Genomic DNA, 72,089 nt, shown 5'->3' on the forward strand with positions numbered 1-72,089 from the left:
GGGGAACGGCGGCGAGGTGAGAGGGAGTACCTGCAGCCGTGCCTGGCTAGGCCGACGGCGACCCCCCGCGAGACGGCGTCGCCGCCGCCGTTGCAGGCGAGCAGCACCCGCTTCACGTAGGCGGCGTCGGCGGCCATCCCCTTTCCCCTTCTTGCTCTTCCCGGCTGGCAGCAGCGACAAACACTCCAACAGCGTCGTCGCCTTTGCAGCGAGCGTCGACACGTCAAGAGTTATAACAAGACGAAATTTTACCCAGTCGTCGTCTGCAATGTCGGGCCACTCCATACACGTTGGTGTTACAAAATTTACGAATCTGATAAGTATCGAACGTTCGAGACAATGCCAGCTCCGAACGGCTTTAGACGCAAGTTTGATGATGTGAGGATGACAACTTTAATTGCCAAGCATAATAACTTTCGTGCTTCAGCAGCTTGCCCCTAACTTGCCATCCTCTAGTCAACTTATGGCCTGCTCGGTTTCTCTCCAGCTCCACGCTTCACCAGCTCCATGCGTAGAGTTGTAGAAGTGCATGCTCTAGCCAATGCAACTAAAAGACCGATCTGATAAAACAGACTAGACAATACATTTATACGTCAACAAGAGCGATGCCAAACAGCCCAGGTCCGCGAAGCCAGCTTTAGGAAGCATAGCCCTCCCGCAACACAATTTCGTGGAGCAGCGGAAGCGTAGCTCCTCCAAACGACGAAGAATGAGTTGAATGAATTTACACAAGAATGCCATTCCAAAGTGACTTGCGTACCATTTCGATTAGAGAAGACACTCCTGAGCAAACCAGTGACCTCACGACCCCAGTGTCAGACTAGCCCGTGCCTCTCCTCTATGGCCCATGCCGACAGAGCAGAAGCAGTCGTTGCCGAACGCTTCACCGCTCCCGTGCGAAGCTGGCTTGGCTGGCTGGCCAGTTTGGGAAGCCAGAGAACTTCGGAATGGGGCCTAAAGTTGCCAGAGAATGATGACCCACAAGTATAGGGATCAATTGTAGCCTTTCGATAAGTAAGAGTGTCGAACCCAACGAGGAGCAGAAGGAAATGACTAGCGGTTTTCAGTAAGGTATTCTCTGCAAGCACTGAAAATATCGGTAACAGGATAGTTTGGTGGCAAGGTAATTCGCAACGAGTAACAAGTAACAAGTGTAACAAAGGTGCAGCAAGGTGGCCCAATCCTTTTTGTAGCAAAGGATAAGTCTTGACAAATTCTTATATAAATCAAAGCGCTTCCGAGGATACATGAGAATTATCATCAACTTAGTTTTCATCATGCTGATATGATTCGCGTTTATTACTTTGATAATTTGATATGTGGGTGGGCCGGCGCTTGCGTGCTGTCCTTACTTGAACAAGCCTCTCACTTTTAATTAACCCCTCTCGCAAGTATTCGCAACTACGAAAGAAGAACCAAGATATATCTAACCATAGCATGAGACATGTGGATCCAAATCAGCCCCTTACGAAGCAACACATAAACTAGGGTTTAATCTTCTGCCACTCTAGCAACCCATCGTCTACTTGCTACTTCCCGCCTTTTCCTAGGCCCAAATCATGGTGAAGTGTCATGTAGTTGACGTTCACATAACACCACTAGAGAAAATACAACATACATCTCATCAAAATATGGAACAAATACCAAATTCACATGTTTACTTATAACAAGACTTCTCCCATGTCCTCGGGAACAAACGTAACTACTCACGAAGCATGCTCATGTTAAAGATCAGAGGGGTATTGAATATCATTAAGGATCTAAACATATGATTTTACACCAAATAAACCAACTAGCATCAACTACAAAGAGTAATCAACACTACTAGCAACCCACAGGTAACAATCTGAGGTTCTGAGGAAAAGATTGAATACAAGAGATGAACTAAGATTTAAGAGGAGATGGTGCTAGTGAAGATGTTGATGAAGATTGACCCTCTCATGATGAGAGGATCATCGGTAATGACGATGGCTTCGATTCCCCCTCCCGGAGGGAAGTTTCCCTGCAGAATCGCTCTGGTAGAGTCCTAGATTGCTTCTGCCTAGGTTTCGCCTCGAGACGGCGGGCTTCGTCCCGAAATCTTCCTTATGATTTTTTCTAGGTCAAAACCTTTCATATAGCAGAAGATGGACACCGGGGGCTGGCCAGGGGCCCACAAGCTCGGGAGGGCGCCCTGGGGGGGGGGGGGTAGGGCGTGCCCCCAGGCCTGTGGCCACCTGGTGGGTCCCCTTCTATTGTTTCTTCGCCCAATATTTTTTATATATTCCAAAACAATTCTCTGTAAAGTTTCAGGATATTTGGAGTTGTGCAGAATAGGTATCTCAGATCTGCTCCTTTTAGGTCCAGAATTCCAGCTGCAAGCATTCTCCCTCTTCATGTAAACCTTATAAATAAGAGAGAAAAGGCATAATAATTGTATCTTAAAGTGTAATAACAGGCCATGCTGCAATAATTATGAATATAAAAATATGATGCAAAATGGACGTATCAGAGAACTTTCGAACGAAGCCTTAGACGAACTTTAACACTGCCCATCTATTATGGTTCCATGTTAGTGATGTCCCACTCTACAGTTCATTTAAACTCGCTTCGGTATTATAGCAACAAGACAAATGATCCTAATAAGCTGATAACCACATAAAAAATCATAGTAACATTTGCTCAAGTTCCACTTAACTACTCCAATAATTGGTTACATTTGGTAATGAACATAATAATCCAATTGTCCGAGCACCCCAATGAAAATATTCTGAAGTATTCATAAGAAAAGTGAGGATTTAAACCTGAAAAATTACCACCAACTTGAATACTTCAAGAATTTAAACAAGCATGCAGACGTGGTGTTTCAAGCGAGGATTTAAGATGTTCTATGTTTATCAGTTCCCTCCCAATTTCCACCCACTCCCTTCTCTAATAAGATGGTGAAAGTTAGGGAAGAGGATTATGTAAGTCGCTTGAAAAATTATTTCGGTTAGGTCAATTTTCCTGGTCATCAGATTAAAGATCCAATGGTCAACCTTCTTTCTTCTTCCTCCTCAACCATTCCTTTTCACACAAAATGGACTTACCCAAACTATAAATTAAGTCAACTTACATATATCTACGTGGAAAGTTAGACTCTAATTAACTCCCAAGTCCAACCCCCCTAATTCTCATCGCCTCCAATGAAATAGGTCACTTTATATCTTAGAACCCTTAAAACTACATTCCCCTTGTCTAAATAGCTCCAACCAAACATGGTTCTGTTGTTATTAAATAATATAGTGTTCTCGTCATCTCATGAATGACTGTTTTGCACTTGGCATTTGACACTTGCATTTTTTTCCATCCCAAAGAGTTTGGTGACATGCTCTATGTGGCTCCTCTTCCTCTCGAGCTCTTTATCTGGTGCCCCCTTCTTTCTACGACTGAATGTTTGACACCGCCTAATGACACCATCTCTCCTCCATCGGAGGGATGTCGATGAGGGAGCAATCCTCTCCCAGTTCTTGTTTTTTTGGCGAAGTAGGTACGATCTAGACACATCGATTGAGGTGGTAGGGACTCTGATTGGAAATGAAAGGGAGGCATGCTGGTTAGGGTTAACTTTTATGGAATTGACTAGGCCATTGTAGACATGTTGATATCTTAGAACCCATCAAAGGAGACTTCGTCGACCGGGTTATCCGTCAACGTTGGTCACACATCAGAGATGGATTTCTACCACAGGCCTATCACATACAAACTTTAACACCACACATCTATGATGGGTCCAGCACCCATTTGTAATGTTACATCGGTGATATCCCCGCTCCACAATTTATTCCACGTGCCACTTGAATTACCGCCATCCTCTTCAGCTTGGAGCCATGCTCTTCGGTGGCTCCCCCTTCCTTTCTGGTTCCTTATCCGGTGATCGGCCCCCTCTTCTACTATGACCGAACATACGAACACCCGTCTCAGTGTTTTTACTTCTCCTCACATTCGACGAGGCAGTAACGGCGATGACAATCTTCCCTCCTTTGCTCCCCCTCCCCCGCCATCTCGTTCTCTGGTAGTTCCCCTTCCTCCCCGGTTCCATATCCGGTGATCGCCCCCTCTTCTACTATGACTAAACGTACAAACACTTGTCTGAATGTTTTTACCTCTCCTCACATTCAATGAAGCGGTAACGATGATGCCAATCTTCCCTCCTTCCCTCCCCCTCTCCCGCCATCTCGTGCTTTGGTGGCTCCCCTTCCTCTCTGGTTCCTTATCCGATGACCGCCCCCCTCTTCTACTATGACCGAAGGTACGAACACCCTCCTCAATGTTTTCACTTCTCTCCAATTTGATGAGGCGGTCACGGCGATGACAATCCCCCCTCCATCTTGTCCTTTGGCGACACGCATGATTGATACGTCTCTGTCGTATCTATAATTTTTGATTGTTCCATGCCAATATTATTCAACTTTCATATACTTTTGGCAACTTTTTATACTTTTTTTGGGACTAACATATTGATCCAGTGCCCAGTGCCAGTTCCTCTTTGTTGCATGTTTTATGTTTCGCAGAAGCCCAATATCAAACGGAATCCAAACGGGATAAAAACGGACGGAGAATTATTTTGAAATATTTGGGATTTTCCGGAGGAAGAATCAACGCGAAACAGTGTCCGAGGTGGCCACGAGACAGGGGGCGCACCCACCCCTCCTGGGCGCGCCTGGCACTCTCGTGGGCCACCCTTAAGGCGGTTGACGCTCTTCTTTTGCCGCAAGAAAGCTAATTTTATGAGAAAAATCTGGGCGAAAGATTCACCCCAATCGGAGTTACGGATCTCCGAATATAAAAAACGGTGAAGGGGAAGGATCTGAGAACGCAGAAACAGAGAGATAGATCCAATCTCAGAGCGGCTCTCGCCCCTCCCATGCCATGGGAGCCAAGGACCAGAGGGGAAACCCTTCTCCCATCTAGGGAGGAGGTCAAGGAAGAAGAAGAAGAAGAAGAAGAAGAAGAAGAAGGGGGCCTCTCTCCCCCTTGCTTCCGGTGGCGCCGGAGCGCTGCAGGGGGCCATCATCATCACCGCGATCTTCACCAACACCTCCGCCATCTTCACCAACATCTCCATCACCTTCCCCCATCTATATTCAGTGGTCCACTCTCCCGCAACCCGCTGTACCCTCTACTTGAACATGGTGCTTTATGCTTCATATTATTATCCAATGATGTGTTGCCATCCTATGATGTCTAAGTAGATTTTCATTGTCCTATTGGTGGTTGATGAATTGCTATGATTGGTTTAATTTGCTTGTGGTTATGTTGCTGTCCTATTGTGCCCTCCGTGTCGCGCAAGCGTGAGGGATTCCCGCTGTCGGGTGTTGCTATACGTTCATGATTCACTTATAGTGGGTTGCTAGAGTGACAGAAGCTTAAACCTGAGTAAGGGGATTGTTGTGTATGGGATTGAAGGGAGACCAATATATCTTAATGATATGGTTGGGTTTTACCTTAATGAATCTTTAGTAGTTGCGGACGCTTGCTAGAGTTCCAATCATAAGTGCATATGATCCAAGAAGAGAAAGTATGTTAGCTTATGCCTCTCCCACATAAAACTTGCTATCGATCTAGTAACGTAGTCAATTGCTTAGGGACACTTTCACAACTCCTACCACCACTTTTCCACACTCGCTTTTTTTTTGCATCTTTATCTAAACAGCCCCTAGTTTATATTTACGTGTTCTTTATTATCTTGCAAACCTATCCAACAAGACCTACAAAGTACTTCTAGTTTCATACTTGTTCTAGGTAAAGCGAACGTCAAGCGTGCGTAGAGTCGTATCAGTGGACGATAGGACTTGAGAGAGTATTTGTTCTACCTTTAGCTCCTCGTTGGGTTTGACACTCTTACTTATCGAAAGAGGCTACAACTATCCCGTATACTTGCGGGTTATCAAGACCTTTTTCTGGCACCGTTGCCAGGGAGTCATAGCGTGGGGTGAATATTCTCGTGTGTTCTTGTTTGCTTTATCACTAAGTAATTTTTATTTGATGTTCTATGTTGTTCTCTATCTTCAGTTATGGATATGGAACACGAAATACCAAAAAAATTAGGTGTACTTGCTACTCATGGAGATGGGGTAACTCCTAAAACCCTCGATTCTCATTATGTGAAAGATATTATGTACTACTTTGATAATCCTGAGAAAACCCCAACTTTATAATGGGAGACACGTTGGATCAACGCGAAAACTTTAGGGATTATCGCTTTACACAAAAGGGAAACTATTATGGGATCAAATTAATATGTTGCGTTGGTATGCTCGGGATCTATGCTTGAGATATGATATTACTTGTTGCTCTAGGATGAAGGCTCCACACCTTCCCTTTTCATGCAACTTTAATGATAATGAAACCTTAGCTTCTTATGCTAATGGTATATATGATTACTATGATGTTGAACAAATTGAAGAATTTATTGCTTTTAAGGCTGCTTATGAAATTTAATCTTTGTTTGAAAAGTATGAAGCTTTTGATGATGATGTTTATAGGCCTGCAAATCTTGCTATACTTAGATATTGCTATGAAAATTATGAATACAGTTACAATATTAATGCATTTATTGAGAAAGTCCCCGCTGTCCAAGAAGAGACTAATATTTTGCAGGAAGCTATGGAAGAAGAAATTGATAAAACTGTGAGCTCATTGGATGAAAAAGATGACGAGGAGAGCGAAGAACAAAAGGAGGAAGAGCGGATTGATCACCCGTGCCCACCTTCTAATGAGAGTAACTCTTCAACTCATACATTGTTTAATTCCCCTTCGTGCTTACCGAAGGATGATTGCTATGATCCCTTGAATTTGTTTGAAATATCCCTTTTTGATGATGCTTGCTATGCTTGTGGCCAAGATGCCAATATGAATTATGCTTATGGAGATGAACTTTCTATAGTTCCTTATGTTAAACATGAAATTGTTGCTATTGCACCCACGCATGATAGTCCTATTATCTTTTTGAATTCTCCCTACTACACTATATCGGAGAAGTTTGCGCTTAGTAAGGATTATATTGATGGGTTGCCTTTTACCGTTGCACATGATAATTTTGATAGATATAATATGCATGTGCTTGCTGCTCCTACTTGCAATTATTATGAGAGAGGAACTATATCTCCACCTCTCTATGTTTCCAATATGATAGAATTGCAAGAATCTGTTTATACTATGCATTGGCCTTTACTATGTGTGCATGAATTGTTCTTTTATGACATGCCGATGCATAGAAAGAGAGTTAGACTTCGTTGTTGCTTGATATATGTTACTTTGTGATCACTACTAAATTACAAGTCATTGTTAATTAAAATTGGCTTTGATATACCTTGGGATCCGGGTGGATTCATTACTTGAGCACTAAATGCCTAGCTTAATGGCTTTAAAGAAAGCGCTGCCAGGGAGACAACCCGGAAGTTTTAGAGATTCATTTATTTCTGTTGAGTGCTTTTATATAGTTTAAAAACAAAAAAAATAAAGAGGGGAACCCTAAAACTTTTCAAAAAGGAAAGTGAAAGTGAAAAAGACAAGCATTGTTGAAGTGGGAGCTAGCCTTGAACTTTGTTCATGCTCACGGAAACTTTGTGAATCTTGATTACAGAAACTTTTCATCAAAAATAATTATACCCTTGTACAATTCCATTGTATTATAAAAATAATGCGCCAAGGTTTGCCTTTAGGATGTTTACATTGCTTGTTGGTTTGTACGGTGCAGGACAAAAACTTTGGCTGTAGTGCGTGATTTTATATTTTTAACTGGAACGTCAATTGATTATGATTCCTTTTGCACTGTATTTCTATACAACTTATTTATTTTTCCTAATTTTGGTAGAATTTTTGGGGTATCGTAAGTATGGTGGATGTTCAGATTGCTACAGACTGTTCTGTTTTTGACAGATTCTGTTTTTGATGCATAGTTTGCTTATTTTGATGAAACTATCAATTTATATCAGTGGATTAAGCCATGTAAAAGCTATATTACAGTAGACACAATGCAAAAACAAAATATGAATTGGTTTTCAAAAGTACTTAGAGTGATGATTTGCTTTATTATACTAACAGATCTTACCGAGTTTTCTGTTGAAGTTTTGTGTGGATGAAGTGTCTAATCGAGGAGGTCTCGATATGAGGAAAAGGAAGAGAGGCAAGAGCTCAAGCTTGGGGATGCCCGAGGCACCCCAAGTAAATATTCAAGAAGAATCAAGCGTCTAATCTTGGGGATGCCCCGGAAGGCATCCCCTCTTTCTTCAACAAGTATCAGTATGTTTTCGGATTCGTTTCGTTCATGCATTATGTGCAAGTCTTGGAGCGTATTTTGCATTTAGTTTTCACTTTTCTTTTATGCACCATGCTGGTATGAGATAGTCCTTGGTTGATTTATAGAATTCTCATTGCACTTCACTTAAATCTTTTGAGTATGGCTATATAGAATGCTTCATGTGCTTCACTTATATCATTTGAAGGTTGGATTGCCTGTTTCTCTTCACTTAGAAAACCGCCATTTGTAGAATGCTCTTTTGCTTCACTTATATTTGTTAGAGCATGGGAATATCTTTTGTAGAAAGAATTAAACTCTCTTGCTTCACTTATATCAATTTAGAGAGATGACAGGAATTGGTCATTCACATGGTTAGTCATAAAATCCTACATAAACTTGTAGATCACTAAATATGATATGTTTGATTCCTTGCAATAGTTTTGCGATATAAAGGTGGTGATATTAGAGTCGTGCTAGTTGAGTAATTGTGCAATTGAGAAATACTTGTGTTGAGGTTTGCAAGTCCCGTAGCATGCACGTATGGTGAACCGTTATGTAACGAAGTTGGAGCATGAGGTGCTCTTTGATTGCTTTTCTTGTGAGTGGAGGTCGGGATCGCGCGATGGTTAACTCCTACCAACCCTTCCCCTAGGAGCATGCGTAGTAGTACTTTGCTTCGAGGGCAAGTAGACTTTTGCAATAAATATATGAGTTCTTTATGACTAATGTGAGTCCATGGATTATACGCACTCTTGCCTTTTCGCAATTTGCTAGCCTCTACGGTACCGTGCATTACCCTTTCTCACCTCGAGAGTTGGTGCAAACTTCGCCGGTGCATCCAAACCCTGTGATATGATACGCTCTATCACACATAACCCTCCTTATATCTTCCTCAAAACAGCCACCATACCTACCTATTATGGCATTTCCATAGCCATTCCGAGATATATTGCCATGCAACTTCCATCATCATCATATTCATGACTTGAGCATTCATTGTCATATTGCTTTGCATGATCGTAAGATAGCTAGCATGATGTTTTCATGGCTTGTCCGTTTTTTGATGTCATTGCTATGCTAGATCATTGCACATCCCGGTACACCGCTGGAGCATTCACATAGAGTCATATCTTTGTTTGAGATATCGAATTGTAATATTGGGTTGTAAGTAAATAAAAGTGTGATGATCATCATTATTAGAGCATTGCCCTAGTGAGGAAAGGATGAAGGAGACTATGATTCCTCCACAAGTCGGGATGAGACTCCGGACTTTATGAAAAATAAAAGAGGCCAAAGAAGCCCAAATAAAAAAAAGAGGCCAAAGAAGCCCACCAAAAAGAAAAAAAGAAAAAAAGAGAGAAAATGAGGGAAAAAGAGAGGAGGGGCAATGTTACTATCCTTTTACCACACTTGTGCTTCAAAATAGCACCATGTTCTTCATATAGAGAGTCTCTTGAGTTTTCACTTTCATATACTAGTGAGAATTTTCATTATAGAACTTGGCTTGTATATTCTGATGATGGGCTTCCTCAAACGCGCGAGGTCTTCATGAGCAAGCAAGTTGGATGCACACCCACTTAGTTTTCAGTTTGAGCTTTCATACACTTATAGCTCTAGTGCATCCGTTGCATGGCAATCCCTACTCCTCGCATTGACATCAATTGGTGGGCATCTCCATAGCCCATTGATTAGCCGCGTCGATGTGCCCTTTTTGTCTTCTCCACATAAACCTTCACCAGCATATTCTATTCCACCTATAGTTCTATATCCATGGCTTGCCCTCATGTATTGCGTGAGGGTTGAAAAAGCTGAAGCGGGTTAAAAAGTATGAACCAATTGCTTGGCTGAAACCGGGGTTGTGCATGATGGGAGTATTTTGTGTAATGAAGATGGAGCATAGCCAGACTATATGATTTTGTAGGAATGAGCTTTCTTTGGCTATGTTATTTCGATAAGACATAATTGCTTGGTTGGTATGCTTGAAGTATTATTGTTTTTATGTCAAATGATAGACTATTGCCTTGAATCACCCGTGTCTTAATATTCATGCCATGATTAGACATATGATCAAGATTATGCTAGGTAGCATTCCAAATCAAAAATTATCTTTTTTATCATTTACCTACTCGAGGACGAGCAGGAATTAAGCTTGGGGATGCTGATACGTCTCCGTCCTATCTATAATTTTTGATTGTTCCATGCCAATATTATTCAACTTTCATATACTTTTGGCAACTTTTTATACTATTTTTTGGGACTAACATATTGATCCAGTGCCTAGTGCCAGTTCATGTTTGTTGCATGTTTTATGTTTCATAGAAACTCAATATCAAACGGAATCCAAACGGGATAAAAACAGACGGAGAATTATTTTGGGATATTTGGGATTTTCCGGAGGAAGAATCAACGCGAAACAGTGTCCGAGGTGGCCACGAGATAGGGGGGCGTGCCTGGCACTCTTGTGGGCCACCCGTAAGGCGGTTGACGCTCTTCTTTTGCCGCAAGAAAGCTAATTTTATGAGAAAAATCTGGGCGAAAGATTCACCCCTATCGGAGTTACGGATCTCCGGATATAAAAGAAACGGTGAAGGGGAAGGATCTGAAAACGCAAAAACAGAGAGATAGATCCAACCTCTGAGGGGCTCTCGCCCCTCCCACGCCATGGGAGCCAAGGACCAGAGGGTAAACCCTTCTCCCATCTAGGGAGGAGGTCAAGGAAGAAGAAGAAGAAGGGGGCCTCTCTCCCCTTGCTTCCGGTGGCGCCGGAGCGCTGCTACGTCTTGAGCTTGCGTTGGTTTTCCTCGAAGAGGAAGGGATGATGTAGCAGAGTAGCGTAAGTATTTTCCTCAGTTTTTGAGAACCAAGATATCAATCCAGTAGGAGCCCACGCTCAAGTCCCTCGTACCTGCACAAAGCGATAGCTACTCGCAACCAACGCGATTAGGGGTTGTCAAGCCCTTCACGGTCACTTACGAGAGTGAGATCTGATAGATAGAATATTTTCGGTATTTTTTATATAAAGATGCAAAGTAAAAAGTAAAAGCAAAGTAAATAGCAAAACAATATAAAATTTATGGAGATTGATATGATGAGAATAGACCCGGGGGTCATAGGTTTCACTAGTGGCTTCTCTCAAGAGCATAAGTATTCTACGGTGGGTGAACAAATTATTGTTGAGCAATTGATAGAATTGAGCATAATTATGAGAATATCTAGGCATGATCATGTATATAGGCATCACGTCCGTGACAAGTAGATCAAAATGATTCTGCATCTACTACTATTACTCCACTCATCGACCGCTATCCATCATGCATCTAAAGTATTAAGTTAAAAATAGAGTAACGCCTTAAGCAAGATGACATGATGTAGAGAGATAAATTCATGCAATATGAAATAAACCCCATCTTTTTATCCTCGATGGCAACGATACAATACGTGCCTTGCTGCCCCTTCTGTCACTGGGTAAGGACATCGCAAGATCGAACCCAAAGCTAAGCACTTCTCCCATGGCAAGAACTACCAATCTAGTTGGCCAAACCAAACGGATAATTCGAAGAGACTTGCAAAGATAACCAATCATGCATAAAAGAATTCAGAGAAGATTCAAATATTATTCATAGATAGACTTGATCATAAACCCACAATTGATCGGTCTCAACAAACACACCGCAAAAAGAAGATTACATCGAATAGATCTCCACAAGAGAGGGGGAGAACTTTGTATTGAGATTCAAAGAGAGAGAAGAAGCCATCTAGCTACTAACTATGGACCCGAAGGTCTGAGGTAAACTAATCACACTTCATCGGAGAGGCTATGATGATGTAGAAGCCCTCCGTGATGACGGCCCTCTTCCGGCGGAGCTCTGGAATAGGCCCCAAGATGGGATCTCGTGGATACAGAAAGTTGTGGCGGTGGAATTAGGTTTTTTGCTCCTATTCTGATCGTTTAGGGGTACGTGTGTATATATAGGAGGAAGGAGTACGTCGGTGGAGCACCGAGGGGCCCACGAGGCAGGGGGGCACGCCCTAGGGGGGGCGCCCCCACCCTCGTGACCACCTCTTTGATCCCTTGCAGTAGGGTCCAAGTCTCCTGGATCACGTTCGATGAGAAAATCACGTTCCCGAAGATTTTATTCCGTTTGGACTCCGTTTGATATTTCGTTTAACCGAAACACTGAAATAGGCAAAAAAACAGGAATTCTGGGTTGGGCCTCCGGTTAATAGGTTAGTCCAAAAATAATATAAGAGTGGAAAATAAAGCCCAATATAGTCCAAAACAGTAGATAATATAGCATGGAGCAATCAAAAATTATAGATACGTTGGAGACGTATCAGGCATCCCCAAGCTTAATTCCTGCTCGTCCTCGAGTAGGTAAATGATAAAAAGAGAATTTTTGATGCGGAGTGCTACTTGGCATAATTTCAATGCAAATCTTCTTAATTGTGGTATGAATATTCAGATTAGAAAGATTCAAGACAAAAGTTTATATTGACATAGAAAATAATAATACTTCAAGCATACTAACAAAGCAATTATGTCTTCTCAAAATAACATGGCCAAAGAAAGTTATCCCTACAAAATCATATAGTCTGGCTATGCTCCATCTTCCCCACACAAAGTATTTAAATCATGCACAATCCCGATGACAAGCCAAGCAATTGTTTCATACTCTAACTTTTTCAAAACTTCTTCAATCTTCACGCAATACATGAGCGTGAGCCATGGATATAGCACTATAGGTGGAATAGAATGGTGGTTGTGGAGAAGACAAAAAGGAGAAGATAGTCTCACATCGACTAGGCGTATCAACGGGCTATGGAGATGCCCATCAATAGATATTAATGTGAGTGAGTAGAGATTGCCATGCAACGGATGCACTAGAGCTATAAATGTATGAAAGCTCAACAAAAGAAACTAGTGGATGTGCATCCAACTTGTTTGCTCACAAATACCTAGGGCAATTTTAGGAAGCCCATCATTGGAATATGCAAGACAAGTTCTATAACGTAAAATTCCCACTAGTATATGAAAGTGACAACATATGAGACTCTCTATATGAAGAACATGGTGCTACTTTGAAGCACAATATATGAGACTTGCTATATCATGGTGCTACTTTGAAGCACAAGTGTGGAAAAAAGGATAGTGGCATTGCCCCTTTATTTTTTTATTTTTTTGGGCCTTCTTTTTTTTCTTTGGCCTTTCTTTTTTATTGGGACAATGCTTTATTGAATGATGATCATCACACTTCTATTTATTTACAACTCAATGATTACAACTCGATACTGGAGGGTCTGGGAGGGGCCGCGCACCGCCGCCGCCCAAATCGTCCTGGGCGCCAAGGTCCAGCTTGTGGATTCCATAGCCGTCCTTGTGGTCGCCGAGCACCACGTACAGATGCCTGTTCGTCGCGACCTTGGCATGCGAGTCGCCATCGGAGTAGGAGTTGGAGGCGTAGCCTCGTGAGCCGATCGGGCCGTCTCTGTCGAAGGGGGCGGTCAGGTGGCTCGCCCGGGGACGGTTAACTGGCCAGAGATGGGAGAGGACGATGGAGTGACGTCGGCGGAGGAGTGCTCGCCACGCCAAAGACATTGTACCAGGCCGGATCGGAGACTAGGGTTTGATTTGGGAAGACCAAGGTAGAAAATGGATTAACAGCTCGATCAATCCAGCCCTCCTCGTAAGTCTTGTGAGGCACGGATAACCGTTAATCTCAATCTACGGCCGGTGTGACACAACGACCGTGCATTAACAATAATGCTAAACATACAAAGGGTTACATGCTTTTACACGCTGACTAGGATCTTTTTAAACTATCTAACTTCCCTCCCCCTGTTTTTTATGAGGGTGGGCACCTTCTTCCCTTTAATCTTCAATCAAAACCCACATTTATGTAAAAGCATGTGGCCTTTTGTACATGTAGCATTATTCGTGGATTAATTCCATCATCAACACTTAAACCGAAACTTTGTTGGATAGAAATAATAGATACATCTACAATGAGGTTCCTTCAGCCAATCAAAAGAGAAAATTTAGCCAACAACCTAGCCAACTCATGTGCTAGTTATTTGCTTCTCAATTATAAGGTTTGCATCTAGAAATAGAAAAATCACACCAAAAATAATAATAGACGCCAAAAAACCACAGCCGCCGTGCCCGCAAAACATCCTTCGCTCTTTATGGTGTCGATGACTTTCGGGGTGTCTGAGTAAATGACAAGATGATTACACCTCGTCTTTGTGCAAGAGACAAACCGAACCTGAGGACCAAAGCTTAAACTGTCAGGACTGTTGGGGAACGTAGCAGAAATTCAAATTTTTCCTACGTGTCACCAAGATCTATCTATGGAGAGACTAGCAACGAGGGGAAGGAGTGTGCATCTACATACCCTTGTAGATCGCTAAGCGGAAGCGTTCAAGTGAACGGGGTTGATGGAGTCGTACTCGTCGTGATCCAAATCACCGATGACCAAGTGCCGAATGGACGGCACCTCCGCGTTCAACACACGTACAGCCCGGTGACGTCTCCCATGCCTTGATCCAGCAAGGAGAGAGGGAGAGGTTGAGGAAGACTCCATCCAGCAGCAGCACAACGGCGTGGTGGTGATGGAGGAGCGTGGCAATCCTGCAGGGCTTCGCCAAGCACCGCGAGATATGAGGAGAAAGAGAGGGAGGGCTGCACCAACAGGCAGAGATCAGATCGCGTGTTGTGGGCAGCCCCTAGGCCTCACTATATATAGGGGAGAGGGAGGAGGGTGCGCCCCCTCTAGGGTTCCCACCCCTAGGGGGGCAGCAGCCCTAGATGGGTTTTGGGTGGCGGCCAAGAGGGGGAGGAGAGGGAGGCGCAGGGAGCAGGGCCTTAGGGCCCATCTGCCCTTAGGGTTTGCCCCCTCTCCCCTTCTAGGCGCATGGGCCATGGTGGGAGGCGCCCTAGCTCACCTAGGGGCTGGTGCCTTCTCACACTTGGCCCATGTATGCCTCTGGGGCCCATGGCCCCACCCCGGTGGACCCCCGGACCCCTCCGGTGGTCCCGGTACATTACCGATAAACCCCAAAACCTTTTCGGTGACCAAAACAGGACTTCCCATATATAAATCTTTACCTCCGGACCATTCCGGAACTCCTCGTGACGTCCGGGATCTCATCCGGGACTCCGAACAACATTCGGTAACCACATACAAACTTCCTTTATAACCCTAGCGTCATCGAACCTTAAGTGTGTAGACCCTACGGGTTCGGGAACCATGCAGACATGACCGAGACACCTCTCCGGCCAATAACCAACAGCGGGATCTGGATACCCATGTTGGCTCCCACATGTTCCACGATGATCTCATCGGATGAACCACGATGTTAAGGACTTAATCAATCCCGTATACAATTCCCTTTGTCTAGCGGTATTGTACTTGCCCGAGATTCGATCGTCGGTATCCCTATACCTTGTTCAATCTCGTTACCGGCAAGTCTCTTTACTCATTCCATAACACATCATCCCGTGATCAACTCCTTGATCACATTGTGCACATTATGATGATGTCCTACCGAGTGGGCCCAGAGATACCTCTCCGCTTACACGGAGTGACAAATCCCAGTCTCGATTCGTGCCAACCCAACCGACACTTTCGGAGATACCTGTAGTGCACCTTTATAGTCACCCAGTTACGTTGTGACGTTTGGTACACCCAAAGCATTCCTACGGTATCCGGGAGTTGCACAATCTCATGGTCCAAGGAAATGATACTTGACATTAGAAAAGCTTTAGCATACGAACTACATGATCTTTGTGCTAGGCTTAGGATTGGGTCTTGTCCATCACATCATTCTCCTAATGATGTGATCCCGTTATCAATTGACATCCAATGTCCATGGTCAGGAAACAGTAACCATCTATTGATCAACGAGCTAGTCAACTAGAGGCTTACTAGGGACATGGTGTTGTCTATGTATCCACACATGTTTCTGAGTTTCCTATCAATACAATTATAGCATGGATAATAAACGATTATCATGAACAAGGAAATATAATAATAACTAATTTATTATTGCCTCTAGGGCATATTTCCAACAGTCTCCCACTTGCACTAGAGTCAATAATCCAGTTCACATCGATATGTGATTAACACTCAAGGTCACATCCCCATGTGACTAACACCCAATGAGTTCTGGGTTTGATCATGTTATGCTTGTGAGAGAGGTTATAGTCAACGGGTCTGAACCTTTCAGATCCTTGTGTGCTTTACAAATCTCTATGTCATCTCCTAGATGCAGCTACCACGCTCTATTTGGAGCCATTTCAAATAACTGTTCTACTTGGAGTTATTCTAAATTGTTGCTCCATTATACGTATCCGGTATCTCTACTCAGAGCTATCCGGATAGGTGTTAAGCTTGCATCGTCGTAACTCTTTACGTTGAACTCTTTATCACCTCCATAACCGAGAAAATTCCTTAGTCCACTAGTTACTAAGGATAACTTTGACCGCTGTACTGTGATCCATTCTTGGATCACTCTTGTACCCCTTGACTGACTCATGGCAAGGCACACTTCAGGTGCGGTACACAACATAGCATACTGTAGAGCCTATGTCTTAAGCATAGGGGACGACCTTCGTCCTTTCTCTCTATTCTGCCGTGGTCGAGCTTTAAGTCTTAACTTCATACCTTATAACTCAGGCAAGAACTCCTTCTTTGACTGATCCATCTTGAACACCTTCAAGATCATGTCAAGGAATGTGCTCATTTGAAAGTACCATTAAGCGTTTTGATCTATCCTTATAGATCTCGATGCTCAATGTTCAAGTAGCTTAATCCAGGCTTTCCATTGAAAAACACTTTTCAAATAACCCTATATGCTTTCTAGAAATTCTACGTCATTTCTGAATGTCAACAACATATACTCATCAGAAATTCTATAGTGCTCCCACTCACTTCCTTGGAAATACAAGTTTCTCATAAACTTTGTATAAACCCAAAATCTTTGATCATCTCATCAAAGCGTACATTCCAACTCCGAGATGCTTACTCCAGTCCTTAGAAGGATTGCTGGAGCTTTGCATACTTATTAGCATCTTTCAGGATTGACAAAACCTTCCGGTTGTATCACATACAACCTTTCCTCAAGAAAATCGTCGAGGAAACAATGTTTTGACATCCTATCTGCAAGATTTCATAAATAATGCAGTAATCGCTAATATAATTCCAACAGACTCTTAGCATCGCTACGAGTGAGAAAGTCTCACCGTAGTCAACTCCTTGAACTTGTCGGGAAACACCTTAACGACAAGTCGAGCTTTCTCAATGGTGACACTTACCATCATTGTCTGTCTTCCTTTTAAAATCCATCTGTACTCAACAGCCTTACGACCATCAAGTAGTTCTTCCAAAGTCTACACTTTGTTTTCATATATGGATCCTCTCTCGGATTATATGGCCTCGAGCCATTTATCGGAATCCGGGCCCACCATCGCTTCTCCATAGCTCGTAGGTTCATTGTTTTCTAGCAACATGACTTCCAAGACAGGATCACGTACCACTCTGAAGTAGTGCACATCCTTGTCATCCCACGAGGTTTGGCAGTGACTTGATCTGAAGTTTCATGATCACTATCATAAGCTTCCACTTCAATTGGTGTAGGTGCCACAGGAACAACTCCCTATGCCCTGCCACACACTAGTTGAAGAGATGGTTCAATAACCTCATCAAGTCTCCACCATTCCCCACTCAATTCTTTCGAGAGAAACTTTTCCTCGAGAAAGGACCCGATTCTTGAAACAATCCCTTATTGCTTTCGGATCTGAGACAGGAGGTATACCCAACTGTTTTTGGGTGTCCTATGAAGATGCATTTATCCGCTTTGGGTTCGAGCTTATCAGCCTAAAATTTTTTCACATAAGCGTCGCAGCCCCAAACCTTTTAAGAAATGACATAGTTCATACGGTGTCATCTCATCGGAATTACGTGGTGCCCTTTTTAAAGTGAATGTGGTTGTCTCTAATGCCTAACCCATAAAACTATTGTGGTAATTCAATGAGAGACATCATGGTATGCATCATATCCAATAGGGTGCAGTTATGATGTTCGGACACACCATCACACTATGGTGTTCCAGGCTATATTGGTTGTGAAACAATTTCCACAATGTCTTAATTCTGTACCAAACTTGTAATTCAGATATTCATCTCTATGATCATATCATAGATCCTTTATCCTCTTGTCACGACGATCTTTCAACTTCACCCTGAAATTACTTGAACCTTTCAATAATTCAGACTCGTGATTCATCAAGTAAATATACTCAACATCTACTCAAATCATCTGTGAAGTAAGAACATAACGATATCCACTACACGCCTCAACACTCATTGGACTGCACACATCAAAATGTATTACTTCCAGCAAGTTGCTTTCTGGTTCCATTTTACTGAAACCGAGGCTTTCAGTCATCTTGCCCATGTGGTATGATTTGCATGTCTCAAGTGATTCAAAATCAAGTGAGTTCAAACGGTCCATCTGCATGGAGTTTCTTCATGCATATACACCAATAGACATGGTTCGCATGTCTCAAACTTTTCAAAAACGAGTGAGCCCAAAGATCCATCAACATGGAGCTTCTTCATGCGTTTTATACCGATATGACTTACATGGCAGTGCCACAAGTAGGTGGTACTATCATTACTATCTTTTGGCATGAACATGTGTATCACTACGATCGAGATTCAATAAACCATTCATTTTAGGTGTAAGACCATTGAAGGTATTATTCAAATAAACAGAGCAACCATTATTCTCCTTAAATGAATAACCGTATTGCGATAGACATAATCCAATCATGTCTATGCTCAACGCAAACACCAATCTCGATGGTAGAGGGAGCGTACGATATTTGATCAACCTTGGAAATACTTCCAACACATATCGTCAGCTCACCTTTAGCTAGTCTCCATTTATTCCGTAGCTTTTATTTCGAGTTACTAACACTTAGCAACCGAACCGGTATCTAATACCCTGGTACTACTAGGAGTACTAGTAAAGTACACATTAGCATAATGTATATCCAATATACTTCTATCGATAGCCTTCTCATCTACCAAGTATCTAGGGTGATTCTGCTCCAGTGGTTGTTCCCCTTATTACAGAAGCACTCAGTCTCGGGTTTGGATTCAACCTTGGGTTTCTCCACTAGAGCAGCAACTGATTTGTTGTTCCATGAAGTATCCCTTTCTTGCCCTTGCCCTTCTTGAAACTAGTGGTTTTACTAACCATCAACGATTGATGCTCCCTTTTGATTTCTACTTTTCGCGGTGTCAAACATCGTGAATATCTCAAGGATCACCATATATGTCCCTGATATATTATAGTTCATCACGAAGCTCTAGCAGCTTGGTGGTAATAACTTCAGAGAAACATCACTATCTTATCTGGAAGATCAACTCCCACTTGATTCAAATGATTGTTGTACTCAAACAATCTGAGCACAAGCTCAACAATTGAGCTTTTCTCCCTTAGTATGTAGGCTAAGAAAATCGTCGGAGGTCTTATACCTCTTGACGTGGGCACGAGCCTGAAATCCCAATTTCAGCCCTCGAAACATCTCATATGTTTCACGACGTTTCAAAACGTCTTCGGTGCCTCAACTCTAAACCGTTTAACTGAACTATCACGTAGTTATCAAAACGTGTATGTCAGATGTTCGCAACATCCACAGACAACGCTCGAGGATTAGCACACTGAGCGGTGCATTAAGGGCATAAGCCTTCTATGAAGCAATGAGGACAATCCTCAGTTTACGGACCTAGTCCGCATAATTGCTACTATCAACTTTCAACTAATTTTTCTCTAGGAACATATCTAAACAGTAGAACTAAAGCGCGAGCTACGACATAATTTGCGAAGACCTTTTGACTATGTTCAGGATAATTAAGTTCATCTTATGAACTCCCACTCAGATAGACATCCCTCCAATCATCTAAGTGATTACATGATCCGAGTCAACTAGGCCGTGTCCGATCATCACGTGAGACGGACTAGTCATCATCGGTGAACATCTTCATGTTGATCGTATCTACCATACGACTCATGCTCGACCTTTCGGTCTCTTGTGTTCCGAGGCCATGTCTGTACATGCTAGGCTCGTCAAGTTAACCCTAAGTGTTTTGCATGTGTAAAACTGTCTTACACCCGTTGTATGTGAACGAAAGGATCTATCACACCCGATCATCACGTGGTGCTTCGAAACGACGAACTTTAGCAACGGTGCACAGTTAGGGGAGAACACATTCTTGAAATTGTAATGAGGGATCATCTTATTTACTACCGTCGTTCTAAGCAAATAAGATGCAAAAACATGATAGACATCACATGCAATCAAATAATAGTGACATGATATGGCCAATATCATATAGCTCCTTTGATCTCCATCTTGGGGCTCCATGATCATCATCGTCACCGGCATGACACCATGATCTCCATCATCATGATCTCCATCATTGTGTCTCCATGAAGTTGTCTCGCCAACTTATTACTTCTACTACTACAGCTAACGGTTAGCAATAAAGTAAAGTAATTACATGACGTTTATGTTGACACGCAGGTCATAAATAAATTAAGACAACTCCTATGGCTCCTGCCGGTTGTCATACTCATCGACATGCAAGTCGTGATTCCTATTACAAGAACATGATCAATCTCATACATCACATATATCATTCATCACATCCTGTTGGCCATATCACATCACATAGCATACCCTGCAAAAACAAGTTAGACGTCCTCTAATTGTTGTTTGCATGTTTTACGTGGCTGCTATGGGTTTCTAGCAAGAACGTTTCTTACCTACGCAAAACCACAACGTGATATGCCAATTGCTATTTACCCTTCATAAGGACCCTTTTCATCGAATCCGACCCGACTAAAGCGGGAGAGACAGACACCCGCCAGCCACCTTATGCAACTAGTGCATGTTTGTCGGTGGAACCGGTCTCACGTAAGCATACGTGTAAGGTTGGTCCGGGCCGCTTCATCCCACAATACCGTCGAATCAAGATAAGACTAGTAACGGCAAGCATATTGAACAAAATCAACGCCCACAACTTCTTTGTGTTCTACTCGTGCATAGAATCTACGCATAGACCTAGCTCATGATGCCACTGTTGGGGAACGTAGCAGAAATTCAAAATTTTCCTACGTGTCACCAAGATCTATCTATGGAGAGACTAGCAACGAGGGGAAGGAGAGTGCATCTACATACCCTTGTAGATCGCTAAGCGAAAGCGTTCAAGTGAACAGGGTTGATGGAGTCGTACTCGTCGTGATCCAAATCACCGATGACCAAGTGCCGAATGGACGGCACCTCCGCGTTCAACACACGTACAGCCCGGTGACGTCTCCCATGCCTTGATCCAGCAAGGAGAGAGGGAGAGGTTGAGGAAGACTCCATCCAACAGCAGCACAACGGCGTGGTGGTGATGGAGGAGCGTGGCAATCCTGCAGGGCTTCGCCAAGCACCGCGAGATATGAGGAGAAAGAGAGGGAGGGCTGCACCAACAGGCAGAGATCAGATATCGTGCTGTGGGCAGCCCCTAGGCCTCACTATATATAGGGGAGAGGGAGGAGGGTGCGCCCCCTCTAGGGTTCCCACCCCTAGGGGGGGCGGCAGCCCTAGATGGGTTTTGGGTGGCGGCCAAGAGGGGGAGGAGAGGGAGGCGCAGGGAGCATGGGCCTTAGGGCCCATCTGCCCTTAGGGTTTGCCCCCTCTCCCCTTCTAGGCGCATGGGCCATGGTGGGAGGCGCCCTAGCTCACCTAGGGGCTGGTGCCTTCTCACACTTGGCCCATGTATGCCTCTGGGGCCCATGGCCCCACCCCGGTGGACCCCCGGACCCCTCCGATGGTCCCGGTACATTACCGATAAACCCCGAAACCTTTTCGGTGACCAAAACAGGACTTCCCATATATAAATCTTTACCTCCGGACCATTCCGGAACTCCTCATGACGTCCAGGATCTCATCCGGGACTCCGAACAACATTCGGTAACCACATACAAACTTCCTTTATAACCCTAGCGTCATCGAACCTTAAGTGTGTAGACCCTACGGGTTCGGGAACCATGCAGACATGACCGAGACACCTCTCCGGCCAATAACCAACAGCGGGATATGGATACCCATGTTGGCTCCCACATGTTCCACGATGATCTCATCGGATGAACCATGATGTCAAGGACTTAATCAATCCCGTATACAATTCCCTTTGTCTAGTGGTATTGTACTTGCCCGAGTTTCGATCGTTGGTATCCCTATACCTTGTTCAATCTCGTTACCAGCAAGTCTCTTTACTCGTTCCATAACACATCATCCCGTGATCAACTCCTTGATCACATTGTGCACATTATGATGATGTCCTACCGAGTGGGCCCAGAGATACCTCTCCGCTTACACGGAGTGACAAATCCCAGTCTCGATTCGTGCCAACCCAACCGACATTTTCGGAGATACCTGTGGTGCACCTTTATAGTCACCCAGTTACGTTGTGACGTTTGGTACACCCAAAGCATTCCTACGGTATCCGGGAGTTGCACAATCTCATGGTCCAAGGAAATGATACTTGACATTAGAAAAGCTTTAGCATACGAACTACACGATCTTTGTGCTAGGCTTAGGATTGGGTCTTGTCCATCACATCATTCTCCTAATGATGTGATCTCGTTATCAATTGACATCCAATGTCCATGGTCAGGAAACAGTAACCATCTATTGATCAACGAGCTAGTCAACTAGAGGCTTACTAGGGACATGGTGTTGTCTATGTATCCACACATGTATCTGAGTTTCCTATCAATACAATTATAGCATGGATAATAAACGATTATCATGAACAAGGAAATATAATAATAACTAATTTATTATTGCCTCTAGGGCATATTTCCAACAAGGACATCTGCGCACCAGTCTATCCTTCTATTCCCCGTGCAATGAATTTGCCTTTTTTAATTCTTAAAAACCGCCCTGACTGCGCCGCTAAGTTGATCATGGTCAAAGGATGTATCAGTATTGAGTTTTACAAAAAAAACGTGGGACGATTTCAGCCCCCTTTTTTTATCGTCGCTCTTGGGGATGAACCAATAGCAAAGTTTGTTGTAAGGTCACGAATCCCCATAGAGATCTGGGATGCACTTTGTATTGCTTCATCATGAACCAGTTTACGTCTTTCCCACCACACATACCTGGTAGTATGTGACGCTCCGAGACCAAGTATCATGCATATGATACTAGTGTATGATACTACCTTTATAGTGCATAGTATCATAGAGTAATATCATAGATGATCATATTTATTGCCATGCATAACACGAATTAGCATCATTAACATGATACAGTATCTACCTATGTTACTCCAACCCTCTCTATCTTCTTTAATTCTTTGCCCCAGCAGCATATTTGCTATTTCTGAGTGCATGATACCGATTATGATACCACCACTATGGCTAGCCTTAATCTGGTGGTTGGGCACTTCCAGATCAAAACACATTGGACGACTGGTCAACCGACTAAGGCCCTGCTTGGAATCGGTGTATCCTTTTACAACTGTATTTATTCTACACATGTATTTCACCGGATGTATGTAATTTTCAACGAAGAATGAAAACGACGGATGGAGGTGTGTATCGTGTGTAAAGCGTTGGAAAACAGCAATCCAATCAGGGCCTAAGTTTTATCTAACATCAGTCGTTGACGCCTAGCATCAGACTTTTCTAAGGCAAAGTCAGAGACACCCTCCTAAGTGACCGCTTCTCCTCTGTTCTCCCGGGTGTTAAAATTAGGGACACAAAAAAGGTCCAAAATAAGCAAGGGAAAAGACCTGCATCCATGCCCTAGCACACGGCGATGAAGTAAAAGGATATAACGCGCCCTGACCCAGGCCCAGTCCACGGCGATGAGAAGAAGAAAAGGACAGAACACCGAAATCACTAGTTGAGGAGTATTTGTTGTAAAGATCACTCCAACCTTCTCCGGTTGGGACAAGTGGCGCGCTGTATGCGCGCCACTTGTTGCAACCTAGGAGTTTTTCCTTTTTTCACAGATCTGTTTATTCAAAACATTTTATCTCTTAAACCGTGCGTCCAAATCTCGAACCGCTTTCACCGTTGGATTTCTTGCGTCGAGACCTTCAAAACTAAATCTCATGTTGATAGGTTTTGAGGAACTTTTTTATGAAAAATGCGGACAAAAAAACCAAACCGGGAACACGGGGTTTTTCCCTTTTCGAAAGAGGCACGCCCGTGCCTCTCACGAAATCACAATCGTGCCTCTCGCAGAAGCAAAACCATGACTTTCGCGGAAGAAAAAAAAGATAAAATGTGTTTTTTTTCATTCCTGAGGAGGCACGATCGTGACTCGCAAAACGCACTGTAAGTGCATCTAGTGCCCCTTAGTGATTTTGGTGTATTGAAGACTTATAGGTTAAGGGCCTAATATGTTTGTGAGTGTACACAGGCTCTATAAGTCAATGAGGAGTTCGATATTTACGATGAAAGTCGACCCCCAAAAATCTATGTCTTCAGTTGAAGACTTTGGTTCTCCTGAAGATTCTGAAAGTGAAGAAATTGGTGTGACCTTGAAGACTTGGATATTCTTGCGAGGATTATGAAGCGTGAAGACTTGTGTTTTTGTAGTTTCTTTTTCTCTTTTTTGAGTCATAGGAAACATCGTATTGTTAAAGGGGGTCGAGGTAATACTAAGAAAAGTGATTTTCAAGTGATGCTCATCTCAAAATCCTACACCTACCCAATCCTTTCGAGTGAAGCCATTGGAAATCTCATATCAGTTCAGTCAATTTCTTCAGTGACAGAGACGAAGATCTTCTGGTCTCTGGGGAATTTGTTCTGACTGAGGAGTTAGGAATTCGCCAGTGCGGATTGCCTACACAGTGAGGAACATGATAGCCCCAAGGAATTTGAACCTCAAATATCCGACCGTTGCTGTGCTATGCGCCAGCTGTCCCAAAATATCTACCCACCTAATGGTCATATCATTGAAGGGCATTTATGTCTTATCATGTCGGACTGTTCCCTAGGCTATAAATAGCCGCCTCCTACAACCACTAATTGGTTGGCTGCTCCGAGAGAAACTGACACTTGTCATTGAGAGCATCCCATCCTCCGAGGACTTTGAGCGAAAATCATCAAGGAAAACCCAAACCCAAACACCTACAAATCCAAAGTGATTGAGCATCACTGAAGAGATTGTTCCTGTGTGGAACCGACGCTTGTTACCTTTGAGGACTATGTATCCTCCAGACAGTTAGGCGTCATGGTCTAAGCATCCAAGAGAAATTATGGATCGCCAAGTGACCGAGTCTGTGAAGGTTTGGAAGTCACCTGAAGAGTTATCACGAGTGATTGGGCGAGGTCTGTATGACTTTAGCTCAAAGAGAATACGGTGAGGACTGTGTGTCCTCGGGTTTAAATACCCAGCCGCTCCAACCAGGTGTACAACTGTCACAGTAGTTGGAACTGGTCTACTAAATCATTGTCTTCACCAAGCCAACTGGTTCTATTTTCTCAACCCTTCCATTTTCTCATTAATGTGTTGATGAATTTGATCATTACTGTGTGAAGACTTTGATTGAAGATTTTCTCTATTTTCTCAATACTAATTCTTCAGTCACATAGTCTTTAGTCTACTTATCCTGTTTTCACGCTATCTGTACTCTGTGCTTGTTTTCATTTCATCATGATGACTATGCTGTTGCTCTGTTATGCTTATACTTGAGTACTTATTCCGCTGCTAGTGTGTCGTTGCTTAGGAATTTCTTCACCTAGAAATTTCTCAGTGATGAATTTGTAAAAATCGCCTATTCACCCCCCTCTAGTCGATATAACGCACTTTCACACTCTCGTGCCTCTCACGGAAGCAAAACCATGACTCTCGCGAAAGGAGAAAAAACAGAAAATGCGTTTTTTTTCGTTTTCAAGAGGCACGGCCGTGACTCTCGCTAAAGCATAACCGTGTCTCTCGTGAAAGAAAAAAAACAGAAAACGTGTTTTTTCTGTTTCCGAGAGACATGGCCGTGACTCTCGCGAAAGAAAAACCATGCCTCTCACGAAAGCAAAATTGTGACTCTCACGAAAGAAAAAAAACATGTTTTTCACGCAATTTTTATTTTGAAATTTTATTTGATCGAAAATCTAAGGAAGACCAATGAAAATCAAAATGTCGAAAAAACCCGAAACAAACCGTTTAAAAAGCCGAAAACACGTGCGGAAAAATAAAAAAAAGAACAAAATCCGAAGAGAGCGTCCAGAGCACGACACATGACAAATGGCTGAGAGCGCGCCAAATGACGCTGATCGTTGCGAGACTTCCGAAAAAGCGCTCGTTAACTAATTGCTATCACAGAACGCACCCCTACTTGCTATCACAGAACGCACCCCTACTCCAGCCCATCCAAGAACTAATAGAAAGAAACTAACTAACTAACTAACTAACTAACGGGCTGGTAACGCTTCTTAACGGGTTGAAACGAAACAAAACACTCAGCTGGACGAATCTTACAGCGTCGAATGATTTAATGTACGCCATGTCGAATGAGACGTTGTTAAAAATATATTGCTCCAATAATCCGTCGGAAATATAAAGAAGTATGTAAGGAAATATTCAATAGAATGCCACATTAAAGGCCAGTTCTTTTGGCGGCTTAAAAAATAAGCCGTCTCCTCCCTAGCTTTTGTCATAAGCCCCCTACCTTATTTATTGGGGGTTCTGAACTAGTTATGGGATTACTAATCTAGAAGCCTTCATGAATTTTGAGAGCGGCTTATTTTTTAAGCTGGGGAGAGGCAGCTTATTTTTTAAGCCGCCCAAAAGAACTGGCCCTAAAGCCCGGAGCCGAGGATTTAAACAAGAAAATTCATTGCCAACTGAACTACGTCGAATACATCCATTTCAACAAAAACTAGTTAATTCCGGTCGGATTAGTATACAGCAAGAATTCATCCAACGAACAAACGCTAGCTGTGTGCTAATTACATCCAGAACGCTTGAGCCTCAAAATTCTTGTTGTGCCTGTACAGCTTGTAACAGCGAGGTGGCCGTCGAACCGTGGCCACCGGCTCGCCGTCCTCACCGCGCTTGACACGGAAGCTGGTGAGCCGCAAGAGACACTCCTCCTCCTCCTCTTCCTTCTCGTACCAATGGTTGACCCCGTTGATGAACACCACCTTCTCCTTCTCCTTCTCTTTCTTGTGTCGTAGGCGCTCCATGATGCAGTACTCAGCTGCCACCATCACTCGCCACCATGGGCACGAGCTTCGCATCAGCGTGCCTCCAGCCTGCCGCGGCATCCTCATCCAGGCGGAACAGCTGCTCCCTGCCGACCTCCCACTCGGCCGGGTGGGAAGTGACGTCGCCGATACAGAGGCGCCCGTCCGTTACGCGGGGGCAATACATGTCGCCTTCGTCGTTGACGGCGTGGAGCCCGAGCCACGCTCCTAGCTCGCCGTCGTAGTGGGCGTGGCCATGGGCCGGCAGCTGCCAGTTGCCGCGCTGCGTCCACTCGCGGGTCGCCGTGCTGAAAGAGAAGGTGCCGACGCCTAGACGGCCCATCAGAGGGTACTTGCTCCTGTTCGTGGATCTCACGGACACGAATATCTCGTGCCGCCCCGGCGGCTGCCCGTGCGCCGCGTACGCCATGATGTTGTCGATCGGTACAGAACGGGAGCGTCAGAGGAGTCGGGGAGGACAGGAGGGTCCGAGGAGTCGCGTCGGCGCTCCAGCACCACCGCGGGTAGTTGGACAGTGGCTGCCAACCGGTCCACCCGCCGACGTCGTCGTCGTGGCCGTCGCCGTCGCCGTCGCGCAGGCAGTGCAGGTACCCGCCGCTGTTCCACACGTCGGACTTGGCCTCGAGCATGTACAGCCTGTTTCCGACGGCCATGGCTGCCTTGTGGCCAAGTTCTAGGAAGCCCCTTGGGACCTGAGGCGAGACGGCCATCGCCGCCGTTTGGTGTCGTAGATGAGGAGGACGCCGAGCTGGCCGGGCCAACAGCCGTAGCGCAAAGGGGTGCCTATGGCGACGATGCTGCTGCCTACGGCGGCGAACTGCGCGCGCTCTCGGACGGTTTTAAGCACCACGCGCAGGAGCGGAGGGTCCGGAAGGGGCCGCGCACCGCCGCCGTCCAGATCGTCCTCGGCGCCAAGGTCTAGTTTGTGGCGTCGAGCACCACGTAGAGATGCCGCTTCGTCGCGACCTCGGCATGCGAGTCACCATCGGAGTTGGAGTTGGAGGCATAACCTCGTGAGCCGATCGGGCCATCTCGGCCAAGAACGGCGATGGGGCGGCGGACTGGCCGGAGACGGGAGATGAGGAGGGGGTGAGATCGAGCGAGGAACGGTCGCCACGCCCATGACATTGTGCGCCGGCCGGATCGGAGACTAGGGTTTGATTTGGGAGAGCAAGGTAGAAAATGGATTGACTACTCGATCGTGGATCTCAATCTGCGGCCGGCCGCCGCTCCCGCTACACATGGACCGCAGATTAAGTAATTCCGTCAATCATGTTCTGAAAAAGAAAAAGAAAAACCGGTCACATCTCCTCGTTCGTTGGATTTTCCCACCAGGCTGTTCACGGTAGTTACATACATACAGTAAAACTGAGAGAACAAAGCATTTGGTCAAATAAACACCGGAATTAGTTGTCGCTAAAATGATGTATCTAGAAGTGGAGGGAGTAACTTGGGAAACGTTTGGATCCCTCGCCAGATTGCCTCGCTAGGCAAAGCCAGCCTTGCCGACGGAGGCGAGCCAAATCGGCTCGCTCGCTCCAACACGGAAAAAGCTAGAAACCGCTGGCAACGAGGCAGGCTTGCCCAGCAGTAACCAAATACTTCGCTTCCTTGCTGGGCCGGGCTAAGCAAGCGCTAGCACGAGAACCAAATTAAATGCTCCCTTGCAGTGAACACAACAAATCTCAATCTAAGCTCTCAGGACACACAAGAGTGGTTTAATTTCACATGATACATACTACATGGGTACAATTGCTTTGCCCTATCCAATGAGTTGTAGGCGATTCACGTGAGGTTGACCAGCTAAGCTAACCAAATGATTATTTATTTATTTATTTTGATAGGAAGGGTTTCCCCTAATTTAATTTCATTAATAGAAACCAAAAGTATTTATCCACCCTAAGAGCATCTCCAATAGTCGCGCCGCAAAATCCCCCCCTTTTAGCGCGCGCAACTGGAAGAGCTGCTCCCGCGGGCGCGCGAAAACCGCGCGCGCGGCATACGTAATCCAGCGCGCGGGCCGAAACGCAATCGCGCGCCGCTTATTTGCTGCGCCCGCTCCCGCACACTGGACTCTCGCGCGCTCGCTCGCACCTCCCAACCCCCCTCCAGCCGCGCCGCCGCCGCCGACCGCGCCACCCGGCGATCGTTCCGGCGCTTCCCCGGCCTATCCCCGCCCCGCGCGTGCTTTCTCCGGCCCCCCTCTAGGCCCGCCGCCCCGCGCGCGTGCTGGTCCCCCGACGAACAGCGCCCGCGCGCTCGCTGCCGCTCGGCGCCCGCTAGGTGTTCGACAAAACGCCTAGAAGGTATGTATTGCTCAAAAGCCATGAATTTCGTGCATGTTGATTGTAGTTTTTTATTTATAGCATAGTATTGAACATTGTAGATGAGTTCGTCGTATGATTCTTCCGAAGAAGAATTTGATATGGAAGAGGAGGAGGATCTTGCAATGATCCTAGCTATGCATATTAATAAAAAACCGAAACACGGTGGTTCGGTTATGGGTCGGCAAAAAAATTGGAGGGATAGGATCGATGCCCACAATAGATTGATCAGGCATTATTTTGCGGAGAATCCCACATACCCCGAGTCATATTTTCGTCGCCGGTTTAGGATGAGCACCGAGTTGTTCAGGCGCATTGCAGAGAAACTAGCGAGCCATGGCCGCTTTTTCAGCAAAGGAGGAATGCCGCCGGAGAGCTCGGGCATAGCACCTTTCAGAAGGTGACAGCCGCTTTGCGTATGTTGGCATACGGTATACCGGCTGATCTAGTTGATGATCACTTGGCTATGGGTGAGAGCCAAGCTATCATGTGTGTCAAGCGCTTCGCAGTCGGAATTGTGCAAGTGTTTGGCGAGGAGTATTTGAGATCTCCCACCGCTGAAGACGTCGCAAGGCTTTTGGCGATGAACAAAGCTCGCGGCTTTCCTGGCATGCTTGGCTCAATAGATTGCATGCATTGGAGTTGGAAGAATTGTCCAAAGGCATGGCATGGGCAATTCCACGGCCCAAAAAAGGGCTCCACTATAATCCTTGAAGCGGTGGCAGATCAAGAGACTTGGATTTGGCATGCATTCTTTGGAATGCCTGGATCTTTGAATGACATCAATGTTGTCAACCTGTCATCACTGATGAGTAAGATTGCAAATGGAGAGTTGTCACCGGTGCAGTTTATAGCAAATGGTCGTACATACAACTATGGTTATTATCTAGCGGATGGCATCTATCCAAAGTGGCAAACCTTTGTCAAGCCGTTGAAAAAGCCAGAAGGTAAGAAAAATCTTGATTTCCACAATGCTCAGGCGGCGGCTAGAAAAGATGTGGAGAGAGCTTTTGGGATTTTGCAAGCCCAATTTGCTATTGTGAGAGGACCGGCTAGATTTTGAGATCAAAAGATGCTTTGGTACATAATGCACGCTTGTGTGATCATGCACAACATGATCATCGAGAATGAGCATGGCCAAGATGTAGACTACTCTCAGTATGAGCTCTTGGGATATCCCGTGCGAGTGCGACGGAGGGCTGAAAGGGTGGCCCGTTTTGTTGCCTCCTATCATGACATTCGACGTCCTGCAGCGCATAATGATCTTCAGAAGGATCTCATTGAGGAGTGGTGGGCATGGAATGAACGACAAAGAGTATCATGATTTGTGCGTTCGTTATTGTATTGTTGAACTATTTGTTGTGTTTAATTGCACTATTTGTTGTATTGAACGATAAACTGTTTGTTTGAGTTGTAATAAACGAAATTGAACTATTTATTTTTGTTTGTTTTTGATTGTTTTGCTTTTATTTTTGAATGTATATGTTGTTTGTGCGAGTCGCGCGCGCTGCATTTTTGCGCGCTGCTGGAGCGGCGCGCGCGCTACATTTTGACGCGGCTGCTGGAGCCAGTGCTGCGTGCCGCGCCAAACCAGACGATGCGCGCGCGGCATACGTGTTTTTTGCGCGCGACGCGACCAGCGCCTGTTGGAGATGCTCTAAGATGCACACCCACAAAGTTAGGCAGCCACAGCCAGATTACAAACCAGAAGCCTCATCTTACACCACCTTCATGTATACAGCAGTTAGGTCGATGACAGCACCATCACATCTCTTCCACTACAAAAACCCGTGCAATTGGAAACCAGGCGACAACTCATCACAACAACATTGTCATGTATATGATCAAATACAAGCTGAATTTGTGGTTCATCAATCGGTCACACAGCGCACTGGGTTGGCGCACACAGCACATGCACAGCCTCATCTTATTACAAGCAAATCACGAATCAACACAAATTAACCAGCTAGGTGCGAACACCACACCAAAGCTGGAGAAAGCCCAGCACCCAAAGTGCATCACACAACAATCCAATCCAAGCATACTCAAAATCAGAGAGTTTGGTGGCTGAAAACACACCCTTTATTCTTCCTTGTGCATAGCAACGTATGTGCGTAACCTGCACGCCAACGCACCACACTTGAAACACAGAAACATGTAGCCTGACCTCCCTTGGTTGTATCTTATAGACCAAGCTAGACATGGCAGAGGGGTGGAACACATCACCTACGAATCGAACAACAAAAGTCAAACGGATACCTTAATCAATACTCCCTCCGTTCCTAAATATTTGTCTTTCTAAATATTTTAACAAGTGACTACACACGGAGCAGAATAAGTGAATCTAGGCTCTAAAATATGTCTATATACATCCGTATGTGGTAGTCCATTTGAATCTCTAAAAAAATATATTTAGAAACGAAGGGAGTAGATGGCAAATTCCATGACAGATGCATGCTCAGTCTAGATATGTGTATGCAGCCCATGGGGTTGAGGACGAACCTTAGAACGGAGACCCTTGGGAGCGCCTCCTTGTAGTAAGCTGAGTGAAGCGTTTCGAAGAGCGACGGGTGGTGCCCGGCCTCCAGGCCGTCCCACTGGAGCTTGCCCCACCAATCCTTCTCACAGTCCACAACCGGCTTAGGACCTTGGCGCGCACCGACGGCCGGTATCCGCCTCAGAGCCCAGCAGTCCCTGAGGCTGATTGTCTCCAGTGCTGGCACGGTCAGTCTGGCCTTGCATATCTGCTTCAGCCGGTGGAGGTGGTGTAGCTTGATGTGCTTCAGCTTCTGGAATGTGACACCGGATGCTATTTCTGGAGGGTACTTGTTGTCCAGCGGGAAAACATATTGGAGGTTGCTGCAGTATGCGATGTGGATGGTCTCCAGGTTTGGCAAGGTGAAGGAAATTGGGAGGACAAACACCAGCCTAGGGCAATTGTGTAGGTATATGTGATGTAGGGCTGTGAAGGCACTGTATAGGTATATGCAGTCTCGAGGGTTTTCAGGATTTTTGGTCTTAACCCAGATGCAGTAGGCCATCGGGAGATCAGACGCGGAAAATGTCCTCAAAGAATTGAAGTTGTTAAATCCAGGCAGACAAGAAAAGAGAGACTGTAGCTTGGGGCATCTCTCAACATGACACCATGTTAGTCTAGACCAAGTTCGTGGACCCCTTGGAGGGATAGCCGTGATTGAGGAATTGTCATGCACATGCAATAACTGAACACATTCCCAAACAAACCAGATGAAAGCAGGTCGTCCGTCCTCCTCTATTCTCTCTAAGTTGTGGCCTTCATCACCAATCTCCATATGCACATCAAGAGGTTGAAGTTGCCGCTGGTCACACACAATGGATAAACATGCTACATCCGTCAGAAGGATAATATCTTTATAAGGTAACGATCGCCCTGTAGGAATAAAACCCTCCTGGCTAGGGCCAATCCCCTCGATACTTTTAGTCATGTTGATTTGGCTATGAATGGTAGAAGAGATGTGGAGGTGCACCTTGTCCCTTCTGTATATGTTTATCGACCGATAAAGTCCTCCAATGCACCCCCAAAGAAACCTTGCATCTATAACGGTAATGCATGCCTCAAAAGTAAAGAAACTCTCACTCACTTGCGCACAACAGACAGCTAAACTTTTCTTCTCCTGAGTGTCTACATGTAGCACTTCCAATCCAAGCGGCTCACTAACAGTGCAGAGTAGGCTACAGTGCAGAGTAGGCTACAGAGTTGTCAATACGCTATGCAATTGACCACAGCCCATCAGGGAGATTTTTTTCACCTTGGCTTCTTTGGTTGAAGTTGCACGAGACTTTGGCCGAAATTCCTTTTTCGGCAGTTTTGTGGGATGTGCCCAGTCCTCTGTTGGGCCATAACCATCAAAGCTAAAAGTCTCGAGTAGTGGAAGATGCCCTTCAAGTGCAATGGTCTCCAAGTTGGAACAACCATCAAGAACAAGCATCTTCAGGCTTGCCGCTGATGACACTGCAGGCAATGATGCCATGCAGGTATTGCCGGACAAGTCAAAGAGCTCCAGATTGATCATATCCAAGGAGGAGCAATTGTCCACTGTGATCACATCTGAAGATTTGGTTAGTCGGAGCCTGTGAACATTTTGTAATGTTTTCCATGCATGACTTATATTCCTCCATGAGACTCCTTTTGTATTTATCTCCCTTAGATTGGTCATCCGTTCAATCATCTGCTGCTGCAAGGCATAATCTGTGTAACGCAGATCAAGCACTATAAGGTTTGGAAAACTTGTCCCCCCACCTTGCTCCTTCACAGTGTTTGCACAATGGTCAAGCCAAAGGAACCTTAGGTTGTTGCAGGATTTGAAAGGAGGAAATGCAAAATCAAAGCTGCACTTGCAGAGTTTTAGCACACGGAGGTTACTGGCTAGTTGAAACAAACCATCATTTGGTAGTTCTAATAGACCATCTCCCTTAAAAAATAGACATTTTCTAAAAAATGTAGACAATGTCCCTTAAATGTTAAGAAATATGAGGATGCATCAACTGGAATGGCAGAGATACTCTGTGCTCCTCTATTGTTTGCAATTGATTTCCAGCCTCGGTAGGGTTTTATTTGTTGGTCGAAGTATCCCACTAGATCTTCCGTTGCATGTGAAGAACGGCACAACTGCCCTATCACTCCATATAATGCACTGCCAACCTCCCAAGCTCTTTCCCTTTGAATAATTCCGTCACATATCCAGTAGTTGCAAGCATGAGTAGCCCAGTCATAGTCACCACTGCCAGAGAATCCACGTAGTTTTTCTATCAGGAACAATGAGTACAAGAAGCAATCCACAACTGTTGCTGGGTTGATGTCATCCATTCCGGTGTACCTAATCACCTCAATAGCTTCTTTGTGCAACAAAGAATTGCAGTTGTTGCTGGATATCACTGTATTTCATTTGAAGCACAGGGAAATACATTCGTATATTAACAAAATTTGATGTCAACAACTTGTGTTGTTTTCGTGAGAACAGAAATCTTCCATGATTGGTCCATAAAAGCTTGCCTTTACCAAAACGTCCAAGTAAAGGAACACCGGACTCCTCCAGATCAATATCTGCATCTCCCCCATAATGCAAAATTAGAAGAAATTTGGTATTGATCAGAGATTCATGGATCTCACTTGCTATGCTTGTTATCTCTGCTCTAGAACTGTCATCTACTCCTCTGAAATCATCGTCCTCGTCTTGCTTATCAAAAATAGGCATTAAATGCCCAAGGCTCAGTTCTGCCGCTATTTGACGCTGCATGGTCCTTCTATTTTTCCACAAAGAGCAGTCGACTTGCACAATTTTATCAAACTGCAGTTTCGTGTCTGGATCACTTGTTTTGGACTTGAGGTGTTCTGCTGTAGCTCTAAGAACGGCGGATGCTCCCAGACCCTCGCCGAACCAGCCGTTAAACAAGAATGCTTTTATTTTGCCTTCTGCAATACCATCGCCATGATGCAGAAGATCAATCAGTTGCTCAACAGCGTCATCGAAATCTTTTACCCACTGTAGTAATTAACGTATGACTGTTAGATATGACTACCAAATAAGTACACATACTGACACTATTAGCAATTTTGCTAAATTAATAAGCTAAAACAACAAATGTTGCAATCTTAATTAATAAATCAAGACATGTGCCCAGTTTAATTAGAAGTTCTACTAGTGTGAAACTAACATAGTAATGAAGAAAATAACCTTATTGCAACATGTTGTTTTCCACACAAAATGTATACTCCCTCGTCCTCAAATAAGTGTACATTTAGCAATCAAAATTTGTCCACAAGAGTGTACTTCTATCTCCTCAATGCACTTTAAAGTAGAAAAAAAATGATTCTCTCATCACACAAAAAACGTTCAACACATGGTCTCCTCAATTTCTACACTCACTTAGCTCATTGGAGGTGGGGGTAATTAAAGAGAAGAGAGATGGTGGCTTGCACCTTCCCAATGCATTTGGTACTCCACTTCATAATTTGTCTTAAAATTTCTATATGCACACTTATTTGAGGACGGAGAACTATATCCTTTATTGGTAATGGTATCTCATGGGCTGTGGCAGTCCAGAACTGTTCAAGCAGGAGCAGGACCATGATTCGTTCATGCAGACTAGATTTTCGTTAAGGTTAAAGGATGTAAAACAACAACATCGTGAGGTTATTAAGGAGAAGAGGTACCAACCAGAGTACGTTCAGGTGGTTCAGCAGCCATTCTGAAGCTCCACAGCAAAACCAATAATTAGTTAATTACCCTCAGCAGAAGAAAACCATGACTGAATGCTTTAACCCATTGGCTGCAGATTAATCTCTTCACTACCTACAAGAGTTAGAAGCTCGTCAAACTCACGATCTGGCATCAAGGAAATACATATGACAAAACAAGCTTGTACCTAATGATTAAGTAAAGGAGGAAGAGCCAAGAAGATTTGAGGAGAAAAGAAAAGTGGTCTAAAAGAAATCCAGTCCCAGGTGAAGAAATATCACTTGAAATGGAAAAGTAAGCCAACTTGGTCTTCTTAGATGGTGAAAGAGCTCACGAACAGAAGAATGAACTGCAAGATTGAGCAGTGATATCAGTCGATAATCAGGTGTATGATGATGGTGGGAGCTTTTGGCATCGTCCCACGTCGCAGATTTTTGTGGCCTTTCTTTAGAGCAGGGTTTGTCTCTTCCTCCTTTAAGCATGCATACACGCCAAGAGACTATTATCTTGCAACATGTTTAACTTTAAAAAAAGAACTGCTAGCACATACACACGGTTGCAACAAAGAAATCACAAAAAGGTGCATCGCTTATTTATATTTCGTTTTTTCATCAAAAAAATTGAAAAAAAAATCTATTTCAAGCTCTGTATTTCTAGACATTCAGGGGAAGGCTATACAGACGCCAGAAAGAAAACTGGAATTTTGGAATATTTCCTTTTTTCATCGATATTTAAAAAAATCTGTTTCAAGCTTTATATTTCTAGATATTCATGGGGGCAGCTATACAGACGCCAGAAAGAAAACTAGAATTTTGGATTTGAATTTCCTAATCTGGTAGTTTTTTCCAAAAGAAAAACACACAGATCTGGCTGAGGTTATAACATGTAACATCTCTTGATCTGCGAAGCAGATTAAACACAGACAAAACTTATGGCAAGACGATCTGTTATGTCTACACACAATATGCATTGTTCTTCCTCCAGTATAAAAAAAGCTGATGTTGAAGCAAATTGTAGAAAGTATTACACCAGAATTACTGAGTTGTGGAGTTACTTCCTCTGTCCCATAATATAAGAGCATTTTTGTCAAAAATGCTCTTATATTATGGGACGGAGGGAGTAGTATGGAGAATAATTATATCTGTATGTGAAATCATGTCTAAAACATCAACTTTTCTGATGCCGGAGAGAGTAATAATACCTCTAGAGCCGTAGGCAGATCAATTCAACGAGTAAGAAGAGTTGCACGTACAAATACAAATATCTCAAAAAAAAAATCCACTCCAGATGCAGATCACCCGACCATCTTCCTCCAATCAAAACTAACACCACAGAAGTATAAGAAATCCATGCGAAGAACATATCTAACCCATTGGCCGCAGATTTTGCGCACTCGCTGCAAAAATAACAAAAGCTGATCAGATGCTTAAATTTCTGGATGTGACGCTGCAAAAACTTACGAGGGAAACAAACTTACATATGTCTATGTGTGCACAAGATGCAGCCGTACTTAGTCCAAGGTGGAGATGTGTCACTCAATCATGTGGCTTGCTGGAGTTGAAAGAAGTTTTCGCTTGCCTGCAGCTGGCAGAGCTTGGGAACAGAGTGTAGTGCAAGATGGGGCAATTAGCATATGTTTTGGTAGATGGGTGCAGTGGTGATGCATGGTATGAGCTTTTTGTTTTGCCCCACTTTCGCTTCCGTGTTTTCCCAAAGCATTTGTTCCTTGCTTGCAGTTGCAGATAATGTGACTCATTCCTGATCTGTTTTGTGGGCTTCTCTTTTAGTTCTTTCAAGCACTTTGCTTTGCTTTCCCTAAAGAAAAGGCATTGCCTTCTGCCCTCTTCAAGCATAGATGCAGAGAGACTATTTTGCAAGTTGGAGTGTGTTTGACAGTTGGGCATTGGAGACTATATCCGCTACATCTTTAGGGTCACCCGTACAGAAGAAAAGAAAAGAGAAGAAAAGAAGCATAGCTAGATACAGCACATGAATGTGTGCATTTGATCTATTCGGTTCAGTAAATACGGGATATCGGTTTATACGGTATCAATACTTTTGTTTATCACTAGTGTGTTGTGTACTACTCGTAGAGTTAATAAAACACTAGAGGCATAAAAGTTAACAGAAGAACCGACAGTGGCTATGCAATCCGCGGTTCCGCGCGACATAACTCTAGAGAAAACACAAGTAGAACCAACGTCTACTGCTAGTATCGTGCCTCTTCACCTTTGTTGCCAATGTGGGTGTTAGGGTTCTCAGGAATCTGAATCTCATGCATTTCGAAACCTTGGTTACATGGTGGAAGGGTACGGCCATCTGATGATCTCAACAAGTGAGAACACAAAATAATCAGAGTGTGTACTGTGCAGCACTAGCAGAGGAGCGGCAGGCAATTTTATTCTCACCTGCAGGCAGGTCGCCCAGCAGCACCCACCCCGAGGGAGGGGAGGCGGCGAGTTTGGTGGAGCGGCGGCGGAGGAGCGAGGGGCTAGCGGCCTAGCGCGCCGCCGATCCTGGGTTTTTTTTTGAGGGGCAAAAGGGATTTTATTCATTAATAACATAGTGCGGAATACAGACGATATTGGGTGTAATCCCTAACCACAAGTGGCGCCCGACTGCCAGAGAAGTAGCAGCCTTAACCAAAGCATGAGCTTCATAGTTTGATTCACGAAATTCGAAAGAAAACTTAACAAACTCAAGATCATTCACCCGATCCTTTATCTCATGCAAGACCGGACCATACACAGGCGCTCCACCCTTGTTGATGTTGTTCAAAACCTCTAGGCAGTCCGAGGCCACCTGAACTCTCCGCAAATTCAGATCTTTGGCTAGCGCTAAAGCTTCATTGCATGCTTGTGCTTCCAGACTCGGTGGATCCACTAGGCCATCAAAAACAATTGCAGAAGCTCCCAAAAAAGCCCCCGCTTCATCTCTGCATATAACAGCCGCTGCTCCTCGTGCTCCATTCCTCGAGACCCCACCATCTACATTCATCTTCGCGTTACCAGTGGCCGGTTTTAGCCATCTGCTTGTCCTCTTGGTGCGCTCTGTGGTCGAAGCTGCGTTCCTCCCGCGCCGCCGACCCTGGTGCTTGGCGGCGGCTCACCACCGCCAGCTCTCCGTGAGCGTGTGGTGGGCTGGTTTTTTTTTTTTTTGAGGGGAGAGTGTGGTGGGCTGGTGGACTGTACAACAGCACCAGCAGCGGTTTACAGTGGGCCGGGCTGTGCTTTCCTCCAATCGATAATTTCTGTTCACCCGGTAATTGTCAATAAAAATCGAAATCACCCCTCAAAAAAATCGAAATAACCAAGCAATAAAAAAGAGAACAAAATCAATTTTATACCCAAGAAACCCGACCATTGTATGATCTTTATATAGATTCTATATATACACCATACTGTAAACCATGAACCCCGAAAAAAGATACTAGCTTTGGTTTTTCTTGGCATGTTTTTTTTTTGTTCGGTTTTAAAATGCACAGATTCAAGCACAGCAGACGAAAGCTATATTACCACCGGGATATAAAAGCTAAAATGCTCAATTGGCAGCTAAAATCCTCACTGACTTGCGTACTCTACTTGGAAACTACATGCTGCAACACAACTTTAGCGAGCACAACAAATTCCGACAAATGTCTGCTGACCTATTACAATGCTGGGCAGTTCTGCGCATCCATCGCGCAACATGGTCACTGACTGACAACCCTTCTGGGTCCTGGCTACTGCTTGTACAAGGTTCCCTAAAGATTACCGGTGTTTAGAAACATACAACAGCCCAAATTATACATCCGTCTGTCTGGCGGTTCAAAATTAAATGACACATGATTGTACCACGACAACAAAGGATTCTGAATTTCAGATATCCTTACGAGCACTTGATTGCCTGTTTTTGTTTTCTGTCGGAGTGCTTCAGTTGGCACGCTCCGCATTAGGAAAGAAGTGCATCGCGAGGGAAGTCGCGCTGGCCACCTTCTGGCGGAGGTTGAACTTAGTTGCGATGAATGGCCGGACATCTTCCACCCCAACCAGACTTTCCAAGAATGGCAGCAGTGCTAGCAGCTCCTTGTCGTTTGGGTCGTCGAACCAGCTCTCGATCGGTATGCCGTTGTCTAGTTGGAACCCAAAGGCCTGAAAGCAAGAATATATCATAAAAGACCTCTTGCTTCATCTGCTAACATGTGTGTTTGTAGTACTAGCAGAGAATAAAGGGGAAACTCGTTGCTACACAAAAACAGAATGAAGAAATAGTAACTTATGAGAATCTCATTGCACAGCAAGGAGGAATTAACTACACCCATGATACTGCTGCTTACTACTGAGGAGCCACAACAGGAACGCTGCTCAGCAAAGGGATGATCAAGTTTCTTCCTGGGGCAATCAATCCCAGTGAAAAAGTAAAGTGGAAGGTTATATTCCAACTGAAAATGCTTCACAAGTAATAGTAAGGTGAAAGGTTCAAAACTGAAGGAAACTAGTTAAGGCACTAGCCAGTAAGATAGGTTTTACGGATAGATCATTCATGTTGCTATTTCGGAACAACCAAGAAGAGTCAGACCCAAACATCATGACCATAAACCAGGATAAAATTGAGCTGTAGCAGTGGGGTTTTTACCCTACTGTTTATAGTAAAAAAAAATAGCTGTAATGAAGACCAGTGCTAATAAAATCATTAAGACTAGATTGGCTCCAATAGCATTCCAGAAAAATTCGAACAGGAGAAAGAACTAATCCATGAATAACTAACGTGTATGGTTTAACAAATACCTGCGGAGAATTGTCAACTATGACAACACGAGACAAGTCACGCCCAAGAACAGATAGATCCTTTAAATAGTTGCCCTCCACATAGACACAAGACTCACGATAAACTCGATGACGGAACAACCTTCTTTTGGGATCAAGAACATTAAGTAGTTGTTCTGCATAGATACTTTGACTAGCTGTGAAGATGATTATCTCAAACATGCTGGCTACTCTCTCCAGGAAATCTTTCAGATATGGACGGCACCGTACATAGATTGTGTGATCTCTGAGATTAAAATGAACTGGGAAAGTGAAATCAGAATCTTCACACGGCTCAAGAGTAGAATGCACCAGTGTCTCTGCATGACATTATGGAAATAGCTTCAGGTTAGGTTAACACTGAATACATAATGAACGTAAAACACCATGGTTACAAATAAGAACTAACACCAAATATAATTCCATTTGATAGAACAAGTAGAAAGACGTAACCAAAAAGACCAGAGATTGGTGCACAGCCACAAAATCCCACTTGGCTAACATTAAGTAACAAGTTCATAGTTATGTGAATAGTACATAAACAAATAAATAATGAACATAGTACATAAATAATGATGATCATGTTGCAGTACCCATAAGACTAACAAACATGTGAAATCATGTTCACTTTTTTTCATCTGCCATTACTATTCGTTTTACTACCTCTGACAAATTTACCACAATTGTTTCATTTGGCACCCTTGCCTTAACTGGATGCATGTAATTGATGTTCTCTCTTGTACTCCCTCCGTCTCAAAATTCTTGTCTTAAATTTGTCTAAATACGGATGTATCAAGTAACGTTTTAGTATTAGATACATCCGTATCTAGACGACTCTAAGACAAGAATTTTGAGGCGGAGGGAGTACTAAAGATATTGATCATATTAATCATTGCTTTAACGACTTGAATGGCTCATAACAGGAAAAGAGGGGGTAATGTAGAGAAGTGGTAATATTTACTTCATTATTCACAGAAGAAACATCTTTAAAATAGTTATTCCATCAAGATATTTCGTCAATACTCAAGAGCATATATCAGAGATAAAAATATTCACCCAAACAATCATCTTACCATCCAGATCAAGGACAAGGGTGGTTCGAGGGCAGCTCCGAGTTTGCTTTGGAAGAAGAACGGGTCGAAACTTGGGTACAACCATAGATAACTCAGGCAAATCCTTTATGAAGGTATAAGGGTCAAACTCATCAAGCTCCTCAGTCTCATCAGGATCAGCACACCCGCCATCTGTTGAGATAGAATCTTGACTTTGTTCATCAATACACTCCAGCTTAGAGTGCTGCATTGCAAGATATATAGCAGACACCTCGGGAGAAAGACTACCCAATTCACTGTACTCATCATCTGCGCGCTTTGTATTACCACATGTTGATTGCACAGGAACTGCAATAAGAGTGTCAAGCCACTTACAAAGGAATACTTATTATTGATTATATGCATGGATGTGAAAATTCAAACATGGATCTGAAAATTGCTAATGTACATGAATTACACGGTGTTGTGTTGGCATAAATAATCACATTTTTCACAGTACAGGATGCAAATAAAAAATAACTAATTTACATACTCCCTCCGATCCATATCAATTGTCGCAGATTTAGTACAATCCTGCGACAATTGATATGGATCGGAGGGCGTACTTCAATTTTTTATCTACCAAGTTCTTAAAATACCACTGCAGCCATACAATAAAACAAATAAGACAGAAAATTTGCATGCAGTCTAGATTAGTCAGGGAAAGGCAAAGCAAATACAGTGACTAAGGACTTTGAAACTTTTACTTGTTACGACTCATAAAGGAGTGTCAGAAATTACATATCTGCTTCATAAAAGAGCTTGATAATGTTAATATAAATCAAATATTCCACAAAGGTGAGGTTACATTGACTATGGGACAGATCTAAGTACATATTGACCTATACATTTATAAATTAGGGAAAGGATGTGGTGCTATGCGCATATATACCTTATAGATACGCAAGACATCGAGGAAAATAAGAAGCCATACCAGCCAAGTTACTAGATACTAACGGCTTATGCATTAATGTAGCACACTGATACATCATAAGATGGCAAAATATTCAAACAGCATCGTTTAGAGGGAATCTCAATGTTCTAATTGTGTGTACCTTTGCTCAAGCCATCACTGCCGTCTTCATTATGATGGTGGAATGGTTGAGAAAATATGTTCTCACATGGTTCATCATCATTTCCGTGAGACAGCTAGAAAAAAAAAAGACCAAATAGATGTATAAGAATGTAAAGTAAAGAACAGAGACAGAATTAATTGATTGCTGCACAATGAGGTTCATAGTTGTAGTCTTGGAGATGAGAAAAATAGACCTACAGCATACACATATCTCAGGTATAGCTTATTAAGGACTTAAATATTTTGTTTTTACATCCCAAAATGTTGCTGTGCAGAAAAAGAATATTTAAAAGAGACGGTATTCAGTTTTCAGCTCATTTTATCATCTTTGCTGGACTGCACTGCATGATAACAACGGCAGACAAAGCCAGATCGTATATATAACTCACTTAAACCAGAATGAGCCATACCTTGTGATCAAGCATACTACTACTTGGCACATCAGCAACTCCATTTTCAGTATCAGAATCACATAGAGATGTTAATTTTCTTCCACCACTGAGAACTTGGTTCTTCTTCAGAGGGTCTTCGGCTGCGGAGTCAACAATTAGAGCAATGTTAGCGTAAAACTAAGACACCTCCAGTAGATACCAGGTAGCCAACCTCCTAAAAGTTCATAATATTACATTCTCCCAAACCAACTCCAGCCAATTGAAGGAATAATCACACAAAGAACATTTGCCAAAAGTGAAGTGAAGTCATCAGGTTCAACAAAGAAGTAAGCTTGCTAAGGGGTATATTACCTTTTCATGCTCAAGAAAGGAGAGATAAATCTTGCTTCACTAAACTGAATTGTGCATAAGATGGTGTGTCAAAGATACTTATACATAAAAAAAATAGTTTGGACAACAAGAGAACTGACAAATGGCAGTATATGACAAGTTGGATAGTGACCATAAATATATTTTATCTTTGCCCTCTGTCCAATTTTCTATCAACTAATGTCATATGGGATACTGTACTAGAGATGAAGTTGCACCATAACACAGAACAGTAAGAGGGGGGATGAAAGGTGGGGGAACTTTACCAGGTTTCTGCTTTTTGGAGGAAGAAGTAATTAGATCATTGACTTTCTTATCAGGAGCTGCCGACTGAGTGGATCTTCCAGGTTGTCTACTAGTTTTCGTATTAACATGCTCAACAGTTGCATTTCTTGCAGGTCCTTTTTTTCTTGTCGGCATCCCTCAATCAAGAAGACTTCTTGCCCACAGTTGGCTCGTATACGAGAAGAGAAACACAAGACCTCACAAGCACACTTCTGCCAAGTCTGTTCAGGGTAATTGCACAAACCCTGTCAAAGTGACCCGCAGAGCTTTCAACGCAAATGGAAGTAACTCTCAGAGTACAGACCTGATGAAAATTGATGAAGAGAATCAGCTACCAGAAGGTATAGTAAAGCCCAGCTCAAATCTCTGTAGGTCAAATCACTATGAAGAGACGTCGGGACTAAAACGAGAGGACTTTGCAGGATAACATGACAGCAATGAGGGTGTTGCAGGGTAACATAACAGAGACTGTTAAATTTGCAACTTTAAGTTGATTACAATGACAGTATTCAAATTCAGCAAGTCTGTGTGCCAATGCGCTAATCTTACAGAAACAAGAAGTTTAGTCTCAGAGACGCAAAATTCCTGGAGTCTGCATTCCAAGAAACACAGGTGCTTATCAATTTAAAATATTCCAACGCTCCAGGCACTCCTTCCTTTACCAAAATAGGGGTTAGCCCCACTCCTTTCTGTCATTCTTCTATTTGGAGTAAATTCGAACATCCCTAAATCATCCAGCAATTCGATTTTGAAACCGCATGCCCTAATTATAACCAGAAATCATTGGCTGTCACAAACTGCACATGTTTTTGCTACATAAAGTTGATTACAATGACAGTATTCAAATTCAGCAAGTCTGTGTGCCAATGCGCTAATCTTACGGAAACAAGAAGTTTAGTCTAAGAGACGCAAAATTCCTGGAGTCTACATTCCACGAAACACAGGTGTTTATCAATTTAAAATATTCCAACGCTCCAGGCACTCCTTCCTTTACCAAAATAAGGGTTAGCCCCACCCCTTCCTGCCATTCTTCTATTTGGAGTAAATTCGAACATCCCTAATCATCCAACAATTCGAATTTGAAACCGCATACCCTAAATACAATTATAAATCATTGGTTGTCAGAAATTGCACACGCTTTGTTTGTCAGGAAGGGCAATTAGCAGCTAGAGAGTCAGAGCATTGCTTCGGCAGAACCGCTACCGCACTACTCGCAATCGAACGGGGCAAATCCCAGCCAGGCGCCCGCCGAGGGCCTCCTATCTGTGGGGGACCAATCTACGGGTCACTTGCTCCGAGCTGAATATTATACGGAAGTTAGTCGGCGGCGAGTTGGAGAGGGAGGTCTAACCTGGGCGGAGGCGAGCTGGAGGCCGGGGACGAGCTGGGCGGCGGCGAGTCGGGGCGGACGGGCCCGGCGGCGTCGATCTGCTGGCGCGGGAGCTCGGTGGAAGCAGCCGGCGGCAGAGGACGCGGTCGGCGGAGGGGCGAGGAACGGCGGCGGGGATGGTATGCGGGAGGCGGGAGGCAAGGACGGCGACGGCGGAGCGGGGGTGGGAGGGCGAAACCCTAGCCGCTTGTCGCGCACGGGGGAGAGGGGGAGAGAGAGAGAGAGGCTAGCCGCAGCGCAACGCTTCGGGGGAGTGATGAGGAGGAGAACCCTGCGGCTGCGGGCGGCCGGGGGTTTGGGGGGCACGCGGTGGCAGTCCTAGGTAATTACTTCCAAAACCGGGGTGCGTTTCTGGAAAACGGAGTGCTTTTCTATGGAGGGGCTACCGATGGACTAAAATTCAAATTCAAACCAACAGTGCGTGGTGAAACTACGGAACTTCGAATTGTTTATAAAATACTCATGCATGTTACGCTGTACTCCCTCCATCTCAATTTAGTCGTTAATTTGACCAACTTACTAACATGCATACATTACAAAAAATATATCATTAGAAACTTTAGATATTCTTTTTCCTAATGATATAAATTTTTATGTTAAACAATTTATTTTATATAAGTTAAATTGACAATCTAGATACACGTGCAAGCCTAGTAAACTGAGATGAAGGGAGTAGAACATAAAATATCATACACGTAATTCAGATACATTATAACTGAGCACTTTTCTAGCCCTCTCAAACCATTAGCATTTATATCCGTTGGATCATTGATTTTGAGCATTTTTGGCCGTCGGATTTGCTGTGAATCGTTACAAATCACTCGCTATCAACGATCGCATCCCGTCCTGGGCCGCTGCTCTAGTGGCTTTTTTGGGCGTCTCGGGTTAATTGGGCCGAATGAGCCCGTTGCAGCCTCCAGTATGTGGTGAAGCCATCGTTCGCCTCCCACCCTTCCCCTCGTGTGGCGGCTCTTCCTATGGACGGCCGACCTGGGTCGTGAGTAACGTCGGAGTTACGGATCCCATGGCGACTGCACTAGGTTCGGACAGGGCCTCGCCGGGCGGCGGCGCGGGGTCGCCTCAATTGCCTCGTCCGGTTCAGTTGCACAGTGATACGTCCATTAGCATTTATATTCATCGAATCATCGATTTTGAGCATTTTTGCCCGTTAGATTTGCTGTGAATCATTATAAATCACTCGCTATCAACGATCACGTCCCGCCCTGGGCCGCTGCTCTGGTGGCTTTTTTGGGCGTCTCGGGTTAATTGGACTGATGTCGCTTGAAGCTACGTCGGTATTTCCCCAAAGAGGAAGGGATGATGTAGCACAATGGCAGTAGGTATTTCCCTCAGATACGAAACCAAAGTTATCGAACCAGTAGGAGAACCAAGCAATACAACGTAAATAGCACCTGCACATAAATAACAACTTCTCCCAACCCAACGTGTTAAAGGGGTTGTCAATCCCTTTCGGGGTACAGCGCCTCAAGGTAGGCAAACAGACGTGGGGTAAATTTGTAGTAGATTGATAGATCGAACGCCAAATAAAATAAGTAAAAATAAATTACAGCAAGGTATTTTTGGGTTTTTGGTTTAATAGATCTGAAAATAAATGCAAAGGAAAAATAGATCGCAAAGGCAAATATATGAGAAAGAGACCCGGGGGCCGTAGGTTTCACTAGTGGATTTTCTCGAGAAAAATAGCAAACAGTGGGTGAACAAATTACTGTTGGGCAATTGATAGAACTTTGAATACTCATGATGATATCTAGACAATGATCATTACATAGACATCACGTACAAAATTAGTAGACCGACTCCTGCCTGCATCTATTACTATTACTCCACACATCGACCGCTATCCAGCATGCATCTAGTGTATTAAATTCATGAAGAAACGAAGTAATGCAATAAGAATTGTGTCATGATGTAGACAACATCTATCTATGTAGAGATAGACCGCATCGTTTTATCCTTAGTAGCAACAATACATACGTGTTGATTCCCCTTCTGTCACTGGGATCAAGTACCGTAAGATCAAGTACCATAAGATCGAACACACTACAAAGCACCTCTTCTCGTTGCAAGATAAATAAATCAAGTTGGTCAAACAAAACCTAAATACCGGAAAATAAATACGAGGCTATAAGCAATCATGCATAAAAGAGACCAAAGAAACTCAAATACTTTCATCTATACCAATATAAAAAGGCCCAAAGGGACAGATCCAATTAATCTCGGCCATCAAATTATGTCAATCCAACTACCTAGACTGCTTCAATGCCAAGCGCTCAACACGTTTAGCGTGCAGTTAATTTCATGCCAAATATAATGATAATCACATAATAACACACAAATAAATAATATCATACTTAATATCCGCATGCACTTAATATACTTCCAAATTAATGTGCGGTTAATTTCATTCGAAATAGCGTTAATCACATTATAACACGCAGATAATATCCTACTTAATATTCGCATGCATTTAATATACTTCTAAATTAACGTGCATTGCACGTACACATTGACTAGTGGATATAAAAAGATAAATCTGATCATAAACTCAAAGTTCATCGGATCCCAACAAACACACCGCAAAAGAGTTACAACATATGGATCTCCAAGAGACCATTGTATTGAGAATTAAGAGAGAGAGGAAGCCATCTAGCTACTAACTACGGATCCGAAGGTCTACAAAGAACTACTCACACATCATCGGAGAGGCACCAATGAAGGTGGTGAACCCCATCCGAGATGGTGTCTAGATTAGATCTGGTGGTTCTGGACCCTGCGGCGGCTGGATCAATATTTCGTCGACTCCCCTAGGGTTTCTGGAATATTGGGGTATTTATAGAGCAAAAAGGCGGTCCGGGGGGCACCCGAGGTGGGCACAACCCACCAGGGCACGCCTGGGCCTCCTGGTGCGCCCTGGTGGGTTGTGCTCTCCTCAGAGCAACCCCCCTAGGCGCAGCCAGGGCCCATTATGTTCCTTCTGATTCAAAAAAATCTTCGTAAAGTTTTGTTGCGTTTGGACTCCGTTTGGTATTGATTTTTTGCGATGTAAAAAATAACAACTGGCACTTGGCACTATGTCAATAGGTTAGTACCAAAACAATGATTATAAAATGATCATAAAACATCCAAGATTGATAATATAACAGCATGAAATAATCAAAAATTATAGATACGTTAGAGACGTATCAGCATCCCCAAGCTTAACTCCTACTCGTCCTTGAGTAGGTAAGTGATAAAAATAGAATTTTTGACATGGAATGCTGCATAACATGTCATATCATATTCTTTTCTTTATAGCATGGACATTTGGATTTGGACTTTTATATTGTTCAAAGCAATAGTCTAGTTTTGACATGATAATTTAAATAATCAAGCATATCAACAAGCAACCATGTCTTTCAAAATAGCAACGCTAAAATAAGTTATCCCTAGCTCATCATGCTCAATCATTGATCCATTCATGAAACACACTCGCATATTAGCTACACCCAATACTCAAGTACGATCATATTGCCTCCTAGTTGGTGCTTTTATAAGAGAAGATGGAGACTCAAATTCAAAAATAAAAATTGCATAAAGTAAAAGAAAGGCCCTTCACAAAGGGAAGTGGGAATTTGTAGAGGTGCCAGAGCTCAAAGCGAAAAACTTAGAGATAAAAACATTTTGGGAGGTGTATCCATCCCACCAACGAAAACGACTTAGAGTTCTCAATACTTTCCATGCTTAGATATATCATAGGCGGTTCCCAAACAGAAAATAAAGTTTATTCCTTTTTTCAACCATACTTTCATTTTCCATGGCTAGCCGTATCCATGATTGCCCTCCATACCAACACTTTCCAAGGAATTTATTATTTGCCAACATAAACTAAATTCATTTTTCATTTCGTGACTGGGCATCCCTAACACCTTTGCCTTACTCTCGTGCAATGACAAGTGAATAAACACACATCTTGAGAATAACATATGTAGCATGGAAAATATTAGCCATCCCTCACCGCTCCGCGAGCGAAACGAACACACAAAAGAGAAGTTTATTTTGAAAATTAGAGATGACACATGCAAATTTGCTTAAAACGGCAAAAGAATACCGCATATAGGTTGATGTAGTGGGCTCATGTGGCAAAACTAGTTTAAAGGTTTTTGGATGCACAAGTAGAGATCATACTTAGTGCAAAATGAAGGCTAGCAAAAGATTGAGAAGCGACCAACCAAGAAACAGATGATCTCATACGCAAGCATTAAGCATAATTAACACCGAATAATGCACCATAAGTAGGATATAATTTCATTGCATGACTATTGACTTCCGTGCTTGCATAGGGAATCACAAACCTTAACACCAATATTCTTACTAAAGCATAATTACTCATCAAGATGACTCACATATCACATCATCATATCTCAAAACTATTACTAAGAATCAAGTTTATTTTGTCCAATGATCTTCATGAAATTTTTTATTATATCCTTCTTGGATATCTATCACTTTGGTACTAATTTTCATATGTTGCTTTTCATAAGCTCAAACAAATATAAGTGACGATCATGATCATAATATTTCTTTCTCAAAATAATTTAAGTGAAGCAAAAGAGAATTTCTTAAAAAAATTACTAACTCTCAAATAAATCTAAGTGAAGTAGAGAGCATTTCTTCAAAAATACTAAGCACACCGTGCTCAAAAAGATATAAGTGGAGCACTAGAGCAAGTCCATAGCTCATAAAAGATTTAAGTGAAGCAAAGAGAGCAATTCTAACAAGTCATGACATAATTTTGGCTCTCTCAAATAGGTGTGTCCAGTAAGGGATCAAGACTTAAAACACAAAATAAAACAAGAAAAGATTCATATCATACAAGACACTCCAAGCAAAACACATAGTATGTGACGAATAAAAACATAGCTTCGAGTAAAATACCGATGGTCGTTAGAAGAAAGAGGGGGTGCCACTCGGGGGCATCCCCAAGCTTAGTTGGTTGCTCATTTTTGGATAATAGCCTGGGATGCCGGGGCATCCCCAAGCTTGGGCTCTTCTACTCCTTACTCCTTCATCCATCGTAAGATAACCCAAGACTTGAAAACTTTAATCACACAAAACTCAACAAAACCTTCATGAGATTCGTTAGTATAAGAAAGTAAATCACTACTATAAGTGTTGTATCAAACCAATTCATATTTTGTTCTTGCATTATATCTACTGTATTCCAACTTTTCTATGGCAAAAACTCATCAAAGAAAACCACAGAGTCATCAAAATAAGCACACAACGCAAAGAAAACAGAATCTATCAAAAAAGAACAGTCTGTAGCAATCTGACTATTTCGAATACTTATGTAACTCCAAAAAATCTGAAAATTTAGGATGACCTGAGAAAATTGTATATTGATCTACTGCAAGTGGAATGAGTATTTTATCGCTCTCTGGTAAAAAATGAAAATTATTTTCGCAAGCGCAAAGGTTACTGTTTTTCAGCAAGATCAAACAACTAGCACCCAAGAAGATCCTAAAGGCTTTACTTGGCACAAACACTAATTAAAACATAAAAACACAATCATAACAGTAGCATAATTGTGCTAACACTCAAAAATAAGAAGCAAAAACCAGAAATAAATTTTATTCATTGGGTTGCCTCCCAACAAGCGCTAGTTTTACGCCCTTAGCTAGGCATAAATCAAGGATCTAAGTTTTGTCACCCTTCTTCTTAATTCCCTTGGAGGTTTTTCATCATGGGTGTCGGTGTCAAAATCGGCGGATCTCGGGTAGGGGGTCCCGAACTGTTTGTCTAAGGCGGATGGTAACAGAAGGCATGGGACACGATGTTTTACCCAGGTTCGGGCCCTCTTGATGGAGGTAAAACCCTACGTCCTGCTTGATTTATTCTTGATGATATGAGTATTACAAGAGTTGATCTACCACGAGATTGGAGAGGCTAAACCCTAGAAGCTAGCCTATGGTATGATTGTGATTGTATGTCGTCCTACGGACTAAAACCCTCCGGTTTATATAGACACCGGAGGGGGCTAGGGTTACACAAGGTCGGTTACAAAGGAGGAGATATACATATCTGTATTGCCTAGCTTGCCTTCGACGCCAAGTAGAGTCTCATCCAGACACGAGACGAAGTCTTCAATATTGTATCTTCATAGTCCAACAGTTCGGCCAAAGGATATATTCCGACTGTCCGGAGACCCCCTAATCCAGGACTCCCACAGTAGCCCCTGAACCAGGCTTCAATGACGATGAGTCTGGCGTGCAGTGTTGTCTTCGGCATTGCAAGGCGGGTTCCTCCTCCGAATACACCAGGAAGAATTTGAATACAAGGATAGTGTCCGACCCTGCAAAATAAGTTCCACATACCACCGTAGAGAGAATAATATTTCCACAAATCTAATCTGCTGACATGTTTTGGCAACATGACACCATGCCGTGCCCCGGTGATTATTCGAACCGTTTCTTTTAACTAGCCCCGCATATAACGCGAGGCAGTTTCTTGACATGTCTTGTCAAAGCAGAGATCGTGTCCCCCTTATTATGGGATTCTCATCAATACGAGCATGGGTAACCCAACCGCGCTATCAATTACAGCGCTTGGGGGATAAGCGAGTTTTACCAGGCTAGTGGGGGCGCATAGTTTCGGACGCCCTTATAAGGGGATAAGGTTTAACCTTTCTCTACCCATGCCTTCATCCTCCTTGCTCATCCATTCTTGCGCACTCGAGCTCCAACGCCCAAGTCCACATCCTTCCCTCAACCTTCTCCAAACATGTCCGGAGCGGGAGGCAAATGGATGGCTTCCTCCGTTACGGAGGGACACATCAAGAAGCTGCGCGGAGCCGGATACTTAGCCGCGAATATCGCGCATCGGCTGCCCGCTGCGGGGCAGATTGTTCCTACCCCAGAACCTCACGAGAGGGTAGTTTTCCTCCACCACTTCCTTCGCGGACTGGGGTTTCCCCTCCATCCATTCGTCCATGGTCTTATGTTCTACTACGGGCTGGACTTTCATGATATAGCCCCGAACTTCATCCTCAACATTTCGGCGTTCATCATTGTGTGTGAGGCTTTCCTCCGCATCCGGCCCCACTTCGGCCTGTGGCTGAAGACCTTCAATATCAAGCTGAAGGTGGTGGGAGGCCAACAAGCAGAATGCGTCGGAGCCATGGTGGGCAAGATGCCCAATGTTATATGGCTTGAAGGCTCCTTCGTGGAGACCATAAAGGGGTGGCAATCGGCGTGGTTCTACATCACCGAGTCGCGCAACACCAACTGGGTGGCGACCCCCGAGTTTCGATCCGGAATCCCCACGCGGCTCACCTCCTGGAAAGGGAAGGGCCTATCCTGGGGTTCATCGGTGGAGCTGGACGAACTCCAGAAATGTATCCGGAATATGGTAAGCAAGAAGCTCAAGCTTGTCAACATAGTCCAGGTCATGCTCTTCCGCCGGATCCTCCCGTGTCAACAACATGATTTCAACTTGTGGGAGTTCGACCCGGCCCAGCACCAGACTCTGAGCGAGCTCTTCGACACGACGCACAAGGACGTCTGGAGGGTGCTGTTCAAGGGTGCCAAGGTCCCTCCCTCTCTTACCGAGGACCGCGGGCTAAGCGCGAAGCGCCCTACGAATCCGGTAAGTTTTGTACATCGTGTAGGATTTTTACTTCCCATAGCTTAACCACGCGCGGGGTCTGAGCTCCCATGCCTTTGACAGGACTGGGTGGGGGCATCGAAGAAGATCGACTGTCCGGCCCCTCTGCCCAAAGACACCGCAGATGCTCTCCTGACGGAGATGCTGACTCCGTCTCCATACAAGGTGTCGGAGAAGACCAAGAAGAAGGCCAAGGGAACCCGAAAGAGTTCCCGGCGCCAGGTGATACCGGGCTCATCGTCCGATGACTCTGCGACGCACTCCTCCCCCGAAGACGAGGAGGAAGATGAAGATGCTCCCCCTTCAGCCGGGGGAGACAAGAAAAGGAAGGCCGCCCCAACCAGGGGGGCCGAAGGGTCCAAGAAGGGAAGGACTCTCCTTCTGGACTACTCCACCACCGTCGCCAAAGATGAAGACGAGTGGCTGCTCAGGGCCAAGCCCCTGGCGAAGTCGTAAGTATTCGGATACCAGAGTAACTCATAGCATACCTTTGACGCACTACTTCTCCTAACGTCGAATATGATTATGCAGACCGCCCCAAGCCCGTATCGACGTATCTTCGTGGGGCGGCTCCTTGGACTCGTCGGATATGGATAACGATCAACTTCCGACCGCCACTGTAGGATCGAAAGTATGTCTAGAGGGGGGTGATTAGACTACTTGACCAAATAAAAACTTAACCTTTTCCCAATTTTAGTTCTTGGCAGATTTTAGCTATTGTAGGACAAGTCAAGCAATCATCACACAATTCAAGCAAGCATGCAAAGAGTATATTGGCAGCGGAAAGTAAAGCATGCAACTTGCAAGAATGTAAAGTGAAGGGTTTGGAGAAATCAAACGCAATTGGAGACACGGATGTTTTTCCTGTGGTTCGGATAGGTGGTGCTATCCTACATCCACGTTGATGGAGACTTCAACCCACAAAGGGTAACGGTTGCGCGAGTACACGGAGGGCTCCACCCACAAAGGGTAACGGTTGCGCGAGTCCACGAAGGGCTCCACCCATAAAGGGTCCACGAAGAAGCAACCACCCACAAAGGGTCCACGAAGAAGCAACCTTGTCTATCCCACCATGGCCATCGCCCACACAGGACTTGCCTCACTAGCGGTAGATCTTCACGAAGTAGGCGATCTCCTTGCCCTTACAAACTCCTTGGTTCAACTCCACAATCTTGTCGGAGGCTCCCAAGTGACACCTAGCCAATCTAGGAGACACCACTCTCCAAGAAGTAACAAATGGTGTGTAGGTAATGAACTCCTTGCTCTTGTGCTTCAAATGATAGTCTCCCCAACACTCAACTCTCTCTCATAGGATTTGGATTTTTTGGAAAGAAGATTTGAGTGGAAAGCAACTTGGGGAAGGCTAGAGATCAAGATTCATATGGTAGGAATGAAATATCTTGGTCTCAACACATGAGTAGGTGGTTCTCTCTCAGAACATATGAGTTGGAATTGTGTATGTGTTCTGATGGTTCTCTCCCACGAGTGAAGAGGAGGTGGAGGGGTATATATAGCCTCCACACAAAATCCAACCATTACACACAGTTTTTCAATCTCGGTGGCACCGAATCAACAAACTCGGTCGGACCGAAAAGGTAAACCTAGTGACCGTTAGAGATTTTCGGTGGGACTGACATGCAACTCGGTAGGACCGATATGGTTAGGGTTTGGGCATAATGTAATCTCGATGAGACCTATTACACAAACTCGGTGAGACCGATTTTGGTAATTAGCTAACCAGAGAGTTGGTTAGGCAAACTCGGTGGGACCGATTTGCTCTTTCGGTGAGACCGAAAAGTTACAAAAAGGAAACACTGAATTTACATTGCAATCTCGGTGGGACCGATTCGCTCTTTCGGTGAGACCGAAAAGTTACGAAAGGGAAACAGAGAGTTTGCAATCCCATCTCGGTGAGACCGAGATCCCTATCGGTAGAACCGAATTGCTAGGGTTTGGCAGTGGCTTATGACAAGTGAAACTCAGTGGCGCCGGATAGAAAGAATCGGTAGGACCGAGTTTGGCTTTGGGTTTAGGTCATATGTGGATATGGGAAAGTAGTTGAGGGTTTTGGAGCATATCACTAAGCACATGAAGCAAGAGGCTCATTAAGCAACACCTCATCCCTCCTTGATAGTATTGGCTTTTCCTAAAGACTCAATGTGATCTTGGATCACTAAAAAAATGAAGAGTCTTGAGCTTTTGAGCTTGAGCCAATCCTTTGTCCTTAGCATTTTGAGGGTTCCACTTTCACATCCATGCCATGCCAATCATTGAGCTTTCCTGAAATAGTCATCTTGGAATAGTATTAGCTCAATGAGCTATATGTTGTTATGAATTACCAAAACCACCTAGGTATAGTTGCACTTTCAATCTCCCCCTTTTTGGTAATTGATGACAACATATAGATCAAAGCTTCGACAAATGATAATAAGCATGAAATATATCGTCGCTTTGAGAAGTATGTGATAAGTAAGAGCTCCCCCTAAATTTGTGCATATTTAAAATTTGCTTTGGACTGCAAATGCACAAAGAGTTAGAGTCATGGGTTACTCTTCCATGTCACATACATCTTGGTGGAGCGCTTAAAATGATAAGAATGAAATACATGCACTCATCACCAAGAAAAGTGAATGATCACATAAGATAGATAAGATAATAGCATTAAGCAAACATTAAGTGTAGCTTATGATCAAACACATGATCATCAATGTCTCACAAGCAATGACATAGTATCTCAAGCACTCAAAAGCAAACAAAGTTCGAAAAACCACCAAATAAAGCAAGAGAGAAAAAAGCAACACACACTCTCTCTCTCGAAGCCTATGATCTATACATTTTTCTCCCCCTTTGGCAACAAGTTACCAAAAAGTTCCTAGAAAATGCATAGTGCTAGATCGACGCTCAGGCTTGATCTTCAGGTGGTGGTGGAGTCCGGATCACTCCAAGGATGAAGGCTTCTGTAGACGCTGAAGTAGACGCTGGAGTTGGAGCTGAAGTAGACGCTGGAGCAGGTTGGGCTGGTGCTACGACTGGAGCTGAGGCAGTTGCTCTTGTGTCAGGAACTGGCACTGCAGACGACCTCGGACCTCATGGCACTCTGTCAAAGGCATCTGTGGTTGTCTTCCCTTTCCTCTCCTACATATCATCTTGGAGCTGCTCCACTGCAGTCTGAATCTCTGTCACCTTGACATCCAAGTCATAGAACTTTTGTTCCATAATTCTCTCTAGGCTTGCCTGGTTCTGAGTTAGGGTGGCTAGTCCTTTCTCAATCCGCAGGGTGGATGCAATTAGGTAACCAAGCTGCTCTTGTTTAGTTTTCAAGAAATATTCAGATGTCTCCTCTTGAGTTGGCATCTTGGCAGCTTTCTCCTTCCTTGCCTTCTCCTTCTTTGCTTGTGCTTGTGCTGATGATGGTTCGTTCTCAGTCATAACAACTTGATTATCTTCAAAATCTGGATGGATGGGCAGGTGTTCCTTGTCCAATAAGTATATGCCCGTGCCCATCTTGGAGTTGATGAGCTCCTGAATCTGTGGGGCATATCCACAGCTCCTCTTCTGGTCTGCTGCTGTCCTCTTGATTGTCTCTACTATGAGGCTCATGACCTTGAATTTCTGAGGTACATCAAATACATGAAGCAAATTGATTGCATGGCCTCGGATCATCTTGTGATCTCCAGATTTGGGCAATAAGGTGTGCCTCAAGATCCAATTGATAGTTGGCAGCCCTGACAGAAGATAATGCACTGAGCCAAATTTGAAAGTTTCAAGAGCTTCATTTGGAATTTCCTTGTACATATTGGACATTGAGTTATGATCCATCTTTTTCTTGGCATAAATGTCCAAGTCATCTGCTTGCTCCTCTGGGGCATTGATCAACTTTGCCCATTCCTCAACAGTTGATTGGTACCTCGTACCTTCAGACATCCATGTGATCCTTCCATCTGGGTAGAAGTGTGTTGTGGAGTAGAATTGCATGATCAGTTCCTCGTTCCACTTTGTGAGCTTCTGCCCAACAAAGTCTGCAACTCCACAAGCACTAAAGCTGTCATACACTCCAGGGTAGTGTTCCTCATTTTCCTTCATGTAGGTCCAGTCGACCCATCTCATGTCACATACAATGGGCTTCTTGTCAAGCAGTACTGTCTCATAGAAATCTTGTTGTTCCTTGGTGTGAAATCTGTAATCCACAGTAGTCCTTCTCCTTGAAGCATACGGATCTGCTTCTCTCCACTTCCTGAGCCCTGAGTCTCTCCTGAGCTTCATATCCTCAGCCACAGGATGAGCATCGTTGTGGTCTGGGATCTTGGGCTTGAGTTTTTTGAGAACTTGCTCTTCATCCTCTTCTTCAGCAGCTTCAGGCACTGGGGCCTTGTTCTTCTCAGCAGCAGGTATGCTCCTTGTATTTCTCTTTGGTGCTGTCTTGACCTTTGATGCAGCCTTGGGCTTAGATGCAGTAGCCCCTGATTTGATAGCATCACCCATTAGCTTGGGTGCCTTAGGTGCTGGTGCAGCAACCTCTTCTTCCTCTTCCTCTTCCATGATGGAAGCCTTTCCAAGCACTCTGGCTACGGTCTTCTTGACCCTTTCCTTCCTCTTCTTGCTTTCAGCAGCAACTGGCTCTTTGGGTGCAGGCTTTTCAGTTGAAGCTCTAGCCTTTGACATAGGCTGCCTGCCTGCTGGCCTTTTGATCTTTAAGCCTGGCTTTGTGCCCTGTGCTGGCTCAACTCTCTTTGATGTGGCCTCTTCCTCTGCCACATAATCTTCATCTTCAGAATCTGAAGTTTTCTTTTTCCTCTGTCTAGTGGTAGCTTTTGGCAAATTGCTTGGGGTACTTCTGTTGCCATCATCTGAAGAGCTGGAGGGACTAGTGCCCTCACTCATGTGCACTTGCTGTTCTGACACATTCTGGCTGTCACTCTGGTCTGACATGTTGCAAACTCTGTCTGCCGACCCTATGAATAGTTTATAGATGAGGTAGAATAGATGAGCATCACAAAATGCAGAGATTTTTGCAAAAGAATGATCCAAAAACTTAGTTTTAGTTTCCCACTGAAATCATCTCGGATCTACCGATTTTTAAACTCGGTGATACCGAAGCAGTTTTGGAACCTAAACTAGTGAACTCAGTTGGACCGAGTCACAGTTCGGTGGCACCGAGACTGCTAGGGTTTCACAAAGTTCCAAAATCGGTCACACCGATAAGTAATTCTCGGCCAGACCGAGTCTCACTTGTGCAATGGCATAAGCCAAATCGGTGGGACCGAGTTTTTCAACTCGGTGGGTCCGAGATGGTTTCGGTGGAAACCTAAACCTAGAATTTTCGAATCAAACCTAATCTATGAGTGCATTGACTGGATAGGAGTGTTTCAATCGTGGCAAGAATCATGATGATCACAATGTGCTAAGAATCAGATTGGAGAATAGCACAAAGATCGAGTCCATACCCTAGTTCGGCAGAGACTCGCTACGGCGGCAACGGCGGGGTAGAATTCCAGTTGACGGCGACGGAGACCAGCGACTGGAGGCGGCTGGCGGCGAGAAGACGATTCGGAGACCACGTTGGCAGAGCAGGCTATCGCGCGGGCGAAGGGGTTTGGAGAAATTTCCAAATTTTTGCCCGTGACTATATATAGCCCGACCCCCTGTCGGTGTGACCGAGTGGATCGACTCGGTGGCACCAAGATTCATAACTGCAAGTAGTTACTGAAACTTGGTGTGACCGAAAGGTTCAAATCGGTTGCACCGAGATCGAAAACCTAGATCAACTTAATGATCTCGGTAGGACCGAAAGTGGGGTATTGGTCAGACCGAGAATCATAAAGAGGTTTTGGAAGTTTAAGTCTATGACGAATCGGGGACTCCGAGCGCTCCTCACACAGAGTGGTTCGAATCTGAGTTGATCAAATTTTGTGATGTAGCATGAATAGAGTTTGAGACGAGAAAAGCATAGATAGCTAGAGGAGGTTCTTAGGCATTCTTGTCCATCCACTTGGCAAAAGGAAATAAAACCAAACAATCAAAACAACAAGTGGATGTCCTCGAATGAGTAAAATATGCGACCAGCATGCTCACACAATAAGATGGCAAATGAAATATGTGACAAGACATGCACAAGCAATTCTAGCATCTACCAAGCAATTTGCGATGACAAGGTCATCTATATATGAGTATATTGACTTAGGAGTCAAGTGAGAACACTTGATCATAGGTCATACTCATCGTTTAAGCTCAAGTGGGGTTACCACTTTTACATAAAGCATTGTTGTGTTCACATCTTTAGAGTTGCTTTAGCTCAAGTCTTAGAGTAAAGCTCCCCCTAGATGTGATACCCCCCCTTAGAGGGATGAACTAACCTCGGGTTTTGTCGATGATGACTTCATGTAGATGTTGAAGATGTGGATGATCAATGTTGATGTAGATCACTTGGAGCTATCCATTTGAGTGAATTGCACTTTCAATACCTACATGGGTTAGTCCCACAAGGAACAAACAAGGATATCCATAGACATAGAGTGACGCACACACAAGATGATGTCCATGAAAACTTTTAGGTTAGCTTGTCCCTTGTCTTACCAACAAGAGGGTTTGTGACTCCTTGAACTAGTGCAAGATGTGGAAGTTGATTGCACTTGTTCTTGCCAAAATGATAAGAGTGAAGTATGTTGGCGGAGTCACCCTCAAGAACTCTCTAGTTCTTCTTCTTTTGGATCCACACCATCTTGATGGGAATCCTTGGAGTTGTAGTCGTACTTGATGAAGTGGAACTTGAAGTAGTCTTGGGAATCCACTTGACTAAGGTCTTAGGAGCTTCTTCAAATGCATCAATTTCCTCTTGAAGCTTGTCCTTGCATTTTTGCTTGTAGTCTTGTGGTGGAAGATCATCTTGAGCTTGTGTCCCCTTGAAATAAGTATCATACTTCTCTTGTTGAGGAAAAAACTTTGTCTTGGGGTATTGATCTTCTTCCCACTCAACTCCATTGGCATTGAACTTTCGTTCAAAACCAACACCTTGATTCTTCTGGTGCATTCCTTGCTTGCGCACAATTTCCTCGAATTGCTTACTCCCGGCAAGGCTTTTGTACACTCCTTTCTCTATAATTCCCTTCAATAAGCTATTTTCTTGCTCAAGTGTAACTTGGCTAAGAGAATCATTAGTGGAATCAAGAGAACTACTAGAAGCAACAATATTGGATTTAGCATGATCATTGTTACTGCTAGAAGAAGAATCTTTCTTGTTCTTGTTACTAGACTTGACTTGAGGCATGTAAGTGGATAAGAGTAAACGCTTGGCAATGTAAGAAGAACTTTTCTTGCGGAGATCATCATTGATTGCTTTTAAGAACTCATGCTCTTGCTCAAGATTGAGCTTTTCAAAGCGTAATTTCTCATGAGCTCTTAAAAGTTCTCGATGATCTTCGAAGATAGTTTCATGAGCTAACTTAAGAGTGTTTAGTTCTTTAGTTAGAGCCTCAATCTTCTCCTTATCATTGTCATTCGTTTTATCTTGATTAGCATGATTAATTGACATTTCATCATAGTATTCATCACTAGAGTTGTCAACAAGCAAATCATCACCTAACAAGTCATCTTCATCACTATTGAAATCAACATACTCGGGTTGTGTTACCTTAGGACCTTTGGCCATGAAGCATCTTCCAATTCCTTCATTTGATGAGTCAAATATGTCGTAGGAGTTGGTTGACACAAGTGCTAGACCGGCAACACCTTCATCTTGAGTATCTTCGGAGTCGGAGTGATAACTTCTCTCGGAGTGGCTGTCGGAGTCGGAGCCGGATACCCATTCACCAACATGAGCTTGATGTCTTCGTTTTGTGTAGCTCCTTGATGATTTTTCCTTCCTTTCCGAATCCTTGCTTCTCCGTGAGTATCTTCATTCATAACGATCATCTGTACTCCTTCTCTCTCTTGGTGGTGATTCTTTGCTTCTTCTTTTTGGAGAATCTTCTCTTCTCTTGTAGGGAGCCGTACACTCATTGGAATAGTGTCCGGGTCTTCCACAACTGTAGCAATTTCGCTCTCGACTAGAAGATCTTTTGTCACTGTAGGACCTTGACTTGAAGCTTCTATCTTTGCTTCTACTCTTGTAGAACTTGTTGAAGTTCTTCACCATTAAGCTCAGTTCTTCATTGAAGTTTTGTTTCTCACTTGATGATGTAGGGGCTTCACATGAGGCTTTGTAGGCACCACTTGATTTGTTGTGAAGTTTCTCTTTATCCTTAAGTGACATCTCATGAGCAACAATTCTTCCAATCACATCCGTTGGCTTGAGATCTTTGTAATTGGGCATCATTTGGATCAATGTGCACACGGTGTCATATTTTCCATCCAAGGCTCTTAGAATCTTCTTGATGATGAATCTATCGGTCATCTCTTCACTTCCTAAGCCGGCAATCTCATTTGTGATGAGAGCAAGCCTAGAGTACATTTCAGCGACACCTTCACCATCCTTCATTTTGAACTTGTCAAGTTGACTTTGAAGCACATCCAACTTGGATTCCTTGACGGAGTCGGTACCTTCGTGCATATCAATCAAAGTGTCCCAAATTTCCTTTGCATTCTCAAGACGGCTAATTTTGTTGAATACTTCGGGGCACAATCCGTTGAAGAGAATATCACAAGCTTGAGCATTGTATTGCAACATCTTCAACTCATCCGCGGTAGCTTCACGGTTTGGTTCTTTCCCATCAAAGAAGTCACCTTGCAAACCAACACACACAATAGCCCAAACGGCGGGGTTATGTCCAAGAATATGCATTTTCATTTTATGCTTCCAACTAGCAAAATTAGTACCATCAAAGTAAGGACCTCTACGGTGATAATTTCCCTCGCTAGACGCCATACTCTCCTAGGTTGTGAAACCAAGGCTATGACCACCAAAAGCTATGGAGATCAAAGCAAATGGAGACCAAAGCTCTGATACCACTTGTAGGATCGAAAGTATGTCTAGAGGGGGGGTGATTAGACTACTTGACCAAATAAAAACTTAACCTTTTCCCAATTTTAGTTCTTGGCAGATTTTAGCTATTGTAGGACAAGTCAAGCAATCATCACACAATTCAAGCAAGCATGCAAAGAGTATATTGGCAGCGGAAAGTAAAGCATGCAAATTGAAAGAATGTAAAGGGAAGGGTTTGGAGAAATCAAACGCAATTGGAGACACGGATGTTTTTCCCGTGGTTCGGATAGGTGGTGCTATCCTACATCCACGTTGATGGAGACTTCAACCCACAAAGGGTAACGGTTGCGCGAGTCCACGGAGGGCTCCACCCACAAAGGGTAACGGTTGCGCGAGTCCACGAAGGGCTCCACCCACAAAGGGTCCACGAAGAAGCAACCACCCACAAAGGGTCCACGAAGAAGCAACCTTGTCTATCCCACCATGGCCATCGGCCACACAGGACTTGCCTCACTACCGGTAGATCTTCACGAAGTAGGCGATCTCCTTGCCCTTACAAACTCCTTGGTTCAACTCCACAATCTTGTCGGAGGCTCCCAAGTGACACCTAGCCAATCTAGGAGACACCACTCTCCAAGAAGTAACAAATGGTGTGTAGGTAATGAACTCCTTGCTCTTGTGCTTCAAATGATAGACTCCCCAACACTCAACTCTCTCTCATAGGGTTTGGATTTTGTGGAAAGAAGATTTGAGTGGAAAGCAACTTGGGGAAGGCTAGAGATCAAGATTCATATGGTAGGAATGGAATATCTTGGTCTCAACACATGAGTAGGTGGTTCTCTCTCAGAACATATGAGACCGAAAAGTTACAAAAAGGAAACACTGAATTTACATTGCAATCTCGGTGGGACCGATTCGCTCTTTCAGTGAGACCGAAAAGTTACGAAAGGGAAACAGAGAGTTTGCAATCCCATCTCGGTGAGACCGAGATCCCTATCGGTAGAACCGAATTGCTAGGGTTTGGCAGTGGCTTATGACAAGTGAAACTCGGTGGCGCCGGATAGAAATAATCGGTAGGACCGAGTTTGGCTTTGGGTTTAGGTCATATGTGGATATGGGAAAGTAGTTGAGGGTTTTGGAGCATATCACTAAGCACATGAAGCAAGAGGCTCATTAAGCAACACCTCATCCCTCCTTGATAGTATTGGCTTTTCCTAAAGACTCAATGTGATCTTGGATCACTAAAATATAAAATGAAGAGTCTTGAGCTTTTGAGCTTGAGCCAATCCTTTGTCCTTAGCATTTTGAGGGTTCCACTTTCACATCCATGCCATGTCAATCATTGAGCTTTCCTGAAATAGTCATCTTGGAATAGCATTAGCTCAATGAGCTATATGTTGTTATGAATTACCAAAACCACCTAGGGATAGTTGCACTTTCAGCCACCTCAGCTTGCCCTACGGACAATGCCGAGGTGCTATCTCGAGAGGCATCGGATCGAGGGGAGAAAGTCCCGAAGGCACCTCAAGGCGACCTTTCGGACTCCGGGAGCAGAGGGGGTAAGGCTCCCGAGGGCTCCGAGTTCGGCCTTCAGCCGAACACTACGCCGGAACCCCCAGTGGTTCCAGATTCAGGCAGGCGACCTCCTTCCAAAAGGGGCAAGACGCCCATGCCGGTGACCTCTGTCCATCCAGAGGCACCGGCCAATCTACTGGGAGCGCTTTGCAGCGCTTCCATCGACAAAGAGCACCACACTATTATGAGTGCGGAGATCCAGAAGGTTCAGTCCGCCAAGAGCGAACTGACTGAAGGATGTGCCAGCCTTCTAATAGGCTTTGAGGTAAGTATTTGAAATATAGAAAAAATATTACCGCATAGATAGTAGCCCCTGATGCTCTGTTTGGTGTTCAAAAAGAAAAGCCGAATAGAGGATGAACTAATATCTGTAGGAGTCTAATATAAGTATGTCTATATGCGTATGCAGGCTTCACTGCTGGCCTCTGCCGCACTGACTGCGGAGGTCGCCGTACTGAAGCAGGACCTTGAAGGGTCCAAGAAAGAGCTCGGCCTTGCCAAGAGGCAGCTCGAGGAGAACAAAGGTAAGTAATACCTAGTCTGTAGATATGTATATATATAAAAGTGATGCGATTGCAAAATGACAGGATCATCTTTAATCTGCCAGGGGCCACGACCGAAGTGGCAACCCTGAAGCAAGCGCTATCCGAGGCCGAAAACAAAGCGGCCCAGGAGCGCACCGAGCGGGAAAAACAAGAGGCACGGGTGGGCAAGGTGCAGCAAGAGCTCCACGCTCTCGTGACGAAGCACGAGGCGTTGGAGCTTGACTTGAAGACGCAAGAGTCCGAGCTTGCCGCGACCCTTGAGAGTGCAAAGAGTGCCAAGGCTGAAGCCCAAAAGGCTCTCCAGGAGATTGATTCGATGAAGAAGATAGCGGCGGGTAAGGCATTCTATATGCAAAGCAAGCATGTGAAAGTAAATTACTTGTTACTTTCCCGAATCCGGAGCTCTCCAGGAGCATTCGCAGATTTGCCCCGCAGCGTGTCGGACGCTGCACAGTTTTACCAGGCCGAGGAGGGAAGCTCAATGGAGAAGCTGTTCTGGTCTCAGTATACTAAGACCGAACACCCGATGCCTTTGAGCGACCAGCTGAAGCAACTGGTCAAGCTGAACAAGGCGGCCGAACAGGCCATGAAGGGCTTTATAGTCCGGATGTGGCCTGGTGACGCCCTTCCTAACAGCTACTTCGGCCTGGTGAGGCGGCTTGTGGATGCCTGCCCACAGCTGGAAGTCATCAAGCGGTCCGTCTGCATCGAAGGTGCACGCCGGGCTTTCGCTCGTGCGAAGGTGCACTGGGCCAAGATGGACACCGTGAAGCTGGTAAAGGAAGGGCCACCGCAGGGCAAGGAGCATCGCCACCCCGAGATGTACTATGAGGGTGTCCTGAAGGGTGCCCGTCTTGTAGCGGACGAGTGTGCGAAAGATGTAATATTTGAGTAAACTTGCTCGTGTAATCATGTATTATGAAAACTTGTTCATATACGCTATGCAACGCTTGTTTGAATTTAAAATATTGCCTTCTGTTCGGCTGTTTATCCAATCTGAGAGATGGCTAGTCGTCGGCTTCTGCCCCCACGCCACGAGTGCTGGGGTGTTCGGGATAAACCTGAGCACTCTTGTTCCCATTGTTGGGGTCCTTCGAGGGAGGTGCTCAGCACAACGAACAAGGCAATCAGACTATAATGCGTTATCACTCTCACTTAGCCATAGAGTTCTATAATTTTAAGTTTCGGCGAAGCCCCTAGTATTTGGAAGGCCGAATTCGGGGCGCAATACGCGCCTTAAGCCGGACAGGGCCGACTCCTCACTCTAAGCGGCATAAGTCTTTAGGGACTTGAAACCTCTCGAACAACGACCAGTCTCTCGCCTTATCATGACAGTCAGTTTTAGCTTTCTCTACTGAGGTTCTTAGCCCAACAGAACCGGGGCACAATCGCAGTAGTTCTCCCTGTGCTACCTTAGCCGATATAGCGGAACGTAAGGTACCAAAACATGGGAGCCGGGAAAACCCAACTATTGACCCAAGACATGATTCGGAGCTGATGCATATAATGCTATAAGTTCGGGGTGCCGCACTATCGAAAGTGTTCGGACTTCTCACGCTGCATTAAGCCCCTGGCGTATTGGCCGTACCAGAGTGTACGGGTGCTAGATGTCATGAATGAACATATATATGTAAAGGAAGAATGCAATAATAGTCTTAATGCTATGTATTGTTTTATTCAAAAAGGTGCATTAGAGCAGAATGATACAAGTAGTGCGATAAGCAAAAAGTAGGACTATTTGACATGTCCCTTCCAAGGGCGAGCTGAGGAATAGTATTAAAGCAAGTATTTCACTCGTTATCGTAATCCACCTGGGAGTTCCGTAGTGTGACGTAGCTCTCTGCCTCCTTGTTTGCTGCATCATGTGTTCGGCAATCATGCTTCCATACAGGGTTTCCAGAGATTAAAGTCCTGAAAGAGAAAAATAACAAAGTGGGAAGCCCCTAGTGCGGTTTAAGCCGCGTCTTGGGGCGTGCCGTAGTTGTGCCCCCCTCCCCACCTGTGCCCATGGTATTTTTAATGCGTAATTATGTACACGTGGCACGGATTTCGCCGTTTGGCTGGGACCGGGGTGGGGGCCGTATTGCTATGCGAGCTCGGAACGTGCCAGGCAGTCCAGTTGCCGATTATTCCAGGCGCGCTTGAAGGTGTCCGGGTCCTTAATCGACGAACTAGTGGATTGCCTTGAGAGGCTGCTTTGCGCTTCTGCTGTGAGGGCCGCAGTGTGTTCCTCCGTGCGGAGAGAGCGCTCTGTGTTTCCATTGACTGTTATGACCCCCCGAGGTCCTGGCATCTTGAGCTTGAGATATGCATAATGCGGTACCGCATTGAATCTCGCAAATGCGGTTCGCCCGAGCAGTGCATGGTAGCCACTGCGGAACGGGACTATGTCGAAGATTAACTCTTCGCTTCGAAAGTCATCCGGGGATCCAAAGACCACTTTCAGTGTGACTGAGCCTGTGCAATGGGCCTCTACACCTGGTATGACACCTTTAATGGTCGTTTTTGTGGGTTTGATCCTTGAGGGGTCTATACCCATTTTGCGCACTATGTCCTGATAAAGCAGGTTCAGGCTGCTGCCGCCATCCATGAGGACTCGAGTGAGGTGAAATCCATCAATGATTGGGTCTAGGACCAGTGCGGCGAATCCGCCATGACGGATACTAGTGGGGTGGTCTCTGCGATCGAAGGTGATCGGACAGGAGGACCATGGGTTGAACTTTGGGGCGACTGGCTCCAACGCATATACGTCCCTGAGCGCACGCTTCTGATCCCTCTTGGGGATGTGGGCTGCGTATATCATGTTCACTGTCCGCACTTGTGGGGGGGAACCTCTTCTGTCCTCTGGTGTTCGGCTGCCGGGGCTCCTCCTCGTCATTGCTATGTGACCCCTTATCTTTGTTTTCGGCATTTAACTTGCCGGCCTGCTTGAACACCCAACAATCCCTGTTGGTGTGGTTGGCTGGCTTGTCGGGGGTGCCGTGTATTTGACACGAGCGATCGAGTATACGGTCCAAACTGGACGGGCCCAGAGTGCTTCTTTTGAATGCCTTTTTCCGCTGACTGGGTTTAGAGCCTTTGAATCCGGCATTGACTGCCGTATCCTCGGTATTGTCGTTGTTAATGCGGCGCTTATGTTTGTTGCGACGTGACCTACCGTTGCCGTCCTCGGTATCCGAAGTACCATGGTTCTTTGATATGTTATTGCTGCGAGCCAACCAGCTGTCCTCTCACGCACAGAAGCGGGTCATGAGTGTCGTGAGGGCTGCCATAGATTTTGGCTTTTCCTGGCCAAGGTGCCGGGCGAGCCATTCGTCGCGGATGTTGTGCTTGAAAGCTGCTAGGGCCTCTGCATCCGGACAGTTGACGATTTGATTTTTCTTTGTTAGGAACCGTGTCCAGAATTGCCTGGCCGATTCCTCTGGCTGCTGAATTATGTGGCTCAAATCATCGACATCTGGTGGTCGCACATAAGTGCCATGAAAGTTGTCGAGGAATGCGGATTTTAGATCTTCCCAACAGCCAATGGACTCTGCTGGCAAGCTGTTGAGCCAATGCCGAGCTGGTCCTTTGAGTTTGAGTGGGAGGTATTTGATGGCGTGTAGGTCATCACCGCGGGCCATGTGGATGTGGAGGAGGAAATCCTCGATCCATACCGCAGGATCTGTTGTGCCGTCGTATGATTCTATATTTACGGGTTTGAAACCCTCTGGGATTTGATGATCCATTACTTTGTCTATGAAGCATAAGGGGTGTGCGCGCCTCTGTACTGGGCTATATCGCGACACAACTCAAATGAGTCTTGCCCGCTATGTTCGGCCCGGCCGAACTTACTTTTACTGTATCCGGCGTGACGATTATCGTCTCGCACAGTGGCGCGCCCTCGTTATCCGTTGATCGATCTTGCGTGTTTTGCTTTGTCCTCCAATACGTCTCGCAGGTCTGGCGTATTTCCCCATACCTTTTTATTTGAATGGCGTCGGGGTGCGGGCTGAGTTTTTGGCTGGAATGCCTCTCTGTCGCGGCCATGAGGTGGGCGATCAGCCGCGTCATACACCGGGGATGTGGGTTTCGGTGCTTCCTCCTCCAGTCGGGGTGGCAACCTGCACTTTGGGTAACTCTTGGAGGGGCGTTCGAGTTTATATTCCTCGGCCGCCAGGACTTCAGTCCATCTGTCAGCTAGCAAATCTTGATCAGCTTGAAGCTGCTGCTGCTTTTTCTTAAGGCTATTTGCCATGGCTATAAGCCGGCGCTTGAAGCGCTCTTGTTCGACGGGATCCTCTGGCATGATGAATTCGTCATCGTCGAGGCTTGCCTCGTCTTCGGAGGGAGGCATGTAATTATCATCCTCCGCCTCTCCATCTGCCGCTCTCTTAGGAGGGCTGGCTTCTCCATCCTCCTGCTCTAAATCTTGCTGGAGGGGATTGTTATTGCCTTCAGCACTGTCTGGAGTGCTATTATCTCCGGTGCCGGTATCAACGCTTTTGCCTTGGCGGGACTTAGAGTGGCGCCGCTGACGCTGGTGCTTGGGTTGCTTCTTGGAGGGGTCATCCTCCCCTGTCCCGTTGCCATTGCCTTCTTTGGGTGTGTCCACCATGTATATATCATATGATGAGGTGGCTGTCTAGTGCCCTGTGGGCAGTGGTTCCTCTTCATCTCCCGCATCGTCGTCCATACCGTCGATGTCTTCGGAGTCGAAGTCGAGCATGTCGGTTAAGTCGTCGACAGTGGCTACTAAGTGGGTGGTGGGTGGGCGGTGAATTTCTTCGTCATCCGCATCCCAATCCTGCCGGACATAGTTCGGCCAGGATCCTCCTGACAAGGAGAGAGACCTTAATGAGTTCAGTATGTCGCCGAAGGGAGAGTGCTAAAAAATATCCGTGGAGGTTGACTCCATGATCGGCGCCCAATCGGATTCGATAGGAACGGGCGCAGGCGGTTCGGAGTCCGTGGCCGGAGAAGGATCCGACAGTTTGGCAACACAGCTCTCGTGAAGGGTAAGTTCGATATTCGGCTCGATCACCGCTGAGGATACGGCCTCCGTGACGGGGTCTATCCACCTGTCCATGGATGGCGCAACTGGCTCCGAATTGAGGCTCGGAGTGGCTGCCGGTGCGATCTCCTGAATACGGTCTGATGGTAGAGCTAAATCGTACTCATCGTGACCGCGTGGCGCACAAGGCAGGGGCTTAAATCCGTCGAAGATGAAGTCTCCGCGGATATCGGCCGTGTAATTTAAGCTTCCAAACCTGACCTGGTGGCCAGGGGCGTAACTTTCGATCTAATCCAGATGGCCAAGTGAGTTGGCCCGCAGTGCGAAGCCGCCGAACACAAAGATCTATCCGGGGAGAAAAGTCTCACCCTGGACTGCATCGCTATCGATGATCATAGGAGCCATCAAGCCTAACGGCGATGACACAGAGGAACTCTCAATGAAAGCACCAATGTCAGTGTCAAAACCGGCGGATCTCGGGTAGGGGGTCCCGAACTATGCGTCTAAGGCGGATGGTAACAGGAGGCAGGGGATACGATATTTTACCCAGGTTCGGGCCCTCTTGATGGAGGTAAAACCCTACGTCCTTCTTGATTTATTCTTGATGATATGAGTATTACAAGAGTTGATCTACCACGAGATTGGAGAGGCTAAACCCTAGAAACTAGCCTATGGTATGATTGTATGTCGTCCTACGGACTAAAACCCTCCGGTTTATATAGACACCGGAGGGGGCTAGGGTTACACAAGGTCGGTTACAAAGGAGGAGATATACATACATATCCGTATTGCCTAGCTTGCCTTCCACGCCAAGTAGAGTCCCATCCGGACACGAGACGAAGTCTTCAATCTTGTATCTTCATAGTCCAACAGTCCGACCAAAGGATATAGTCCGGCTGTCCGGAGATCCCCTAATCCAGGACTCCCACAATGGGGTTTTGTAAAAACAACATAAAACATATTATCCATAGAAACCTTGGCATTATTAAGTTACCCATTATCATAACCACGTTGATTTCTGGCAACAATCCAAGAGTAATGCTAATTAACATTGTTGAAAACTTGTTGCATTATATCTAAAATGGGGACTTTCTTTTAAGATCCTCAACAAAGATTTTATTATCCCCAAGCAAATGTCTTAACACATAAACACTATAGTAAAGAATTTCATCTATCACGGGCTTTTCACAGTTCATACCATATAAATCAAAGATTTCCCTAGCTTCCCGTATGATATAGTCAAACTCATTCATAAGAACGAGAGTGGCCAACTTTTTAGCCTTAGGTTTCTTTATAACAGGGAGCTCAAAAAACGATAATCTCAACATAACGAGAGGAAATTTAATAACATGGAAATTTAATAACGAGAGGAATAAAACATCGATAATCTCAACATAACGAGAGGAAATTTAATAACATGAAAATTGCTAGAACCATATTTTCCTTCCTCATAATATTGCATGTGGGATCATATTCAAATTCAATAATATAGTTATCACATAACATATTCTCGACATGATCCACATGCATGCAAAGTTGACACTCTTCCAAAATAGTGAGATTATCATCAAATAAAGTCAAGACCTCTCCAAGCCCACTTTTATCAAAAATTTCATAAGAATGAACACTCTCCAAATATGTGGGATTATTTTTACCTAGAGTTGACACTCTTCCGAACCCACTTTTAATATTATTGCAAACATATTCATCATGAGGCATAAATAAATTTTCAAGATCATAATAATCATCACCCCAATCATGATCATTGCAACAAGTAGTGGACATAGAAAAATTAGCATCGCCAAGCTTTGGGGTTTTGCATATTATTAGCACAATTGGCATTAATAGAATTTATAGTAAAATCATTGCAATCATGCTTTTCATTCAAGGAGCTATCATGAATCACTTCATAAATTTCTTCATCATAATTTTCAGATTCACGAATCTCAAGCAAAACTTCATAAAGATAATCTAGTGCACTCAACTCACTAGCAATTGGTTCGTCATGATTGGATCTTTAAAAAGATTAGCAAGGGGATGAGGATCCATATCAATAGGTTTTTAGCAAGCGAAGACGCAAGCAAATAGAAGACACATGGCAACACAAGCAAACATGAGATCTGACGAGAAAAAGTCAACCGGAAAAGAAGGCGATTAAAATGACATTTTTTTGTGAAGTGGGGGAGAGGAAAGCACGAGGCAAATGACAAATAATGTAAATTGCAAGGAGATGAGATTTGTGATTAGGAACCTGGTAGATGTAGATGATCCTCCCTGGCAACGGCGCCATAAATTCCTATTGGTGTCGCTTGAAGCTACGTCGGTATTTCCCCAAAGAGGAAGGGATGATGCAGCACAGCGGCGGTAGATATTTCCCTCAGATGTGAAACCAAAGTTATCGAACCAGTAGGAGAACTAAGCAACACAACGCAAACAACACCTGCACACAAATAACAACTTCTCGCAACCCGACGTGTTAAATGGGTTGTCAATCCCTTCCGGGGTACGACGCCTCAAGGTAGGCAAATGGACGTGAGGTAAATTTGTAGTAGATTGATAGATCAAACGCCAAATAAAATAAATAAGAATAAATTGCAGCAAGGTATTTTTGGGTTTTTGGTTTTATAGATCTGAAAATAAATGCAAAGGAAAAATAGGTCGCAAAGGCAAATAATATGAGAAAGAGACCCGAGGGCCGTAGGTTTCACTAATGGCTTCTCTCGAGAAAAATAGCAAACGTGGGTGAACAAATTACAGTTGGCAATTGATAGAACTTCAAATACTCATGATGATATCCAGACAATGATCATTACATAGGCATCACGTTCAAGATTAGTAGACCGACTCCTGTCTACATCTACTACTATTACTCCACACACTATAAAAAAAGACACATCCGTGACATTTTGGGCCGAACGAATTTTTT

At 44.5% G+C, this 72,089-nt stretch overlaps 2 protein-coding genes and 1 pseudogene across 3 annotated transcripts in view; all 3 read right to left on the reverse strand.

The window, feature by feature from the left end:
• Positions 1-224, reverse strand: part of LOC119287411 (carbonyl reductase [NADPH] 2-like) — a gene marked incomplete at its 5' end in the record, with an annotated part of 1,403 nt that extends 1,179 nt beyond the window's left edge. Inside the window, one exon of the mRNA XM_037566945.1 lies at positions 31-224. Coding sequence (XP_037422842.1) covers positions 31-224 — 194 coding nt within the window. The remainder of the gene's footprint in view (positions 1-30) is intronic.
• Positions 225-31,742: 31,518 nt separating this feature from the next.
• LOC119283853 lies at positions 31,743-36,094 on the reverse strand (annotated as a pseudogene).
• Positions 36,095-39,608: 3,514 nt separating this feature from the next.
• On the reverse strand, positions 39,609-45,683 carry LOC119287412 (CTD small phosphatase-like protein 2). Of its 2 annotated transcripts, none has more exons than XM_037566947.1 (7): positions 45,433-45,683; positions 44,063-44,302; positions 43,446-43,567; positions 43,016-43,109; positions 41,943-42,269; positions 40,852-41,189; positions 39,609-40,215 (listed from the first exon to the last, which is right to left on the reverse strand). In XM_037566947.1, exons 2-7 carry the CDS (start codon positions 44,214-44,216, stop codon positions 39,997-39,999), a joined length of 1,254 nt encoding a protein of 417 aa, XP_037422844.1. In that variant the 5' UTR covers positions 44,217-44,302; positions 45,433-45,683; the 3' UTR covers positions 39,609-39,996. The 2 variants fall into 2 exon arrangements, with proteins under 2 accessions (XP_037422844.1, XP_037422843.1); XM_037566946.1 differs by having other exon boundaries at positions 44,063-44,385.
• Positions 45,684-72,089: the final 26,406 nt, after the last annotated feature.

This window comes from Triticum dicoccoides, chromosome 4A (assembly GCF_002162155.2).
Source record: "Triticum dicoccoides isolate Atlit2015 ecotype Zavitan chromosome 4A, WEW_v2.0, whole genome shotgun sequence".
Lineage (NCBI taxonomy): Eukaryota > Viridiplantae > Streptophyta > Magnoliopsida > Poales > Poaceae > Triticum > Triticum dicoccoides.

Bases quoted from the DNA above. Each gene is read 5' to 3' on its own strand.
- LOC119287412 (XM_037566947.1), bottom strand. From the start codon at position 44,216: ATGCCGACAAGAAAAAAAGGACCTGCAAGAAATGCAACTGTTGAGCAT. The intron at 43,568-44,062 runs GTAAAGTTCCCC...TTGACTCCGCAG, and splicing joins CTCCAAAAAGCAGAAACCTG to CCGAAGACCCTCTGAAGAAG. The intron at 41,190-41,942 runs GTAAGATGATTG...AATGTCATGCAG, and splicing joins CCTTGTCCTTGATCTGGATG to AGACACTGGTGCATTCTACT.